Raw genomic sequence first — 71,123 nt, 5'->3', positions numbered from 1 at the left:
TTTTGGACATGTACATTTGTATAGTGTTACTTGGGGATGGATTGGTTATCGCACTACCATGCCCAAGTTAATGGTTGTGATAAGTCTATTGTTGTCACCATACCTGGTCAGGATATATACGTTGTAGCTATGCCACATTTTAACAGGGTCACTAGCACCTACTTGTGCCTTAAGGAAGAGGAAACGAAAGAAGGAATTACTGTACTTTTGGATAGCATACCAATTGTACAGGACTTTCCAGATGTATTTCAGGAGATTCCAGGGTTGTTTCCTAATCGCGAGATCAACTTTGTGATTGACTTAGCTTCGGGCACTACGCCTATTGCTAGGACACCATATAGGATAGCACCAGTGGAGATGAGAGAGCTGAGGGATCAGATTCAGCAATTACTCAGCCAGGGTTTCATTCATAGGAGTACTTCACCCTGGGGAGCAGCAGTTCTGTTTATGAAAAAGAAGGATGGTTCGCTTCGCCTGTATATCGATTACAGGGAGTTAAACAAGGTGACTATTCGGAATAAGTACCCTCTACCCAGGATTGATGATCTGTTTGATCAGTTAAGGGGAGCCACATATTTCTCTAAGATTGATTTGCATTCTGGATATCATCAGCTGAGGGTTAGGGAGTAGGATGTTCCTAAGACAGCGTTTCTCACGAGATATGGTTCTTATGAGTTTCGTATCATACCGTTTGGGACGACTAAAACACCAGCAATTTTCATAAACTTAATGATCGGTTGGTCAATTAAACATCAACCTTCGCAATAGCACGAATCATTGTAAAATAGGGCTATTGGACGGGTAAGTCGAACCACTGGGACTGCGCTAGTCTTAAGGCAACCTAAGTATCTAAAGTCATTTTAGAGTGATGAGGGGTTTATAAAGGGTTTGTGTGTTTGTCACTAAACTAAGAAATTAAAGTGCATAAAACAATAGATTGCAATGAAATTGAAGAAGTGAGATACAAGTAGAAAAGACTAGGGAGATGAATCCACACTACACCCTAAGTACATGCTAGATTAGGTCTAAATTTGGGGATAAATAGCATATATGCAATGGTCAAGAAATATGAAGCAACTCCGTTGCTTAATAATCATCAAGAAGTTCACTTAATCAAAACAAGAATGATCCATCAAAAGCTACCATAGTTGAACTACTTAAACTAAGGTGTAGAATCAAATACGCTATCTCAAGCAAAAGACCATCAAGCTTTCAATCAAATGGTGAAGCACATGAAGGTAGGAATCAAGTATAAACCATCAAAGGAGGTACCTAAGCAATGGAATATCAAGTTTCAAAATCAACATGCCTTGAAAAACATTCATAGTCTATATTTTCATTGTCACTATGAAAATAAAAGCAATGAGATTGATCCAAGAATCATCAAAGATATGACAATGAACTTACATCAACCATTTACACATTAAAATTCATTACAATAAGGAATATGCTCTTAGACTATGAAACTACCATACATTATACATTATAGTTCCCAAAAGTATAGCCTAATCTAGAACATAATCAAAAGAGGAAGCTTCATCACCTCCCTAGATGGGGGTTTAGCTCTCCATTGATACAAAAATGGAAGAAGAAGAAGAAGAAGAATACAACTTCATTTTCGAGCTCTACTGTAGCACTCAAGAACACTCTCTTCCTTGCTCTCTTCTCTCTCCTCTAATCTTGTAAGAAATGAAGGATAACATCTATGTGGTCCTCCCTCTCTCTTATCAAGCTCAAGTCAAGGCTCTCTCTCCTCCAAGGAACACCTCCAACCACTTCATAAAGAAGGAAGATGGCATTGAAGAAACCAATGTGCAAGTGGCTGAAATTGAGCCATTTCCGAGTGCAATCTGCCAGAATTTCGAGCACTCAAAGGGTGGTCTCGAGCACTCGAAATTAGTGTAATGAGCAACATGCAATTTTTGCCCATCTCTGACCCACTGTGGAAGAATGACCATAACTTTGTGCTCTGAACTCCGAATGATGATATGTTTGAAGATTTGGAGATCTGATTCAGAGCTTTAAAAACTTTGTGTTTTGATGAAGACCCAATTCTCAAGTCTGGTTGGTTGAAAATGGGGAGAAAGGCAGCACTTCAGTGCTGCCAGGCAGTTCTGCGCACCTCTGGTAAGAAGATCATAACTCTCTGCTCCGAACTCCGAATGACGAAATGCTTGAAGATTTGGAAAGCTGATTCAGAGCTCTAAATCTTTTATGTTATGATAGAAGTCCAGTTCTTGAGTTTTCTAGGTCAAAAATGGCAACAAAATTCAGGTTCTACTGTTGCCAGAATTTCAGAATTGGCACCCTTTTTGTTCAAAATTCCACAAGGCATCATTTTTGCTTCCTTTTTGCAATTTAACCTGAAAATGTACAAAAACATGCAAATGGAGATAATCTACATAAAAGAATCAATTGATGGACTTTGTTAATGTAATTTAGGGCGCTTGAATATACAGTATTCGGCGCTTATCACTTAATGAACCGAGTTTTTAGGACTTATTTAGATCAATTTGTCATTGTTTTCATTAATGATATCTTGATCTATTCTAGGTCTGAGGATGATCATGCGAGGCATCTTCGTATAGTCTTGCAGACACTTCGTGAGCACCAGTTGTATGCCAAGTTTAAGAAGTGTGAATTTTGGCAGCGGGAAGTGCAAATTTCTGGGTCACGTGGTGTCAGAAAGGGGGATAACGGTAGATCTGGCCAAAGTTTCACCTACCGAGATTCGGAGTTTTCTCGATTTGGCAGGATATTATCAGAGGTTCATCCAGGGCTTTTCCAAAATAGCTGGACCACTCACTCGTTTAACTGAAAAGGGTGTATAGTTTGTGTAGGATGAACATTGTCAGAAAGCTTTTGATGAGCTCAAAAGGAAATTGACTTCTGCACCGGTCCTGTCTACCCCACAGAGCGGAATAGAATATCTGGTATATACAAATGCTTCTTTGTAGGGTCTTGGATGTGTTTTGATGCAGGAAGAGTGACCGATTTCTTATGAATTTTGGGAACTTAAGTCTCATGAGCTTAATTATCCAACGCATGATTTGGAATTAGCAGTTGTGGTCTTTGCCTTACGCATTTGGAGGCATTATCTGTTGGGAAAGTTCTTCAGATTATTTAGTGATCACAAGAGTCTGCAGTATTTGTTCACTCAGCGGGTACTGAATATGAGACAGCGCAGATGGTTGGAGTTTATAAAGGACTATCATTTTTCTATACAATATCATCTGAGGGAAGCGAATGTGATGGCTTGAGGTACAAGGGATACTTAGTGGTATCTTCTGCTGATGAGTCGAAGAGGGATGTGATGGCTGAGACTCATCACTCTAAGTTTTCTATTCATCCAGGAGAGGATAAAAATGAAGCGGCAGTTTTGGTGGGCAGGTATGAAGAGGGACAATTGCTCTTTTTATTTCTCAGTGTAATACTTGTCAGATGGTTAAGATTGATCATCAGAGGCCGCCAGGAGCTCTACAGCGACTACCGATACCGGAGTGGAAATGGGAAAACATTTCTTTGGATTTTGGGGAGGGATTGCCTAATTCTTTCAAGGGTCATAATTCCATTTGGGTCATCGTGGATAGGTTGACCAAATCAGCTCATTTCCTACCTATTCGCACTGACTTCACATCGGAGCAGTTGGCGAGGCTTTACATTTCAGAGACTGTAAAGCTACATGGTATTCCGTTGTCTATTATATCGGATAGGGATTTGAGCTTTGTGTCTGGATTTTGGAAGAGTTTTCAGCAAGCTTTGGGTACAGAGTTGCATCTTAGCACTACTTAGCATCCTCAGACTGATGGACAGACTGAGAGGGTGAATCAGATCATGGAAGATATGCTTCGGGTGTATGTTCTTGATTTCAAAGGCCACTGGAAGGATTACTTACCACTTGCGGAGTTTGCATACAACAATAGTTTCCAGAAGACTATTGGTATGGCACCATTTGAGGCATTGTACGGCCGACCATGTCGATAGCCTATTTGTTGGATGGAGGTTGGGAGAGTAGATTCTTGGGTCATAGTTCATTAAGGATGCTTCTGAGAAAATCATTCTTATTCGAGATTGTATGCACACTGCGCAGTGTAAGCAGAAGAGTTATGCCAATCGTCGCACTCATGCTTTGAAGTTTCAGGTTGAGGATCAGGGTCTACTCAAAGTGTTGCCTATGAAAGGTGTTATGCGCTTTGGGAAGAAAAAGAAGTTCTCCCCACAGTTTGTCGGTCCTTTTATGATTACGGATCGAGTTGGAGCTGTCGCTTATCGGTTGGCACTTCCGGATAATTTGGATCGCGTGCACAACATGTTTCATGCTTCCATGTTGCGGAAATTTCTGCGAGATAAGAATCGGTACCAGCATATCGATGTTGGGGAGATTGAGTTGCAGCCAGATGCAACTTATTTGGAGTCACCGTGTCGAATTGTCGATCGTCGGGATCAAATCCTTCGTAATAAGGTTATTCCTTTGGTGCGTGTTCCGTGGAGTCATCACAATCAGGCTGAGTCCACTTGGGAACGGGAGGATGTCTTTCGCTCGCAATTTCCTAAAATATGGGATGAAGGTAAGAGCGAATTCTGAGGACGGAATTCCTTTTGTTAGGGGGGAAGAATGTAATACCCCTAATTTTAAAAGGATAGTCCTAGTATTTATTTAATTGTTTATTACATTTTTAATTTATTTAATTGTTTTTTTTTTTTTTTTGGTTATGTGTTGTTTGAATTAAGTGCGACTTTATTTACATAACTTATTTTATTTAATTGCTTTATTTAAATTCTTTATTTAATTGTTGTTTAATTGGGTTTCGTTTTGTTTTAATTGACGACTTATTATTTAATGGTGGTTTTGTGAATAAATTAATTAATTATTAAATTGTATTTTATTTTTTTATTTTTCGTTAATTGAACTTAGGGTTTTGTTTTATTTTTCTTTAGCCGACTTAGTTTCCTGTCTAGTATTAGGACTAGAATTAGGGTAACCTTAATCCTATAAATATATACATTAAGGTTCTACCTAGGGTTTTAGAACCTAAACATGTCTGTGGTGGCAGAGAGAGAGAACAGAGGAAGGTTTACAGTAGTCGGAGTTTGCCGGAGAATTTAGGAAGCAACGGTGTAAGGTTTCAAACTGAGACCTAAAGGCAAGTTCTAATCCTATCTCTTTTCCTTTGGCTCGTATTCTTTGCATGTCTAATACAAGTCCAGGGAAAGATTACAGATTAAAATTAAAATATGTTTTCATGTCTCTGTATTTTAATACTACTCGTAGTCGTAAGATTTTGTATTACTTGTTTTGAGGTTTTCTTGTATAACTTCTGTTTCTAAATTCATGTAAATTGAGGTATGAAGAGTTTATTAGATCTAAAACATGTTGGGACACACTGAAATTAATTTAGGTTGCAAGACTTTTGCTAAAACAGTGGATGTTCATTCATGATTAAATTATGCGTATTTAATCCTTTTTGCAAAACTTATGTTTAAACTGATTTTGGTAATTGAACAAAAAAGATTTTAATGGGTTCTGGAACATGTTGGAACTTAGTTTAGAGACATAGAAGTCTTAGGAATGGAGGACAGTTCATCAGAAACACGCTGGACGTGGAAAAGAGGAAGGAACAGAGGGAGACGGCTCACGGTTTTGAGAGAGCAGGCTCTTGGAGCCAAAGAGCCACCTCTAATGTTAAAAGAGCAGCCTCTAATGTTAAAAGAGCAGGCTCTTCTTTTAGAAGAGCAGGCTCCAAAATGAAAATAGCAGGCTCTTTCTTTTATAGAGCAGGCTCTTCCCTCGGGTGTTCGTTTTTCAGTTTTTCTGTGACTGTGTGGGCTACAGAACTCGGATTTTGGGATTTTCAGATTCTGTTGGAAGTTGTATTGGAGTATTTAGAGATGTTCTAAGCCTTACTAAAGTTTCAGAGAGTAAGGTGATCCAAAATAATTCAACCGGAGTTTGGACTTGAACCGTAGACAATTGTTAATTAAACTAGTTTACTGTTATTGGATAGAAAAGATTTTAAATTTCATAAAATCTTACATAGAAATTTCTTGTGTAAGTTTCTCTATTAATCATGTTCTAGTGTTAGGAAAATAAGCATGTGAATATTTAAATTCTAATATGTTTATTTGGAATTAAATCGGGTTTGTTTCTGGATGGATAATACTTAAATTGCTTAAATCTTAGGATGGCAATTCTTAGTAATGGTTTGATAGTTAATTATGTACAGTGTTATTAAACTAAGCATGTGAACTCTTATATTCTGTTTATGCTTACTTGGAGTTAATTGGTTTACATGTATGATATGTGGAATCAATTAATGTATTTTACAGAGTAGTTTTGATTAAGACTGTTAATTTATGAAATTTTAGTAGGCTTGATATGGAACAGTTGATGCTTATATTTATTTATTATGCTATCGATTGTGGATGTTATGGATCAGTTGGTATGTGCTTTGATTATATACTTTATCAACTACTGGATGGATTGTATTGTATGTACTGGTATGGGATGGTGACATACTAGGTTTGGATTAGCTCAAAGTGCTAAATTCTACCTATTTTGGAATAAGGGTACGGATTATAAAAACATAATTCTCCTTATATTTAAGTCCGTGTGATTGAATAAGCTGAACGACTTACTGGATCTTTTATACAAGTCTGTGTGGTTGAATAAACTGAACGACTTACTGGATTTCTTATATAAGTCTGTGCGGTTGAATAAGCTGAACGACTTACTGGATTTCCTATGGATGGATATGAATGGATTGTAAATATATTATTATGTACCGCGATATGAGCTTGAGTCTTAGAGTCATTGGTTAGGGTGCGTATATGCAGTGGATGCGTAGCTGGTTATAATAGGTTGAGGTGTACCCTGTTAGGTCTAGGTACTTATGCCCACCTTTGGGTGCGTTTTCGCATGTTGCCTTCTATTCAGGTTCAGACCCCTACTGTAGTCTTGTGAATGTTCCTTAATGTGGATATATATATATATATGGATTATATAGCTATTGTTAAGCTAGTTAGCATGTATATGCGTATCGAGTCTCTACTTGAACTGTAGTAGGATAGAATTTGTCCGTGGGCCTGACCCACTCCTATTTTTCAGGTGTACGTCAGTTCCAGGCTTAAGCTTGTTCGTGCTGAGCAGAGGCGACCACTCATTCTTCAGACGACGTAGGAGCTCTATTCATATGGTTTTCTTTTAGTTTTTTCAGTTCAATTTGATTTTCTTATTAGGGGTCCATAGGATGGATTCCCGAGTTGTACCCTTGGAAGTTTTGAAGTTGGATTATTATTATGTGGGATTTTAAGTATTTAATTTTAAAGGATTTTATATTTTAGATTTCTTTCAGCTTAAACTATTATTTCTTAAATTCATCTTGTATTCTATGTTCATTTTAAAATATTAATTGTTTGATATTCCCTCGGGTTTGAGCCTTGGCCTGATCAACCCATATCTCGGATCCGAGAGATATCACATTTATATAGAGATATACTTAGTGAAAGAGAGTCTTAGAGAATGAAAGTCTTGTGTTCTTGAGCTTTAAGATCATCAATGGTGGCTAACATGTAGTAGATGTTTCCGTCAACCATGGAGGCCTCCCCTTTGATTATGAGCAACTAATCTCTTCACTATGGAGTTTATCTAGCCCTTTACAAGTAATTATGGTTTGATTCTGTTTTCATTTAGGAGAATTATGTATTTGTATAACAAGTTCTATAACCTAGCTTTTTACAAGTGCAATGCTTTTATAATTTATTTCAATGCTTATAATCATTCTTGATGAAAATCTTTTGTCTTGATTGAACTTGAATCATTCTTATAGTGACAATAAGAATAAAGGTTATACAATGGTTTTCATGGCATGCTTTGCGAGAATTTTGATAGGCTATACCTAAAGAAGACAAGTCGTACTATGCGTTAGAGTAATGTAGTTAGGTAGATGATTCGTTCCAACTAAAGATGGGTAATTCATAGTTCTTGAATTGTATGTGCATTTATCTTCTTGGCGATTTCATTGTGAGATTAACGCCACACGAATCATAGCTATGCATAAAGTGAATTCTCCCGTGTTAAATACGATTAGCCATAGTTATGAGAGAGTGGTGAAGTTAATTTTCTAGCCGTTTATCTCTCATTAGCATCATCAATTTCATTAATTAACATTTAAAATAGTTAATTGCATTTCTTTTAGGAAGAAAAACAACCAAATAATTAGTTATTCACGAATTAAACTGGAAGTAATCTTAAGAACTTAACAGCTATAAACTTCGCAGTCTTCGTGGTTCGACACCCTCTACGTAGCCTTATCCTACAAGGACTCGTGCTACTGTGAGTGGTTTTATTATTGAAAAAGTAAACCGAGTTTTCAAACACATCAAACATTAACCCGTTTTTGCTCCCTTTATTGCACTTACAAAATCAGAGTCACGACAATTTTCTTATAAGTTATTGACTTGCAATCAAACCCAAAGTCCTTGTCTTCGTAATAATCTAAACTATTACATCAGCTTATGTGCAACCTATTTATATCAAAGATGGTTTAAGAGAGAGATGGGTTTGGGGGTTAGGGCGTGAGATGAGATGAAATGGGTTTTAAAGAGAGAAATGTTACTATAGAGATTGGATTCAGAGACAAATGGAAATGTTTGTTCATCAATGGGTATTTTTGTAACTTAAAATGGGTCATATAGGGTAATTAAGTAATTATATATTTTTTTATAAGTCAACACAAAGTTAAAATGGTAGCAATGTCATTTTACATGTAAAAATTGACCTGACACCATTAAAAAGTGACTTTAAGGTGTGAGTGAAATACGGATTACTTTGTAATGTGAATGAAAATTAAAAACAAAATTATATTTTTGTATGAGATTTAACCTAACTTCAGGGAGTGTCAGTGTAATTTAGCCAAGACAATTTTGTACTTTGAGGACATATATGTCACATTTTTTTTAAATAAATGAATGGTGCCATGTTATTTAAGCAACTATTTCTCTATATTGTTTCTATTTGCTGACTTTTTCTAGTTTGCCTCTTCAGTTGTTGGCACTGATCATGTATAAAGGTTCTTATATATTCCAAAGTGATAATATCACTTACCTCCCTCAAGGTTAGGGCTAATTACTGAAAGTAACCCTAAGGTTTCAAAAATTACATTGAACTCCCTTAAGGTTAGATCCGGCATAACACTTTCCCCCTTCCGATGAAAGTCAATGTAGGTCAGTGCCTTTTTTGATGGCATCATCCACTTTTGAACATGAAATACCATTTTTGCCCTTACTATAATTACAAATATAATTCCATTTTTTACTTTTGAATTCATAATTACTCATATACCCTTACAATCACTTCTTTTTTTTCTTTTTTTTTTTTGAATTCAGAATTACACCTCTCTATACAGTATACATAATAGACTATATATATTTATTTCCCTCTATAATCTATATACACACAGACAAATATATAAATACCACATAACATATATATATATATATATATCTGGTGACCTCTCTCTGCGGTCTGTTACGGATTCTTCTTCTTCCTCTATACCACCTTGGTTGAGTTCTTACGGATCTGGTCTCAGACCCATTTCCTTTTCAGCCGTCAACCACCACCGAAATCACTCTGGCAACTACCTATGTTTCAAATTGCTAAAAGTCTTGGACGGAGAAGCTGACGTGGCCAAATAGCGTGCTGGTGACTTTCCGTTCCAGGGTTTCGACCGCAAGAACTCGGTGACGGCAACAAGAAATTGCACATCTCAGAGTCGTTAATCGACAATAACTCGGTTATGGCAACGAAGAGGATGGTCGTCGCGGAGGTCTTCATCGCCACCGATCACCGCATTAACAACCACCATGGATAGTATTCCATCCTTTAGGTCGACCACCTCTCCGACGAGGTCAATCTCATCAAGAGGCAGTACTGCCGGAGATATCACTGCTTTTATTCTATGGAGGCATCAGAGGTAAGTAATTGTGTTATAGCGGTGGTGGTGACTATAGCGTGATGAAAGGACGACGGAGCAACACGATTGGGTCCGACGGCGTGGGTGTAGAGTAAAAAGATTTTATCATAGCTTTGCCCACTGTTACGACGAGCTCGACGCGGAAACAGGGGACTTTAGTGGCGGTGGCGGTGGTGGTGATCGCTCACCATCCTCACGCCGACTATAAATTTCTTGGCCCTTATGTGAATAGATGTCAAGGAGAGATATGGAATATGGGAATAGTTTGTGGGTAGTTTTGTCATTTCATATATTGTGTTTTTTTATATTTTATATAATAAGGGTACTTTAGTTATTTAACAAGGATTTCACCGTAATTTAACTCCAGTCACATTAGAGGGAGGTTTCTGTTATTTTTGAAACGTTAGGAGTATTGCCTGTAATTAGGCCTAACCTCGGAAGAGGTAAGTGAAATTTTCTCATATTCTAAATTAACTATTTTCATTGAATCCTTTGACATAGAATATAGTTTTTATTTTATTTCTAATATTCTTAATTTAATATGAAAATAGTTAATTTAGAATATAGTTTATGTAGATGCCTTAATCCATTCCATTCTGAATAAATCCATAACCAACAAATTAAGAAACATAGGAGAGATGAGGTGTTGAAAGATCATGGTAACCATAGCGATGCCTTTGATTCAAGACATAGATAGTTAAAGAAGATGTCTAAAAGTGGGACCCAAGACTCCAAAATAGTGTTAATTATGGGTTGGCTGTTATGATGTTGTGGACATTGCAGGGGTGGTGGAGTTGGTGGGACAACGGACGAGGAAGCGGTGGTCCAATCGAGGAAGCAATGGGGTTTGAAGATGAATTATGGAGGCTTCTAATAAGACCATCTCCTATACAAACTGTTATTTTTGCATGCTAAATTTATATTTTGAGAGGAGTTACAGTGTTAAAATGTTATATTTTAGCAATTTTGCTCTAATGGTGCATTTAATCCAAAATGCTATTTTTTGACACAATAACTATTATTTTTTAACTACCATTCCCAACTACTAATTTTCAACAACCAATTTTTTTTTTTTTATTTTTTTTTATTTTATTTATTTATTTTTTTTTTTGTGACTTTTGTATTTTATTTAGCTTATTTGTCTTATTAAAAATAATAATCATCAAATCTAACCGAATCTTAAAATTTAGGCAACTTTTGGATTCATAAACATATATATATCTAAACACATACATATATATACACACATATATACCAACATTGACATTTATACATACATAAGCACAACACCAAAGCCTTTTTGGTGAGGAGCTCCCGGGCAGCGAAGGAAACGACGGCGATGATGTCAGACCGGTGAGGCATCGTGGTGACGAGCTCCCGGACCGACGAGGCACCAAAGCTTTCTGAAATTGGAGGTATGTCGGTGAGGTTTTTTCGAGAGAGAAAGGGGAAATTCCAACAGAGCATAACAAATATATATATATCAACCTAAAAACCAAAACTCCTAATTTCAGATTTTTATGAATCCAAACCCTCCACATATATACACGAGGGAAGAGAAAGGACAAATAGAGAGGAAAATCCAAACCCTCCACATATATACACAAGGGATGCGAGAGAGAAAAGAGAAGGAAGAGAACAAATAGAAGTTGCCATATTTGGCAGAAGATTTGGTAAAGTTATATTTTGGCAGCCCATTTGGCACACCATTGGAATTGCTCTAAATGGGTATTTGGAGGGTTTAGAGATAGAAAAGTTTCGTTTTACAGGAAGAAAGCTGTCAAAGTGATTTTGAGAGAGAGAGGGAGAGATGAGGGGTGTGAAGAGAGCAAGAGAAGTGTATTGGAGGGAGAAGCAAGTGAATTGATAAGGACAAATTCATCCTTATACAATTGTAATATTTTGGATTAAAAAAGGAGAGTAAAAAATTCATTTCACGTTATTTTTTACAGTGTCAATAACCCAAACTTATTATTTTTTGAAATTGTTTCGATGTGAGATTTATCAAAAACGTCCAAAGATAAAATGCAACTAGGTTCACTTTGGAAATTTCAACAATTTTTGCAAATATGAAACTCCATATTCTAACCCCGGTTGCGGAAATATTTTTCAATTTTGGGTTGTTTTAGAGTTTGAGACAGGTTGTGCACCAGCCCACATAATTATTGGGCTTGGACTTTCACTCAATCTGAACACTTTCATACCATTGTCGATTTAGGTTTTTAATGCCTTAAATAGCTTGTAATTTGTATGGCTCAGTTGGTACAATGTAAATGGGGAAAAAGAAAAAAAAGGAAACGGAAGAAAATAAAAAGTTGTGTTTGTTATAAAATGTTGGATGGAAATGAGAGGGATTTGGAAGGAAAGACTAAAATATAAACAGTAACTTTTGTTATCCTTTCAAAAATGAGAGGAAATGGAAAGAAAGAAAGCTAATATTTTTAAGGGTTAAGTACAAAAAAACTCCTCTACTATCGATATAGTGCATATCAGTCCCTGTGTAGTAAAAAAACCCCATATACTATTTATTCGGTGCAAATAGGTCCTCATGTGGTATAAAATGACAATAATACCCTTACTTAGGTCCTCCTGTGGTATAAAATAACAATAATACCCTTACTTCAGTTGAATAAATTAATAAGTATAAATATAGGAAATGTAAAATGACCCTTTTATCCAAAACACTACCTAAATCTAATTTCCCTCAACCCAAACACAACCTTATGCCCATATGTAACCGTTCATCTTTTTCTTCTAGTGTGGATTCTTTCACCATTCCACCAATAAGCCACCATTCATCACTCTTAATCTCTCTCTCTCTCTCTCTCATTGATGTTGTTCTTGTGTATATCTGTTTTTTTTTTCTATCCATTTCTCTCTCTCATTGATGTTGTTCTTATGTATATGTGTTTTTTTTTTTTGTCTATCCATTGTGTTTACCTTATATAATTTTAATTTTATTTTATATGTCTATTGAATTGATAAAAACTAAAAAAAAATAAAAAATACGAGGCCACATCTCTCTTGGGTGTCGTGGCTGTGAGTACTCTGTTCCATTATCCTTTCCGAGCTTTTGAGGCCTTCGTTTTCTGGGGTTTGGTCATGAAGGGAGGGCTCCGTTCAAATGATGGATATTGCGGATGACGCACTTGCTGCCATATTTCCCTTGATTAGAGGAACTTGGCCCCATTGTCCTGCTTGGTGTCTTTACTGATATGGACGGGACGTTCCCCGGTATACGTGTGCGAAGCAGCTTCAATTTTGCATTTTTGTGATCCTGAAATTGTTTTCCATTGTCACAAATGCTTTAATCGTTGTTAGAAACAGACATTTTCTTCATTTTGGGGAAAAAAAACGTCAAGCTCTCGGTTGCGGGCTTGACAATCTCTGCAACTGCAAGGACAACCTCCTCTTCCTCCTCGTAACTCTCATCACTCTCTTCAACACCGCCACCTCCAAGTCGGACTCGAATCGAGTAGCCGAGCTCCTTGACCTCCAATCCCGATCTGAATCGCGGGTATCATCCACCTCAACCAAATCAGATTGAACTCACTTATTAATGAAAAGCAACCACAACCTTAGTTCCTCGCCGCTGCCGCTGCCGCCGCTTCAGAACGTCATGACATATTTGATGCGTTGAGTATATGATCTTGAGGAGAGAGGGAGAGATAGAAGACTGAAAATAAGAGGAGAAGAATCTTATTATTGATATATATATATATATATATAGAAGATCTTAGATTGGCAAAACTAGAAGTTAAAAAAAGAGATTGCAAAAAAATTGAAATTAAAGGAAGAATACCAAATCAAATTTGCATAAAAAAGGAAAACATAAGGAATTAATATATATATATATATATATCATAACCCTACAGAGAAAGGGGGAGGAGATAGATGGAGGAGGAATGGGTACGGGGGTTAATATGCACATATGGGTCGGGTAAATTGGAATTCAAAAGGGTAAAATAAAAATTTTATATTTAGCTTTTGTCAAAGTTGGTCAGAGAGGCTTATTTGCACATTTATTGAATTTTATAAACTAACATGCACATTTTAAAAAAATAAGGATTAATTCTGCACAAACTCTATATACTATAGGGTTTTTTTGCACTTAATCTTATTTTTAATAAAATTTTATTAATATCAAATTTACTATTATGTCTGTAAGAAAAAAAATTTATGAAAAAAAGTATAATTGTAAATTTATTATATTAGTTTTATTTTCTTATTTTTTTAAAACATAATTACTATAATTTTTCCTTTTCATTTATTAATCAACCAACGAACACTATCGTCACCTTTTTTTTATTTTTATTTTTTATTTATTTATTTTTTAACTAGAGCTCGAACTAGGTTTAGGGCACACTGTCCATCGTTCAGACACTTCCAAAGAACCAGAGACAATGATAGAGAAAGAAAATCGAATCACTGCAAATCTATGAAGCTCCCCACTTTACAGGCAAGTACTCATCTCTGCACTCTTCGCTTTGATTGATAGCATATATTTTGTGTGTATCTTCAAGAAATGAGGACTATATATATCTGCAAAAGCCTCATCTCTCTTTCTCTCAAGAATTCTTCACATCTCAGCAAAACCCCAATCTCTCTTTTCTCGCTCCTCTTCTTCTCTTCCTCTCCAGAAACCCCCATTGCGGTGGCCGATTACTTGATTGATAGACACAAATTTTCTCCTGAAACTGCTTCGAAAGTCTCTTCAAGAAGCCCCAATCTGAAAAGGCTTGAAAAGATCGGTTCGATTCTGTCATTTCTCGAGGAAATTGGTTTTTCGGATACCAACCTCGAGCGTGTCATCAAACACGCGCCTCAACTTCTCTCTGCAAATCTTGAGCTTTCCATCAAACCCAAATTCAAGTTTTTTCAAGACTTGGGTATTTCTTCTAGCGATATTGTGCAAATTGTTTCGTCTGACCCTCGGATTCTAACTAGTAGCGTTGATAATCGGCTTGGCCCGTCGATTTTAGCATTGAAGAGTGTTTTGGGTTCGAATATGGATGATGTGTCTAGGGTTTTAAAGAGATCTGGGTGCATTTTGACGCATGACGTGGCGAAAACCGTGATACCCAATATTGAATGTATGAAGAGCTGTGGTATTAGTTCGTCACAAATAACCCGGTATGTGCCTAGTTACGCAAGACTTTTCTTCCTTAAACCGACGTATATTAGAGAATGTGTGAAGAGGGTTGATGAGATGGGCTTTGACAGGAAGTCTAAGATGTTTTTTCATGCGATCCGGGTTCTTAGTTCGATGACTAAAGAGAATTGGGAATTGAAATTGGAGGTCTTTAAGAGTTTCGGGTTTTCGGAAGATCATATTTTGTCAGTTTTTAGGAGAGCTCCTCATGTATTTGGTCAGTCAGAGAGGAAAATTAAGGCTACAACACAGCTTCTCCTCAGCACGGGCAAATTGGATATCTCATTTGTTGTTAATCAACCAGGATTACTTGGTTTCAGTGTTGAGAATAGGCTTAAGCCACGGCTAAGAGTTCTGGAGGTTTTGGAAAGCAGGAATTTGCTTCTTAAAAAGCTGAGTTTGCTGACTGTATTCACGCTTACTGATAAGAAGTTCTTTCAGAAATATGTACTCCCTTATTCAGATGAAGTTGGCGAATTATTTTTTCCCCAACGGTAAGTTGGCGAATTATTCAAATTTTTTTTTTTTGATAAGTAAGTAGACGAATTATTCATGGTTAACAAGCGCTCATTGAAAGCAGAATTATGTGCTTAAAATCATGACATCCTCCTCTGACACTTCCAGATTTACTACCTAGAGGCTGCCTTGACACGAATTATGTTTCCCCTGAAAAAGCAAATGACTCGGCTACATATCATGGCAAGTTGTATCCATATGGTGTACTAATCTGAAAAACATGGATTAATTTTCCTTCATTTCAAATGAATTTAATTGAACATTTCTTTTTGTTTCATGTTTTCAATTGAGGCATCATGTTGAATAAGCCTGGTAGGTATAATATTTTGCTAAAGGTTTCTCATTTTGTGCGTTAGGCAATGATTGTTAAGTATCTGCATGTATAGCCATGACCTTATTCTTCACTTGTAATTTTCTCATTTTGCATGATCAAGTTTTTGTTTCTCATTTATATTGGTACTTACAGTACTCATGCATGCCAATACTGATCTACCAATATATAATTATGATTTAGGGAAGTAACGTTCTTCTTCCAATGCTAGCAGTATCCTGAATGAAGTTGTCTGCACTCTGCTGGTGCTTCTTGCAATAGTGAATTTTGACTTCGATTCACCGAGTACTTCTCTTTTCATTTCCTTTTTAAATCCCTACAAATGTCCCATCCTTAGGAACTTCTGAGATGATTCTGGTTTAGTTTGTGGAACTCTATTACCACCATGAGACTGGATGGACAAGAGATTAAGCACTCAAGTAGAGAAGTTGGCGGATTATTCATGGTTAACAAGGGCTCATTGGTAGCAAGGAGTTGTAGGAGCAATAGTGTGTGTGTGTGTGTATTTTACCTTCCAAAAAGAAGAGTTGATGTGGTGTGGTGTTGAATATCAAATCTAGTTGCTCTTCTGAAATTTTTTTTGTCTGATCTTTCTTAGCATGGTTACAGAAGGAAAGATAAGAGGTAAAAAAAAAAAAAACTCTTGTTTGGTTTCTTCTACTTCTCATCCTATTATTTAGTTAGTAGAAGAGAACGTAGGCGGATTTATCCCAGGGCATTTGTAACTTGTGAGGCGTCTATGATTCTGCATTTTAAAGTCTTCCTAGCAACTAGGCAGCTCTGTTTACTTATCATTCAAGCCACGTTTGATTGTGTTATCCTCAAAATTGAACTCTGTAGAGATGACCCATAGCTGATGAGATTTGGTTGATTCTAGTGCCAAGGTATATAATTACCATTAAGGTAGCTCATCTCATTCAGATGATTCTGAGGTACAATTTGTTACCAAGTTTTATGTTTTCAATGGTAATTATAGGAATGTAGATATAGGAGCTCCTAGTAAGAGGGACTCTAGAGAACCCCTTTCTTAGTGTAATATTTGATGTGAGAAATCGGTTGAAATCAATTTTCAAGTTGAACAGACCTAATTTCACAAACAAATGTGTTTAGTAGATTCTTTTTTGGTTTCCTGTTCCTTTCTTGCCTTGGTGATTGTTCTGTTTTCTAATTCTATCTATATTTTCTCTCTATTATGTTAATGAAATTAAATTTACTTTACTGAAAGTAAAAACATTCATTCTTTATTACATCCCCGAGTTGCTCCATTTCACATTTATGGAGGTAATAAAGAATTGTAAAGTATGAACTGGTCCAAATTTACAAAATTAGATTAGAAATATGGACATAATAAAACTTTATGCATTTATGTTACTATTTCAAAATTTTGGTACAAGTGTGATTCGTGTCTCCATTGTCATGTTTTGATTTTGGCGTCACAGAACATAACATTTTCTCCTGTTTACAAAATTAGATTAGAAATATGGACATCATAAAATTTTATGCATTTATGTTATTATTTCAAAATTTTGGTACAAGTGTGATTCGTGTTGAAATGTTTTGATTTAGGTGTCACACAACATACATGTTAACGGTTACACAGTCTCGTGATGGGAATTAGTTGTCTATTTTGGCTACAAATTTCAGAACCTTAATTGACAAAAAGTGACAAAAGTGGTCTTATCACTGTGAGCATGTAGGTTCATAATAATTCTTTCTTCATTTTAATGTTTATCACATATATCATAAATTTTTGTGACAAAAGTGTGTATCATATTGGTGTCACCTTTAGAACCCAATAGGCTTTTTTAGTGGCAAAAGTGTTTTCTATGTGTGTGCCTTCTTAATAATATTTTCTGCATTTAAGGGTCCGTTTGGCATGAGATGTGTGTATTAAGCATTTTGTTTTTGGTTGTAGGAGTGTTTTGAATAGAAATCGGAATCATGTTTGTTAACGGAAATTTGTTTTGAGAAATTCAAAAATTTGCTTTAGCTCCTTCGCTACAATATCAAAACACATAATATTACCAATTTGGTGATATGGGTTTTGGCCAAAAAAATTGATATGTTGTGAACTATTCCAAACCAATGTCAGTCGTCCCAAATATAATATGTGCCCAAATTTAAATATCAACATAAAAAAAATAATATCATAACGCTTGCCAAACGGGTAAATGTTTCCTGTTATGTTTTTGTAACTCAAAAATTTAAAAGGGTCATCAGCTATGTCAAACCGTTGTCGAAGTACTTTGGAATTCTTATAAAATGTGTCAAAATTTTGGTACAAATGTGATTATTATAGAACAATCAATGGATGTTATCGGACTTTGCACAAATCAAATCAGGCGGCTCAAATGATAGCACAATTCTACTCCATTTACTCCAATTGCATTCCCTCCTAAGAGCAACTCCAATGGTCGCCAAATGGGTTGCCAATTTCAAAATATAGCAGGTGGGTTAAAATTGGGCTCTCCAGTGGGTAGTCAAAATAGCTAGCTATGCCCAGAATATTGAGAAGAAAAGGGCGACAGAAACCTACGACGGAGGACATCCATGACGTTTCCTGTTTATCCGTCTCTCTCCCTCAATCCTCTCCAACCGGGTAAATTCTCTCTTCTCAGATCTGTATTTTCTCTTCCCCTCTCATCCTCATATATGTATATATATATCTCTTCTCAGATCGGATTCGGAATTTTGTGGATAAATTCTCTCTTCTTCAGATCTGTATTTCACTATTTTTCGTTACTATACAGTCTATATATTGATGTTTACGTTTACAGTTTCGAAAAACAATTGCAAATAGGTGCAATTGTAAAATTATATATGCAAATAGGACACTACCCTGATATTCTCTTGCTATTCGTAAAATTCCTTTCACTTATCTCTATTTACTATGTTAAGGTTACCTGGGATGAAGTTAGTACCTACCCTGGAAACAAAATTAAAAGGTTTATATATCTATATTCTGTAATTTAGGAGGCCGTGAAGGTTTGTAAAGAAACAAACTTAAGATTGTATTATTTGTCTTTTCTTCTTGTTGATTGATTTTGGCCCCTGCAGTTTGCAAAACGAAGCGTACTGTGCTGGAAATTTCAGATTTCTGATTGGAATCAGATTTCATCAAGTTTTGGCCTTGATCAAGCGTTTTAGGTCTACCTCTATGGTTGTAGCCATCCAACTCTTAGGTAGGCTACCTCATCCCTCATCGTCTTATAGCACCTCTTCATTCAATTAGCTTCTTGAAATGGAAATGTATATATTTTTCAGAGTTGCAAACCTCCACCTGAAAAAAGAAATTTTCATTGATACTTAAAACAAAAAAGAGCGGAATGGAAACATAGGATTAATGTAGCCGACCCCAAGTAGTTAGGAAAAAGGTTTGATTGTTGTTGTTGTATTACTTAAACATAGGATTACTGATCCATTCCCTGTTTTATTTACTATGTCTCGCAGACACACACTCAAGAGAATTGCTTTTGTATAATTTTAAATGACATCGTTTGTTTGACACTTTTATATTTAGAAAAAAAAATTTAGTTCACTAGGTCATAGTTTCATGTTATTCTATTCTAGATGAAGGTTTAATAGTGTTTTCATTTTGGAATATCTTTTGAAATTTGTATGTGATATAAGGATATATAAATGTTAGTAGATGTTTATACAATGGCAGAGTTGGATGAGAATATGCATGACGTTGAGAGCTTCAGCATTGTTCCCTTGTTCATTTAATTCCAGAAGTTAACAGGTGTTTTGTCCAGCTGATATGTGTTGTTGGAAGAGCAGACTTGGCTTTTAAATATTTTATTATTATTATTTTTTTATAAACTATTAAGTGAAAATAGCATTTTGAATAAATGCACCATTGGAGCATAATTGCTAAAATATAACATTTTAGCACTGTAGCAACTCTCAGAATATAGCTTTGACATGCAAAAATAACTTTTTGCATTAGAGATGGTCTAAGAACTTTGCATACCAAACCCTATTATGTAGAAAATAGGTTTAGGCTAAGAACTATGCAGTCTATGTAGAATATATATCTAACTCATTTGAGTTAAAAAAAACAAAAAAAAAAAAAATTCCCCCAATAAACAATGATAAGATGGCGTCATTTGAGGCTCACATGAATGTCTCTATTTGATCACTTTTATTTCATATTATTTAGTCGGCCTATTTAATGAACGTGATAAAACATTGCTCTTGATACAGCCTTGTAAGCAAAATTTCACTTTCGTATTGGAGACACCGTGTCCAAATTACCCTAATCTAGTAAAATTAACTCATATCATTACCACAAAATTAAAAGCAACTCCCTATTAATTTTGTGAGAGCAGTTCTAAAAATCAGAAAATATACCTATCAAAAAAGAAAAATCAAAATAAAAAACTGTGCAAAAACTTATGTAGAACTCAAATATTCTCATTCCATGTGGACGAGCGCTTGCATGTTGCTTACTTAGCGTAACCTCTTGCAGCAAATAGACTCACAAAGGAAAAAATTTTGCTTGCACTTTTTCAACTTTGGGCCGTTGTATTGGTTGCAGGATCCAGCCCTATGGGCCTTACTGTTACGAGTTCATTGGGCTTTACTACTTGCACCGAATTCCTTTTTTATTTGTGATGGCCATAAATGATTAATATTTTAGTGAAAAAAAAAAAAAAAAAAAAAAACAGATTACATTCGTTCAATTGAAGTTAATGAGTAATGATTAATGAGAATGTGTGTAAGGAATCGCATGTGTGTGTGAGTATCACTTAGAATATGTTTGAAGTTAGAAAGAGAGTAATTAGGGTCTTTCACATATTGAACCGGTTGCTTTTTAAATTGAACCGGTTACATTTTTTAACCCAAATAAGAGCATTTTCAATGCAAAATGTTATTTTTTCATGCCAAAGTTATATTTTGAGAGGAGTTATAGTGTCAAAATACTATATTTTAATAATTATACTTCAATGATGCATTTCATCCAAAATGTTATTTGGAGTGTATTATTTTCATCCACCTGCTATATTTTGAAAAACGACACTGTATGAGAAAAAAGAGACCTCTCAAAAAAATTTGAGAGCTGCTATATGGCAATACTTTTGGCAATCTTAATATATAAGAGGTCCAATGTATTATTTTCATTCACCTGCTATATTTTCACTACCTTCTACCACCACCACTGCCATCTCCTTCTACCACCTTTCATCACCACCACCATTACCGCTAACACCTTCCACCACCACCACTTCCACTGCCTTCCACCACCACCACAGTCACCTCCATTGGCTTCCACCACAGCCATCTCCTTCCACCACCTTCCACCACCACCACCGCTATCGCCTTTCACCACCACCACTTCCACTGCCTTCCACCTCAACCACAGTCACCTCCATTGGCTTCCACCACCGCCACCTACACCACTATCTCCTTCCACCACCACCAACACTCTTGTCACCACCTTCCACCTTTGCCACCGCCGCCGCTTTCCAAGACCACCACCTACACCACTACCGCTTTCCACCTCCACTACCACCATTTATTTTTAAAAAATTATAGAAGAATGTCATTTTGTTAATTTAATTTATTTTTTATTAACAGGGATGTTTTGGAGAACTCAATTTGAAATTTGTTCCATTTTAAATTTAAAATTGGTCCAACCAAACACTAGAATGGTTATTATTATTCCATTCTAACACATTTCATATTAATGAGAATGTTTATTCCAACCAACGAGCGGTTTAGCGGTATTAGCCTCATACGTCCTAAAGGAAGGTTAGAGGTTCAAGTCATGAAAGAGACGTGTGTGTGTGAGTACCAAATAGTTGCATTCCCATTAAGGCTTTTTGGGAAACTAATTTGAGAATGAGCCATAAAAATCTTTTTGTGAAAAAAACAAAATTTAAATAAAAGAAGGTTGTATTGATATTCATCTACAGATGTCTCGATAGATCAATAGGTTAGTGCTTTCGGTAGATTTTGAATAACTCGACTTCGACTCTCTGCATTTACTAATTTAACTTCTTGTACTTCTTGTCTCATAATAAAATAAAATAAAAAATTGATATTCATTTCAATATAAATGAGAATGTATATACATGTTTAAATTTATAAGACTACTTGTCTCCAAAGGCTTTGACGAATAACATTTATGGATTTAAGTGTGTACAGTTATTGTTTATTTATTTATTTTATATTGATACAATCATACGAAACTCACACAAGTGTGTATAGTTATTGTTTATTTATTTATTTTATATTGATATGATCATATGAAACTCACACACAGTCACTCCTGAACCGCAGAGGAATTAGCCGTTGTAGAGATTGAGAGATGATGATTGGCCTTTTTCATTACTGTTATATTGGGTTTTACTTCTTACACCCGGACCCAGTCAGCTAAAGGCCCAATAATTTCTTTTTTATTTGGAAATGAGCCTAACTTACAGAGCTCGAACTACGTTTAGGGCACGCTGTTCATCATTCAAACACTCTTCGAGAATCACAGAGAGAGAGAGATCACTGCAAATCTACGAAGCTCCCCACTTTGCAGGCAAGTACTCATCTTTACACCCTTCGCTTTGATTGATAGCATATTATGTGTGTGTATCTTCAAGAAATGAGGACTATATATATCTGCAAAAGTCTCATCTCACTCTCTCTCAACAATTCTTCACATCTCAACAAAACCCTAATCTCTCTTTTCTCTCTCCTCTTCTTTTCTTCCTCTCCAAAAACCCCCCAATGCGGTGGCTGATTACTTGATTGAGAGACACAAAATTTCTCCTGAAACTGCTTCGAAAGTCTCGTCCTCTCTAGGAAGCCCCAATCTGAAAAGCACTGAAAAGATCGATTCGATTCTGTCATTTCTCAAGGAAAGTGGTTTTTCGGATACCAATCTCGAGCGTGTCATGAAACACGCGCCTCAACTTCTCTCTGCAAAACTTGAACTTTCCATCAAACCCAAATTCAAGTTTTTTCAAGACTTGGGTATTTCTTCTAGCGATATTGTGCAAATTGTTTCGTCTGACCTACGGGCTCTAACTAGTAGCGTTGATAATCGGCTTGGCCCGTCGATTTTAGCATTGAAGAGTGTTTTGGGTTCGAATATGGATGATATGTCTAGGGTTTTAAAGAGATCTGGGAGCCTTTTAAGGTATGATTTGGGGAAAACTATTATACCCAATATTGAATTTATGAAGAGTTGTGGTATTTCGTCGCAAATAATCCACCATGTCTATAAATCCCCAAGATTATTCTTGCATAAACCAACGATTATTAGAGAATATGTCAAGAGGGTTGATGAGATGGGTTTTGACAGGAACTCTAAGTTGTTTATTGAAGCGATTCGGGTTATTAGTTCTATGACTAAAGAGAATTGGGAGTTGAAATTGGAGGTGTTTAAGTTTGGGGTTTTCGGAAGATGACATTTTGTCAGTCTTTAGGACAGAGCCTCAGGCTTTTACTAAGTTAGAGAGGAAAATTAGGGCGATAACTCAGCTTTTTCTTAGCACGGGCAAATGTGATATCTCATATGTTGTTAAAAACCCAGACTTGCTTGGTCGCAATATTGAGATTCTATCTATGTTTTATAGAAAGAAAGGGAGGGGGAAATAGTTTAAAAAATTCTCTTCTTTGGGGTGAGTCTATGATTCTGTTATTGAAATTCTATCTATGTTTTATTTCTATTATGTTAATGAAATTAATTTACATTGTGAAAAGTTGTTTTATTGCAACCCAATCCCGGACATCATAAATATTTATTTATTTATTTTATTATTTCAAAATTGGGACATGTGAGAAATCTATTGAATGATCTACTCAAATGAGAATGAATCCATTGGATTGTAATTGAGTATAATCCATACTCAATTTGTCTCTGAATTAGAAATACTTTTCAATGTCATTGGGTTAAGAGGGAGCTTGTCATGGATTGAATTGAACTACAGCACACCATACAGTGCATCAACCATTTATTACAATAAAATACTAGTATTCCGTTTCTTCATATTCCTGCATAATTTGTCATTCAGAAAATAATTTATCAAGAATTCAAAAAATAAAAAATTATTTTTAGAGATTTATAAAATTTTTATAACCTAGATTTCATAAGACCAGGTCAAGCCTTGACTAGCCCTTGTCATCATTCTAAAAACAAATCCTAATAGAGTATTACTACTATTTAATTCTACAATTGATATATTACTTTGCTTACCACACAATGATAAAACCTGTCAAACTAGATATATTCTTACTTATGAGTCCCTGTTTAATTAGTGTGTAATATCATGTATCATCGCTTTACCAAGAGAATTAAGTTATTCTCATATTCTGCATTTTAATGGTTACAATATATATCATAAATTTTAGTGACAAAAGTGTGCATCCTAAGTCACATAAAGCAGGAGTGGGAGCAAGAGCGAATTTAAAAGCGGGAGAGTGACAGAATTAATTCATAAATAGTGAGAAATTGAGCGAGAGTGTGCGCGGAGCGTGAGAGTGACACTTATTGAGAAGGATTGTGTGACTTAGGTATCAACCCTTTATTACAATAAAATATACCTTTTCTTCATATTCCTCTTGATTTGTTATTCAAAAAATAATTTATCAAGAATTCAAAAAATAGAAAATTATTTTTAGAGATTTATAAAAACTTTATAACCAAGTTTTCATAATACTGATCTCAGTAAGGGTCAAGCCTTGACTAAAAATAAATCCTAATGTTTGAAAAATTAAAAACATTCTATTAATTGGTAGCCCGAGAAAGGGGTATTTCTAATTTCACTTTTTGTCTAACTAACTAACTTTTTTCTTTGTGCGTTTCGGGAGTATCTCCATTCATAAGTCCGAGATCTACGTCTATAAATTGAAAGGTCCAAATGATCAATACTGTAATCAATTGTTAATGTAAAATTCTCCTCTACTACCATTTAATTCTACAATTGTGTATTATGTACTACAACACCTACACATTGATAAAACCCATAAAAATAGTTGTATTCTTACTTATGGGTCCGTGTTTTATAATCTGTGTTTTTCGGATGCTAGTAGGATCATGAATGAAGTTGTCTACACTCTGCATGTGCTTCTTGTAATGGTTAAAGATTAGGGTAGAGAAAAAGGCTTAATGATGAGGGTGGTTTTGTCAATTGACAGGGTTAATATTTATAAATTAATTGAATTAAATAATCAGAGACAAATATGACATTTAGAATTACAGAGAGTGTCATTATTAAAAAGGTCATTGACACCGAAACCTCACGGATGTCCATGCAATTTACCCTATTTTATATTTTTTAGTCGGCCTATTTAATTGATGAGATAAAACATTGCTCATGATATGCTAAATCAACAAGTACTTTAATACTTGGCAAGTTCTATCTTCCTCTTTCCCTTTGGGCCGTGTTCTGTACACCTAGATAATCTCTAGGGTTTAATCAAGCAGACCAATATAAGAACTAACATGTTGTTTATTAATTAATATTTTCATTAAATATAGTTATATGTCTTTGTATTTTGAAAGCAATTACACCCGTTGACTTCCTCTTATTCCTGTTTCGTCCCCATACTCTCATTGCTTTTTTTTTTTACTTTGCAATTCATAAATTATGGTAATAAATTTAAATAAAACAAGAAAAAAAAAAATATTCTATATATATCATTTGTAAGTCAAACAAGAATTTTAATTAGGAAAACAAAAAAAGAAAAATTAAATAAATTAAGAAAAATTAGACTATGATGTCTGATAAACGAGTAAAATTTAACATTTTTAAAAGGAAATCAAATTATATTTTAAGAGCAAAAGAGAAAAGAAAGAAAACTTTAGGAGATAATTTTAATTAAAAATTTTAGGGGGGTATATAAAAATTTTCTTTAAAATGTACAAATAAAATAAAAATACCTAAATTTTATACTTGGCCGGGCCAGTGGCATGTGCCCTGTGGGTACAAACAATCTCTGTGTACAATTGTGTGGTGTTTTTACCCACATACTAATAAATCCCCTAATTTACATATTAATAATGTCAAAATATTTATTCACTAACAAAACAAATCTTCGTAAAACACCGTCTATATCGTCAAAGCTGTTCAGAGAGTAAATGATCTATATATATTTTTTTTCTTTGCATTCCATGTTTTATTTATCTTTATTTTTTTCTATTATTTTTTTCTAATCATTGTTTTTTATTCTCTTTTGACATTATTATTATTATTATTATTATTTTTATAAATTTTTTTTACACTTTTATCGAATCGAATACCTATTTATTAACAAATCGGAATATTGATTCACTTACAAATAATTTGTTGGATTATCGGATTGGATCGGATTGAGTAAAATGCTCGTTCGATTTGGATCGGATGGAGTAAAATGCTCGTTCGATTTGTTAGGAATTATGTCTCAAATTTCCATTATTATTAGTTTTTATTTTAGAGTGTATTTTTTATGGTAATTTCTTATAGAGACTGTATTGGGCTCTAAGAAATTGTAATCCTTGTCCACCAAGGAATTGGGTATGTGACTCTATAAATAGACACTTAGGCTATTGTTGAGAGTTATGAGTTGAGAGAGATGTAACCTCATGAGGGAGTACGTTGATGGTAGGGGTGAGTTACGGGTTTGGTAAAGTGAACACTAATGGTGAGAATGAGTCTCGTGGAGTACACGGAAAACTCGGTCAAGAGTTTGTGTGCATGGTACGGTGTTGAAATTATCTACTATTGTAATATCTCTACATATATAGTGAATCTCTTGTCATCCGTGATGTAACCCTAATTTTGGGTGAACCACGATATATCTTGTGTTATGGTTTGAAGTGTTATTTTCTTTCTTTCTTTAGCTTCCACTATGCCCCAACAACTGGTATCAGAGTCAAAGGTGAAGGAGATTCAGAAAACACAAGAAGTCTCAATATGTGTTATAACGAACTTCAGTTGTAGGTGGAGTCAATCAGCTTGGTTACATGGCATGGAGCTTGAGTAGTCAAGGTGGAGCCTTGGGGTTTTGACTGATTGAGCAACGTATAGTGGGGATAATCCGAGTTCTGCAATAAGATCGAGAAGATTGAAGTGGCAAAGAATTGTCCAGATTCAATTGCTATGGGAAACGATGATTGACGGAATGGAATTTGAGCCAAGATGGAGATTGTTATGAATTATGTATCAAATTTCTATTATTATTAGTTTCTATTTTAGAGTGTATTTTTTATGGTAATTACTTATAGAGACTGTATTGGGCTCTAAGAAATTGTAGTCTTTATCCACTAAGGAATTAGGTATGTGACTCTATAAATAGATACTTAGGCTATTGTTGAGAGTTATGAGTTGAAAGAGATGTAGCCTTATGAGGGAGTATGTTGATACTAAGGGTGAGTTACGGGTTTGGTAAAGTGAACACTGATGGCGAGAAGGAGTCTCGTGGAGTACACAGAGAACTCGGTCAAGAGTTTGTGTGTATGGTCCGGTGTTGAAATTCTCTACTATTGTAATATCTTTACATATATAGTGAATATCTTCTCATCCGTGGATGTAACCCTGATTTTGGGTAAACCACATATATATCTTGTGTTATGGTTTGAAGTGTTGTTTTCTTTCTTTCTTTTGTTTCCGCTGTGTCCCAACATGATTCGGATAGGATCAAACCATATCCGATCCAAATCCGACCCGTTGACACGTCTAGATGGAATACCATAAGAAGGAGTGTTAAATTGTATGTGTCATTTGAAATTTCAAGTTTCCAAAGCCAGAAGAAACACACTGTGGAACAAGAAGTTTATCAGAAACTTCAAGCTGAAGAGAATGTTTTAGCTAATAATGTGAATTATGAGCTTAACAGTGAAGAAAATGACGAGATAAAGCAGAGAGAACTTAAAAGATGAAAAAAGCAAATTGAAAATAATGAGACTAAAAAGGACAGGATAAAGCACAATATAGTTAGAAACATTGATAATGGTTGGAAGAGAAGTATAACGGGCATTGAAATACTCTGATTTGGCCAGTAAAGGCTTTCATTTACGGTGAGTCATTCACTCTTATTCTATCGGCTTTTTGGGAAGCTTATCTGAGAATGAGCCATAAAATATTTTTGTGAAAAAAACAAAATTTAAAAGAAAAGAAGACTATTGATATTCATTTTAATATAAATAAAGAGGTATGTACATGTTTCTATTTACGTATTTATATGACTACTTCTTGTCTCCAAAGGCTTTGGGGAATACCATTACATGTATGTATGGGTTTTACTGTGTACTATTTTTATTTTATATTGATACAAAACTCACACACTCGCTCTTGAACCCCAGCAGAGGAATTAGTTTTGCTGGTCTTTCTAAACTTTGAGCCGTTGTAGAACATTGAGAGATGTTGATGGGCCTTTTTAAAACTTTTACATTGGGCTTTACTTCTTTCACCCAGACCCAGTCAGCTAAAGGCCCAATAATTTCTTTTTTATTTGGAAACGAACTAACTTACAGAACTCGAACTAGGTTTAGGGCACACTGTTCATCATTCAAACATTCTTTGAGAATCAGAGAGAAATCGCTGCAAATCTACTAAGCTCCCCTCTTTACAGGCAGGTACTCATCTCTACACTTTTCGCTTTGATTGATAGCATATTATATGTGTGTGTATTTTCAAGAAATGAGGACTATTTATATCTGCAAAAGTCTCATCTCACTCTCTCTCAACAACACTTCACAACTCAACAAAACCCCAATCTCTCTTTTCTCTCCCCTCTTCTTCTCTTCCTCTCCAGAAAGCCCCATTCCGGTGGCCGATTACTTGATTGATAGACACAAATTTTCTGCTGAAACTGCTTCGAAAGTCTCTTCCGTCGTAAAGTATCTGAAAAGGCCTGAAGAGACCGATTCGATTCTTTCATTTCTCCAGGAAAGTGGTTTTGCGGATACCCATGTTGAGCTTCTCATCAAACGCATGCCTCAAGTTCTCTCTTCAAATCTTGAGCGCTCCATCAAACCCAAATTCAAGTTTTTACAAGACTTGGGTATTTCTTCTAGCGATGTTGTGGAAATTGTTTCATCTCACCCACGGATTCTAGCTAGTAGCGTTGATCGGCTTGGCCTGTCAATTTTAGCATTGAAGCGTGTTTTGGGTTCAAATATGGATGTGCCTATGGTTTTAAAGAGATCTGGGAGGCTTTTGGGGCACGATTGGGCGAAAACTATGATACCCAATATTGAATTTATGAAGAGTTGTGGTATTAGTTCTTCGCAAATAACCCACTATGTCTGTAATTTCCCAAGATTATTCTTGCATAAACCGACGAGTATTAGAGAATATGTCAAGAGGGTTGATGAGATGGGTTTTGACAGGAACTCTAAGTCGTTTATTGAAGCGATTCGGGTTATTAGTTCTATGACTAAAGAGAATTGGGAGTTGAAATTGGAGGTGTTTAAGAGTTTGGGGTTTTCGGACGATGACATTTTGTCAGTTTTTAGGAGACTACCTCAGGCTTTTGCTAAGTCAGAGAGGAAAATTAAGGCGATAACTCAGCTTTTCCTTAGCACGGGCAAATGTGATATCTCATTTGTTGTTAAAAACCCAGACTTACTTGGTCGCAGTATTGAGAATAGGCTTAAGCCACGGCTAAGAGTTGTGGAGGTCTTGGAAAGCAGGAATTTGCTTCTTAAAAAGCCGAGTTTGGCAAGTGTATGCAAGATCACTGAAGAGAAGTTCTTTGAGAAATATGTACTCCCTTATACAAATGAAGTTGGCGAATTATTCAAGGTTAACAAGGGGGAGCAATAGTCGTGTATTTTACCTACTAAAAAGAAGAAGAGTTGTTGTGTTGAGGCGTTGCATATCAAATGTAGTTGGTATTTTGAATTTTGTTTTGTGTCTTTCTTAGCATGGTTATAGAAAGAAAGGGAGGGGGAAAAAAATTAAAAAAATTCTCTTCTTTTGGGGGGAGTCTATGATTCTGTTAATGAAATTCTATTTATGTTTTGTTTCTATTATGTTAATGAAATTAATTTACATTGTGGAAAGTTGTTTTTCTGCAACCCAGGTCCCGGACATCATAAAAATTTATTTATTTATTTTATTATTTCAAAATTTTGGTACAAGTATGATTGGCGTTTACATTGTCATGTTTTGTTGTCATAGAACATACATGTGACAGTCTCAAAATGTGAATTAGTTGTCTATTAGGTTACAAATGTCAAAAAAAAAAATTGGGACATGTGAGAAATCTGTTGAATGGTCTACTCAAATGAGACTGAATCCATTGGATTGTAATTCTATATAATCAATACTCAATATGTCTATGAATTAGAAATACTTTTCAATGTCATTGGGTTAAGAGGGAGCTTGTCATAGATTGAATTGAACTACAGCACACCATACTACAATGCATAACCATTTATTACAATAAAATATACCTTTTCTTCATATTCCTGCTTGATTTATCATTCAGAAAATAATTTATCAAGAATTCAAAAAATAAAAAATTATTTTTAGAGATTTATAAAATTTTTAGGGCAAAGTACAGAAAACCCTCCTCGACTTGTAGTCTTTTTCAGTAAACCCTCCTCGTCTAATTTTTTACCAAAGAACCCCCATCGACTTGTAGCCATTTTGAATAAATCTCCCTTGTCTAATTTTTTACCAAAGAACCCCCCTCAATTATCTATTTAGGAGGTAAAAGAATTGTTATTTGGACCAAAATCCCCTTTTATTTAAATTTTAGTTTTTCCGAACTTTAAAAATTCATATCTCACAAACTGTGCATCCAAATATTGCAAATAATATATGTACGGAAAACTTATAAAATAAGGATTCCAGAAATATAAGATTTGTACAACAAACCTTCATAATTAGAGAAAAATAGGCAATCTAAAAATCTACTCCAACAATCTTATTTTATTTTTAAAAATAAAATGCTAGAGACTCAGAATTATTAATTTACATATGGAGCCGAATATATAAACAAATTAGCTCCAACAGAGATCTATTTTATGAGATTATATTTTGCGTCAAAATATTTTCATTCTTTTATAAACTCGCCATTTATAAAAAATAAAAATGAATATTCGGTCTCTATTGGGGCTAATTTTTTTTATATGTTATGCTCCATATGAAAATGAATAATTTTGAAAATTTTTCTGCAAATAACCCGAGTATTTTATAAAAAATAAAATAAAATAAAATAAAATAAAATTATTGCAGTAGATTTTTAGATTGTCTATTTCTCTTTGGTTATGAAGTTTTGTTAAACAAATCTAACAACTTCCTTTTTTCTTTGTGAGTTTCAGGAATATTCTCATTCATAGGTTCGAGATCTACGTCTATGAAAGGTCCGAATGATCAACAATGCAATCAGTTGTTACTATAAAATTCTCCTCTAGTACCATTTAATTCTACAATTGTGTGTTATATACTACTTAAACACCGACGCAATGATAAAACCCATAAAAATAGTTGTATTCTTACTTATGGGTCCGTGTTTTATAATCTCTGTGTTTTTCGGATGCTAGCAGTATCATGAATGAAGTTGTCTGCACTATGTAGGTGCTTCTTGCAATGATTAAAGATTAGGGTAGAGAAAAAAGATTAACGATGAGGGTAATTTTGTTGATTAACAGGGTTGATATTTTGTAAATTAATTAAATTAAATAATCAGAGATAAATATGACATTTCTTGGAAAGTGGTTTTGCGGATACCTATCTTGAGCTTCTCATCAAACGCATGCCTCAAGTTCTTTCTGCAAATCTTGAGCGTTCCATCATACCCAAATTCAAGTTTTTTCAAGACTTGAGTTTTTCTTCTAGCGACGTTGTGAAAATTGTTTTGAATAACCCATCGATTCTACTTTATAGCGTTGTGAATCGGCTTGGCCCATCGATTTTAGGATTGAAGGGTGTTTTGGGTTCAAATATGGATGATGTGTCTAGGGTTTAAAAGAAAAATGGGAGGATTTTGAGGTATGATTTTGTGAAAACTGTGATACCCAATATTGAATTGATGAAGAGTTGTGGCATTAATTCGTCGCAAATAACTCAATATGTCTGTAATTACCCAACTGTTTTCATTCTTAAATTGACGAGAATTAGAGAATTTGTCAAGATGATTGATGATATGAGCAATTGACAGGAAGTGTAAGATGTTTTTTCACGCGGTTCAGGTTCTTAGTTTTATGAGTAAAGAGAATTGGGAGTTGAAATTGAGAGAAATTATTAGATGGTCCTGGTCTATTTGACATTTGGTGGACTAATTCAATAAAGACCTTTCGATCATGAAATTTAGTAATTTATTATTACACTCTTGTGGGACATTTTCTCTATCTAAGAGTCTGTATTTAGAGGTGTTTAAGAGTTTGGGGTTTTCGAAAGATGATATTTTGTCAATTTTTAGGAGAGTGCCTATTGTTTTCCTGGAGTCAGAGAGGAAAATTAAGGCTATAACACAGCTTTTCCTTAGCACGGACAAATATGATATATCATTTGTTATTAGTAACCCAGATTTACTTACTCTCAGTGTTGAAAATAGGCTTAAACAGCGGCTAAGAGTTATGGAGGTTTTGGAAAGGAAGAATTTGCTTCTTAAAAAGCGGAGTTTGTCGTATGTATGCAAGATGAATGATAAGAATTTCTTTGAGAACTATGTACTCCCTTATTCAGATGAAGTTGGCGAATTATTCAAGGTTAACAAGGGGGAGCAATAGTGTGTGTATTTTATCTACCAAAAAGAAGAACAGTTGTTATGGTGAGGCGTTGCGTATCAAATCTAGTTGCTATTCTGAATTTTGTTTTGTACCTTTCTTATCATGTTTATAGAAAGAAAGGGAGAGCGGAATTATTATTATTATTTTTTTAATTCTCTTGTTTGGGGAGTCTATGATTCTGTTAATGAAATTCTATTTCTGTTTTATTTCTATTATGTTATGAAATTAATTTACATTATGGAGAGTTGTTTTTTGCAGTCCCGGACGTCATAAAAAATTTGTTATTTCAAAATTTTGGTACAAGTATGATTCGCGTTTATATTGTCATGTTTTGTTGTCATAGAACATACATGCTGAGCTCGCAGGGGAGGTGAAGGAGACTTTGGTCCTCCTTTCGTGATGTCTGATGTTGCGGAAGAAGTGGCTGGTGATGGCACTTGTGCAGGTGGATTTTCAGAGTCAGGAGGTGGAGGATTTTGGGCCTCCAGTGGTGGAGCACTAACTGGTGGAGGACTCTCCGCTTCCGGAGGTGGAGGTGGAGGTGGAGGTGGAGGATTCTGTGCTTCCGGAGGTGGAGGATTTTGAGATTCCGGTGGGGGAGCAATATTCTATGGTGGAGGTTTAACTGCAGGAAGATGATAAAATAATAATGAATTCTATGTGACAATTAAATGGGCTTCTATCAATTTCAAAAATCAAAATGTTACCACACAAAAAAGCACTCATCCTTTTGATTGTTGCAAAGAAGATTTGATATAGGTGTTCAATATTTATTCTTGCCTTAAAATTGCTGTCATGCAATTTTTGGATGTGAAAAAAAAAAAAAAAAAAAAAACTATGCACCTTTCATTAGCTAGTAAATCAAGGTTGGATACTTGGATTTGTTTATATCTCAATACCATTTGAAAAACAAAACTTGTATGTGTAATTTAAATTATATACAAAAAAAAAAAAAAAAAAAAAAAAAAAAAAGGGGAGAAAAAAAACCAGAACCATGTAATAATGACTAATGAGCACAACCACTGAATGGATTTTAACGTCATTTCACAGGAATTGTTCAATAGATGCATAGGACTAAGGTCTGTGATTAATGTATTGTGCTAATGTAAGTACACACTTATTAATAATAAAAATAATAATACAAAATATAGGATATCCATCAACCGAAAAAATAACCATAAAAACAACCAACCAGTAGTAGCATCAGGAGGAGAGCTAGGGACCATCGACACTGCATGAGAAAATATATATATTATGTTAGAAAGGTGTGTGAATGTAACTTGCCGCCAATGCGTCTATGTATATCACATTAGACTACAACATGTGAATAGCAACTGTATGTTGGTTGCAACAAGAATATTTTGGTGTGAAAGGTTGTGTCGATTCGGGTAAGGTGATGTTTTAGGAGTGGTTATAATCAACAGATGCAACTACTCTAAACCATTGCATCTCAAATGAATAGACACATCTAATAATGATGGGACACCGCTTTGTCCATAACCAACCATTGCAACCCATTGGAAGTGGTTGTACCTGTTAACAAAGAGACACCACCTTATCTATAAATACCCACCATTGGTTGCCATTTAAGGTGCACAATATATTATTCTCTCCCTTTCTCAAGATGAACCTAACCCAAGTGGATGTGGGTTCAAGCCATGGTCAAGTAGTCTGAGCTACTTAGGCCCAAAACCAATTTCATTGAGCCATATTAAATTTGGTCTGAGTCATTTGGTTCGGATTGCACCAATTCATTATTTATATAGTATAGATGTATTTTTGAGTCAGAGAGAGTATTACACAGAGAAGGGTCGCCGTATCCACGAGTTTGTAGTGCTACTACTGGTGGATGTAAACCGTTGTATCCTGGGAGATAGATGCCACTAAATCCGTTAGCACCATAGCGGGGTAAATCTGTCTTAAGGGTATAATATCCAATACTAGCCTCGGTCCAAGTTCTTTATTTATTATTATTATTTTACTGCTTTAATTTTGCATGTTTAATTAAATATCGAGTTGAATATTTAATTAATTATGTTTAGCATATTATTAATTATTTTATGGCATATTAGTATAAGGTTATTTATGTCTTAAATGTCATTTGAAGCATATATTTTACCAACACTCTTAAGACAGAATCATTCCTTGCGTGAATTTTATTATATGCTTCTATTTAAAATATAAACAAGAAGATATCATACTAATAGTTGAGATATAATAAAATAATATTATATACATTATTATATGATAATATGCTAAATATTGATGTGTTTAATATTATGTGAAATTGAAGCATGTTATATAAATAGATTATTGATATAATTCAGTATTGGTTGAGTTATTTTTGTAATATGATATTATGTATTATATTATATTATCTTAAATTTATGCCAACTAGAGATGGAAAAAGGTACTTCGTTACTTTTATTAATGATTGCACAAGATAATGTTATGTATATTTAAACATTACAAAAATGAGGTTGAGAATCAACTTGGCAAAACGATCAAGGTGTTAAGAAATGATAGAGGTGGTGAATACAAAACACCATGCTCTTATAGTTGTTCAGAATATGGTATTATTCACTAAACTATCGCTCCTTATTCACCGCAATTGAACGGTGTTGCTGAACGCAAAAATCGTATTTTAAAAGTGTGGGGGTGTCTAACTAATGTTGCAATTCCTACTTCTATGAAAGTTAAAATGGACTTAAAATGTGACGACCTTGTGGGCAGGTGTGCCATGGCCGGGTGTAAGAGGCACTGACAGGCTACTGCACTGGGCAAGCTATAGGTACTCAGTCTCACATCGCCAAGATAAGGGAAAGGTGAAATGTTTGCATGTGGTGGTATTATCTCGAATTGGTATGAGGTCTTTTGGGATAAAACTCAAGACCAAAATTGTACGGGCTCGGACTCAAAACAGACAATATTATACCATGTGGTGGAGTAGATCGTTACATAAAACCTTTAATAGGTTATGCTCATAACAGTAGTGCATATCGTTTTCTTGTGCATAAATCATACAATAAAAATAAGGATGAGCTTAGACATAGCAAAATGGCTAAAACGTCTAAATCTTTTGGTCCTGATTTTCTAGCTTGCTTATTGGAGAATGAGCCATAAAGTTTTAAGGAAACAAAGTCTTCTCCTGATTATAATTATTTCTTAAATTAATTATGTGATATAATATTAAACTATATTGTTATGCAAGTTCAATATTATTTTTATAAATGTTTACTTTTATTTGATACTATAATATTGAACTATGTAGTTGAATTACTTAGTGTGCATTATAATTCAATTTTACAATATAGTTTATTTAATATGTGATATTATTGAATTTGTATGAAATCTTGACTGGTTTGTGTATGTAATACAACAAACAAAAATTGACCAGCCCAACTATATCAATTCTTCTGATAGTCAAAAGAAAAAGATCTATACTAGTGTTTAAGACACATATAGCTGTGAATGGGCTGAATAAGAGAAGATTTTCCAATAACTCTAAAGAGTTTAATGGAAAATGTTATTGATACACTAAACAAATACACCGAGACAAGCTAGTTAGCTCTAATGTACAATTTAGTTAAAAGCTAAAATGTTACTGAGTTACAAACTAGTTAGCTTAGCTATAAGCTAAAATGATTAATAAGGTGCACAAAACCTAAGAGGAAGATGAAAATCTGTTAGTTGGTTCTAACTCTCAACTTGATAGTAAAAAACATAAGGGTGATGAGTAACCATTTTAGCCATAAGTATCTGCTCATGTAGGAGAGAATAATACTACTTATAAAGTAGTAATTTTTGAAGAATATTCTTCAAAATAAATTACTCTACTACCAAGGTAGACTACTTAGATAAGTGTGTACTAAAGTTATGATATACTATAATTGATAACTAAACAAACTTAACTTCAAACTAACGGTAATAGCTGAGAAGTGGGTACTCATCATAACCTAATAGTGAGCTATGAGAATAGTGTACTTAATCTAAGCTAGTAATGACAGCTAAAAACTCACTTTTAACTAGTAATAATAGTTAAGAAATAAGTGCTCACTATGTGGTGATTGTATCCAAAGGTTAAATAATAAGATAATTATTTGCTTAAATGATTGAATTATGTGATGTGTGACACATGAAAGGTTATGACATGTTAATATGACTGACTTAACATGAACCTAAACATGAATAACTCAATTCATAAATATTAAAGATGCAGAAGCAAATATTAATTAGAACCCATTGTAATTAGTATCTTGAGCATTAATTAATAGTAATGTTGGTGAATTATTATAAGAATATGCTAGAGATAAAGTGAGTACATATGCACTAGAGACTGTTATATATGCTTGTTGAGAAGCGAATATGGAACCTTAAAAAGGTAGATGAAGTGAGATATTTAATATATGGTATTTCATGTGTTGGAAAACCATAAGAAATATATCATATATAAAATTTCAGAATTATTCTAAAGTTATGGGGAGATTGTAATGACCTAAACCCGTAGGTTCGAACCGCTAACCGGGTCCTTACCCGAACCCGAGGTTGCCTAAGTCAAAGCCATCAAGTCCAGTGATGTTATATCATTATTACGTCTTAATTATGTTCCATGAAAACTCTAAACAACCTTCTAAGGCTTAGGGTTAGTTATACCAAAAGAGGGAACAAGATGCACAAAATAGCAGCAAACCGGTTGATAGAAATGGCTATACCGGTTGACCAGTTGTGACCAAAAAAATTGGTAAGGCTACTGGAAGTTTCGGTCGATCGAAATGCCCATTTCGGTTAGCCGAAATGGCCCTGCGAGTTGGGAAAATTGCAGTAAGCTGCTATGGATGAGAGAATGAACAAAGGGGCTACTATGAAACCTTACACTGAATAAATCATGTCCAAACATATGCAAACCATTGAATACAGATCACATGATCTATTTAAGCTGAATGACAACACTATTATACTTGATTCGTCAAAATCTTTTACAAAAGAACAAAAATTCATAAAATTTACAGCCCATGAAATATATTCATTTACACAAATTCTACCTTTACAATGCTATACAACTTACACTTAGCCTTTATAAAAGGTACATTATCATGTTTCTATACAAAAGACAACAAGGTAAAAGTTCTAGTCCAGTTTTAAGTTACGGTGAGTGGTCGTCCGCACCTTCTTTCTCCAAACCTGAAAAATGTTTAAAAAATGGGGTGAGCATAAGCTCAGTAGGAAGTGTCTAAGGTACACCTCTTACGACCCCGTGAATCCACATATGGAATAAAATACAAGAGAACGGGATCATATGCACAATACAGCTCAGTATGAAGCAAGTAAAATAAGTATAACATCAACAAATATGTATAATGCACCAAGGAATTGCCATGCCATGCAATGTCGTTCCCCATTTCTGAAATAATACCGTTTTAACTTTTAAACCGTTAGTGCAATCCGACCTAAAACACCTCCAAGGTATCACGAAAATAGGATTGACTAACTTTCCATGATCACAAGGCAACTCCAAGGTGTCGTATCCGGCCTAGTTAGCTCAACCACGCTAGAGTCTCTCCCTAGTCCCCTCTAGACCACACTAACACCACGGACCACTAGGCACCTCCTAGGCATCCGATTTTCACAAACACTTTTGAAAAACATTTCCCTAAAACAATTTCATTTATTTTGAAAACATATTTTCCCTTTTTCTTTCCCTATGAATGCATGAGTGCTTCATGATTCCAAATGTCAAATTCAACAACTAAATTCCATACATTTCACCCATATCATAATCACACCTTGTAAAGGAAAATTCTAAACATTTATTTCTACAATTATGACATCAAATTTTCATGACAATTAAAATTCATAAAGTGTACAACTTGTCATTTCTAAGCATACTTCCTCACTACAAGAATGTAACTAAGTTTACAAACTCATTTAACACATAGCATACATCCATCACTTTACATATAAGCAACCACAATCACATAGTCAAAATAATCGAAATTAAACATGCTTATAGTCAAATTAAGAAGGAAAATTTATATAGAATTTAAGAAATTGTGAATCAGAGGACCCCTACCTCAAAGGATGAAAAAAGCCCCAATTCCAAGCCCTAAATTTGAAATCCCTAAGGGCGGCCAAATGGTGATTGGCTCCAATCAAAGCGACGGCCTCAACGAGCTCCCCAACTTTGCTTCAAGTGATATTATCAAATTCCAAATGGGTGAAGAGGAATCAAAGATTAAAAATTGTAAAAAAAAAAAAAAAAATGAAAATGAGGAGAAAGAGAGAGAGCTTGCCGGGAGAGTGAGTGGAAAATGAGGCTACAAATGGCCTTTTGGCCATTAAAAGACAATAGGTACAATGGTGGGTCCCTCCACTAACCACAAAAATCTCATCTTTTCTTTTATTAAACATAAGTGTGTATATATATAATTTAAATTCCAACTACACAATTTAATACACCACCATGAAATTGTGCAAAAATAACAATGCATGAAATACAATGGACCCTTGACACAACTTCTGTACACAACAATTCCTGTGCGGGTCCCACTCGAGACCTTTCGATCCGAAAAACAAAAAAAATGCCGAAATGGTAACCAATACATTTCTAAGAGTTCTGAACTCAAGGAAATGTCCCAATTAACATCCTGACACACCCAACACAACCCACGGTATGCAGCACGTAAAACAATAAAAGACGAAGATATCCTCAAAAATCAAAAAAATCCCAGAAAATGGTAAAAGGGAAAAACCGAAAATATTACAATCTACCATTCTTAAAAGATTTCGTCCTCAAAATCTACCATCCTTAAAAGAAAGAGGCCCACAACATAAACCACCTCGAGAAACACCCCATAAATCCACAAGACCATAACTCACCAACATTATTGCCTTTGACATTGGACGTCAGCAGGCAATCAGAAACCACTGCTACTAAAACCCAATGCTCACCACCCTATGAGGGTACTCATCAGTCAAAACATAACAACACAAAACCACCTGGTACGCTCTACACTATACTCGACTCAAGATGGACATCGATCCACTCTACACTGCTACGAAAGGCTCCAAAGCGCGAAAAGAAACAGCCATCTTACCACCAAATATGACAACGTCCAAACCCAACTCATCCCTCAATGGACACACTAAACTTTAGACAAGAAACCCCGTTCATCTCACAATTAAGTTCAATTCTAATCTACACATCCATGTCAGACCAAAAACTCACTATCTATCACTTAACTACACCGTATAAACGACCACCAACCACACCAATCGGTCATCACTATACTTATCATCCTCAAGATAACTAAACAACAATTCTCCCAACGACCACAAAAATATGAGTCACCAGAACAATAAAACGTATTATCATGTACCTAGAACCTAAATCCTCAAAACAAGATCTTCAATAGTTAATGGTTGTACCACAATCCTTTATCTGACACTTGATCCTACCTAACACACCTCATCACCCGAGATAAAGCATCTGAGTCCACATTGTCACACCGACACAAAACGCAAAATCGTGCTCTCACTATCACTAACAAGTCGAAACAGTTATTGACCTTTGACCCGACATCATGCTAAAGAGGGACTGATTCAAGAGAAATGGTTGGCCAGGCCATTCTCATCCTCGATCCGGTCTCAGCACAGATGCCGTTCTTGTCCTCAGGTCCAAACCTCTAATACAACTTCACACAGTTCACAAAACAACCATGAGATTGACTCACTATCAATCCATCGCTCTACGTAACCACAACGGCTATACAACCACATACCTACACTAAAAATCCCAATCATACTTTAATCACACAACCCCTAACAAGCTAGAAATAACACAGCACCAAAGTCACAATCATCAACTGACGTAAAAACTCTATAATAATCTCATAGCACCCATATACCAGGTAGATAGCTCCATAACATCATTTGGTTCAATTTTTACTTCTTCAAAACACACATTAGGACTGTCTCATACCTGAAACCACAAAACCAAAGTCAATCATTCGTATTATTCTTCAACGGGATCCCACCTTCACCTTCTCTAATCACGTAATTCTAAGGCAACATCAACACTTGTCCTCAAGACACTGCTCGAATCAGACATCAATAAAAACACCTGAGTAAATGACTCACATCACATCACCTAACCATCCTCAAGCTTACAATTCACGACACACCCCCAGCCATCACTGATAGTACCAGACACTGGAAACACAATCCCTATTTGGCAACTCGTGCCATCAAAACCACTCTCAAAACAAGCACCACTAAAAACCAATGACTTTATCTCCCTCCGTGGGAATGAGTTGACCAAATCAACCAAACCATTACCGATGAACTCTAACAACAAAACCAACCACACACAGGTCCGTCCACCCACGGACGCGCATAACTCATAAATAGAGAACAAGACTCATGACAGACGACGTCCTTGCCAGGACTAGAACAAACGAAAAAGGTAACGAACCCCACTCTCACAAAAGACTGACGACTCACACCTGAATGCACCCAATACCTTGTCACTCGTTACTCACTAATCGTCTAACCGTGAACACCCAATCTCACCTGAGATGAAATGAACTCCCTACACATAAGTAGGAAAACCAACTGGAAACACATACGGGACTACGACCTCAATTCTAGGTGACCTCGCCACTAACGAACCGTCATACATTATCAACACAGAAACCTCGCATACGATACACCACGATACCCATGCTAACCAAATCAAGTCAGATCCATACTACCCATTCCATCAAGTACTAGGGTATATCCCATAATACAACCATCAGACAAGAGCATCAATGCTTATAGCGTACTAACACTAGGAACAATCACAACCCTTCAGACACCATGTCCCGCTCCATCTGGAATTCATCACTCCCAAATGATAACCTTTATGTTATACGATGACATTAGACCACCCATTATATCCCTAACTTTCTGGGCGACACTCCCTCTAACACCGTGCACACCATACCCGTGACCTCAGTCACAGCAACCCACTACTCGTCAAAAGAAAAATGTGCCTATCCGGTATCATCGTCCTCACTGGCTCTAAAGACTAGGCCGACTACAATCGCCTCAACTGGCGTACAATCCCATCACCTACCTGATAACATACAACAACAACTCAAAATCTCTAAATCACACTCGGATCTACCTTAAACTATTCCAGTCATCGGCATTAAACATCAAAACATAACACCTTTAATACCATTCATCCCGAATAACAACTCAAACCTCTCATCTCACCAGATCATCAAGCCACTACTAAGCGATTCTTCCTCAAACATCCTTAAGATAACGCCATCATAACAAGAGAATAAGTATTACTCTCGATACTCCTCACAATGATAATTACTTATCACTAGAAAATAACCTCCATACAGTAATGCCATGCCGAGAAATCCCCAAAGGAAAAATGAGCATAAAAACCAGAATGCTCAACAACCAATAGTCTCTTAAAATCCATCAACGATGTAATCAATCACCAACGCGTAACCGGCCACTCAAACCACTCTTCCTAAGGCAATCTACATGCCTAAACAAGAAAACTTTGTGCCCTAGGTTCAACATCATTACTTCTCATCATTCTCGTTCCTTAGAACACTCTTGGCACTGGCAAAAGTCAAATGGGGCTACCAACTAAACCTACAAGATCAATCTTGTCCCAATCATTCTTGTCATCAGTCTACCTTTTCGAATCCTCAAACACCAAGCACGATCTCCTGATACTTCAGACACAACTTGAATTACAATTCCAGCTCACAACTTTTAACTTTTAATACATAGTCTATTTGGTAACACAGTACCTACCATCAATCACTTCATCCGCAAACAACCTAGCACTTCAATGACCTCATACAACCTACCTTAAAGTGCAATCTTGCTCTACACAACTAAAACTAACCACTATACACCACCTCGAGACTCTCTAGACAGCCGTACCAACCTATAACCCTGCTCATCGACCGAGCCATACAATCGACTCACCGAGAGTCGATTACTGGTAGCACACTCTTGTAGTTTCCCGGAATGGGAATCATCTCTCAACTAACCAACCAACACATTTTCTTAGACCATACCAGAACACTCGCAATACACACCTACAACCAATAGACTACATTCGTGACTCAAACAACCTCTGTCACACCTACCACGACCGGTTCGAAAAGAACCTCCGCACCAAACCGTGACCCAAGTCACAAACACTAACCTCCTAAGGTCATACATTTCTCCATCAAAACCCTCACTCGCACACCTGACTTCCATGGTCACAGGAACCCATACACTAATGCATGAAACTCACACAGAACATAGGCACCATGCCATGAGATATGAAACCGCTCTAAAGTCGTGCTCTAAGCACTACATAAAATACAATAAGAATATCAGGATGACAACACACTGAATAGCTCAATTCATGAGCTAGAAGTCCAAGCCACTCGTTCGATAAGAACCGGCACCCAAACAACCTTAGAGCAACTGTGTTCCTCGCCTACTTAGGTCAAAACTTACACAACCATTTATGCCGTGATAAGTACTTTATCGTACTAGCTACCATCCCAATGCTCAACCGCATAAATAGATAGAAATATAAATATATACGTATACAAAATTAATGAAACCCACAATACCATACGAAACATGCTTGCATATACCATGTTCATTACTTGTCACATTAGCATAAAAGAAAATTGCACCAACCGTGCCTACTGTTTGCCACCATCATGTATCTTATACTTTTCGCCTTATCATATATAACATGCTTTCAAATACTTTCACATTTTATTTACATAGTTGGTTCATATAATTATTCCTCATACATGGCCATGTAACACAAATTTTAGCATTTAAACACGTAAACATGTGAACACTTAACAGGAAAACATGTCATTCAAAACCGTAACACATAAGCAAGTAGCAAGTAAATATACTTCTCAAAACAATAAACACTTTTACATGCAATACTTTTAAATCAACTCGAGTCCCACTTAGGTTAACCCTACCCGTCGTCCTTAGGTTTTCGAACCTAAAGCTCTGATACCAAATTTGTAACGACCCGAATCTGTAGGTCCGAACCGCTAACCGGATCCTTACCCTAACCTGAGATTGCCTAATTCAATGCCATCAAGTCCAGTGATGTTACATTATTATTACGTTTTAATTATGTTCCATGAAAACTCTAAGCAACCTCCCAAGGCTCAGGGTTAGTTATACCAAAAGAGGGAACAAGATGCACAAAACAGCAATAAACCGGTCAACCGAAATAGAGCTTCGGTCGACCAAAATGAATCCTGTACCAGTCGACCAAAATGGCTATACCGGTCGACCGGTTGTGACCAAAAAAATTAGCAAGGCTATTGGAAGTTTCGGTCAACCGAAATGCCCATTTCGGTAGGCCGAAATGGCCATGTGAGCTGGGAAAATTGCAGTGAGCTGCTATAGATGAGAGAATGAACAAAGGGGCTACTATGAAACCTTAAACTGAATAAATCCTGTCCAAACACATGCAAACCATTGAATACAGTTCACTGGATCTATTTAAGTTGAATGACAACACTATCATGTTTGATTCGTCATAATCTTTTACAAAAGAACAAAAGTTCATAAAATTTATAGCCCGTGAAATATATTCATCTACACAAATTCTACCTTTACAACGCTATACAAGTTACACCTAGTCTTTATAAAAGGTATATGATCATGTTTCTATACAAAAGACAATAAGGTAAGAGTTCTAGTCTAGTCTTAAGTTATGGTGAGTGGTTGTCCACCCCTTCTTTCCCCAAACTTGAAAAATATTAAAATAATTGGGTGAGCATAAACTCAATTGGAAGTGTCTAGAATACACCTCTTACGACATTGTGAATCCACATATGGAATAGAATACAAGAGAACGGGATCATATATTGGGAAGCAAGTAAAACAAGTATAACATCAACAAATATGTATATAAGTCATCTGACAACTAAATATGCACAATGTACCAAGGAATTGCCATGCCATACAATATCGCTCCCCATTTCCGAAACAATGCCGTTTCAACTTCCAAACCGTTAGTGCAATCTGACCTAAGGCACCTCCAAGGCGTCACGAAAGGAAGATTGACTAACTTTCCATGACCACAAGGCAACTCCAAGGCTTCGTATCCGACCTAGTTAACTCAACCACGCTAGGGTCTCTTCCTAGTCCCCTCTAGACCACACTAACACCACGAACAACTAGGCACCTTCTAGGCGTCCAGTTTTCGCAAACACTTTCAAAAAATGTTTCCCCAAAATAATTTCATTTGTTTTGAAAACATATTTCCCCTTTATCTTTTCCTATGAATGCATGAGTGCTTCATGATTCCAAATGCCAAATTCAACAACTAAATTCAATACATTTCACCCATATCATAATCACACATTATAAAGAAAAATTTAAAACATTTATTTCTACAATTATGACATCAAATTTTCATGGCAATTGAAATTCATAAAGTGTATAACCTGTCATTTCTAAGCATGCTTCCTCACTACAAGAATGTAACTAAGTTTACAAACTCATTTAACACATAGTATACATCCACCACTTTACATATAAGCAACCACAACCACATAGTCAAAATAATCGAAATTAAACATGCTTATAATCAAATTAAGAAGGAAAATTCACATAAAACCTAAGAAATTGTGAATTAGAGCAACCATACCTCAAATGATGCAAAAAGCCCCAATTCCAAACCCTAAATTTGAAATCTCTAAGGGCGGTCAAATGGTGATTGGCTCTAATCAAAACGACGGCCTTAACGAGCTTTCCAACTTTGCTTTAAGTGGTATTATCAAATTCAAATGGGTGAAGAGGAATCAAAGCTTGAAGATTGTGAAAGAATAAAGAAAATGAAAATAGGGAGAGAGAGCTTGCCCGAGAGAGTGAGTGGAAAATGAGGCTACAAATGGCCTTGTGGCCATTAAAAGACAGTAGGTATAATGGTGGGTCCCTCCACTAACCACAAAAATCTCACCTTTTCTTTTATTAAGCATAAGTTTGTATATATATAATTTAAATTCCAACCATACAATTTAATACACCACCATGAAATTGTACAAAAATAATACTGCATGAAATGCAATGGACCTATGACACAACTCCCGTACACAACAATTCCAGTGCGGGTCCCACCCAGTACATTCCGGTCCGAAAAACAGAAAAATACCGAAATAATAACCAATACATTTCCAAGAGTTTTGAACTCAAAGAAATGTCCAAATCAACACTCTGACACACCCAGCACACCCCACGGTGTCCAATACGCAAAACAAAAAAAGAAGAAGATATCCTTAAAAATCAGAAAAATTCCAGAAAATGGTAAAAGGGAAAAATAGAAAACTTTACAGAGATATTATCCATAAATGAAATTTGCTATAAGTCACCTCATCTTAAGAGAAATACCTATAAATGTGGGGGGTTCTGAGTCCTAAGCGTTTTAGGATAGAACAAAAAATCATTTATAGTATTATAACAATAGTGCATGTTGTTTCCTACGAGAAAAATATTATGGAACAACTAGAAGAGTTCTTTTTCCAACTGAAAAATTGGATTATTTGTTCCAATTGAAAAGTCAAGTGTGTAAGCTAATAAGTCCTCAAGTGGATTAAAATTACTACCGAGACACTGAAATAAATGTGATGCATAAGTCATTGTATGCCTTAAAAAATTAATGATATACTTGATTTGAAAGATTTAATATTTGATAACATAATATATTCTCAGTACAGTGAGATTGAGATAATACTAGTTATGATAACAAAAGCCTAGCTAACTTTTGTATAAGAAAATCTCAAATATAAATACTAGTCAAAGTATATCATTGGTTGAGATTGTAAGACATCTTAATAACTGTGTTTAATTGCATACTTTCAATCCAGGATAGGATCATAAAGAAGGAAAAAAAAAAAAAGAAAAAAAAAAAGAAATTGAGTAGTTGAGATACACCCTAAGTCAAATATTGCATAAATCGAGGTATCTAGCTAAATTAGAGGTGTAACAGTGATGTAATTTGGATGCGGTATATTAAAGACTTCAAATCCAAGAGTGGATATGTCAATATTAAAGGCATAGTTGTATTTTCTTAACATAACTCAAAGTTAGAAACTTTGAATAAATCAATAGATTTTACTTAGAGGACTTTTCAAAGTAAGTCTATACCTGTGCCACTAAAGAAAATGATATTGCTAATAATAAACAATTTTAGGGTACAAAGTATCCATGTGCTCTCAATTGGGGAAATCTCTGCAGAGTATAAGATTTCTATATATAACCATGTGGCCACATATAAAATTAAGGGTTGTACTAGAGAGCAATTGTACAGATCATCGAGGGAAATGGGATTAAAGCCGAAAGCTAACGAGTCATCTTAATGGAAACCCAACCTAGCTGACTGGAGATCCCAAGATTTAGGTTCAAAGGGATAATAGAAATTCTGAGTGACTCATTAGAAGCACTGGGAAGATATAAATCTTCTACCCATTTCTATGATGAGACAATGCTACCTACAGCGAGGATTAGAATAAGCTACGCTTTTAATGACTCTTATTTCTTGAAAATTCAAAGTGGAGTATGGTAGGATACTCTTAATAAGAAGTCACCTATATGATTATGAAGTGGGGCCGCTTTATGAGAACTATAAAGGCTAAGTTTTCTAGAGCACTCATGAATGCTAGGAGTTGTTCAGGGCCAAAATGAACACAACAATGAGAACTAACTCTGTGAGGAAGGGTACTGTGTGTTTGTTATTGTCTTGGTTTACACAAACAGCTGAATAGTTCAAGACATCACGTTCACTGGTTAGCCAGTAAATCCGATAGTAATACACTAGGGAAGGTTCAAGGCCAAAAGTTACCTATCCTGATGCAGTAACTTTCCGATTATACTCTCTCTAGGGTCTGCATTATCATTTGCATTTAAGCAGCCAATTTCCATTCATGTAGGGGATTATTAGAAAGGTGTGTGAATGTAACTTGCCTGTAATATATCCATGTATATCACATTAGACTACAACATGTGAATGTTAACTGTATGTTGGTTGCAACAAAAATATTCTGGTGTGAAAGGTTGTGTCGATTCGGGTAAGGTGATGTTTTAGGAGTGGTTATAATCAACAGATGCAACTACTCTAAACCATGGCATCTCAAATGAACAGACACATCTAATAACGATGGGACACCACTTTGTCTATAACTAACCATTGCAACCCATTGGAAGTGGTTGTGCCTGTTAACGAAGAGACACCGACCTTATCTATAAATACCCACTATTGGTGGCCATTTAAGGTGCACAATATAGTATTCTCTCCCTCTCTCAAGATGAACCCAACCCAAGTGGATGTGGGTTCAAGCCATGGTCAAGTAGTCTGAGCCACTTAGGCCCAAAACCAATTTCATTGAGTCATTTTAAATTTGGTCCGAGCCATTTGGTTCAGATTGCACCCAATTCATTATTTATATAGTATAGATACATTTTTGAGTCAAATAGAGTATTACACAGAGGAGGTTCACCGTATCCACGAGTTTGTAGTGCTGCTACTGGTGGATGTAAACCGTTGTATCTTGGGGGATAGACGTCACTAAGTCCGTTAGCACCATAGCGGGGTAAATCTGTCTTAAGGACATAGCATCCAATACTAGCCTCGGTCCAGGTTCTTTATTTATTATTATTATTTTACTGCTTTAATTTGCATGTTTAATTAAATATCGAGTGGCATATTAGTATAAGGTTAGTTATATCTTGAATGTCATTTGAAACATATATTTTACTAACATATTATTCATCAAGAAAGTTGATTATAATAATTTATATAAAAAATAAAACGACGAATTGAAAACGGGTTCTCCATTTTGCACAAGAGGTCTCGGGTTTGAGTCGTGCGCGCGCGAGAAGATTGGAATTTTCACTTTTAATCATGACCGATCATCTCCTTTGTTGGTTTTATGATCAAGCGATCACAGTCGTCCGATCTTTCAAGAATCTTGGATTGCTTAAGAGTTACAAGAAAATATAATTGGCTCCGTCCATTTTATGATGGTTGATTGGAGGGTGATTGATGAGTGAAATATTTGAGAGAGGGAAACTCAGAGTGAGAGAGGGGATTGATGAGAGAGATATTTAGAGAGAGTAGCGTGGGTGAGAGAAAATTTAAGAGAGAGAAATGGGGTTAAAACACTATAGAATAATTATGTCTATTATATGATGGGTGGAATATGAGTACTTATATTTTATTTTTTTTGTTTTATCCATTTTAAATATGATTCACTTAAAATTATTAGAAAGTAGATAGATATAAACAAGTGACTGGTTGTAAGTCATTTTGTCACCCCTACTTGTGATGATATGAAAATCGTTTATCATATTAGATTTTCAGTTAAATACGCCGTATTAATGAAGAGATTAGATTAGCAAACTCTATTGGCATCATGTCTCACTGGCATTTAGAGAGTGGTACTTATCTAATTATTAAAGTTATATATATAAAAAAAAAAATAGATAAAACAATGTAATGAGCCCTCAACCACTCGATTTTAACTTGATTGGCCATTGATCACACGAGTTTGTTCTATAGATGCCAAGGGGATTAAAGGTCAGTGATTAATTGCTCATATGCTGATGTAAATATTAACTATATGAAGCATCATAAAATTTATTGCATAATCAAAATCAGACCAAGAGCAACACAAGGAGGAGTGCCCTGGGGTCATAGAGACCCGCTGTAGCACATTGGAAATTTCTGGCAAATATGAAATTCCGGGATAACTGTTTTTAATTTTTGCTGTAATTTTTCAACTTTGGGCCGATGTAGAGCCCACCAAATTCTTGGGCTAGAACATTTTTATACCAATGTAGATTCGGGTTTGAGGTGAAGAACCTAAGATTAGGGTTAGGGCACACAGTGTTCATCATTCAAACACTTTCAGATAACCGGAGGCGGAGAGAGACTGATAGAGAGAGAAAATCGAATCAATGAAGATCCCCACTTTTCAGGCAAGTACCGATCTCTACTCTTTGTTGTGATTGAAAGCATATTATGATACATCACTGTGTTTCTTCAAGAAATGAGGACTGTGTATATCTGCAAAAGTCTCATCTCTCTCTCTCAAGAATTCTTCACATCTCAACAAAACCCCAATCTCTCTTATCTCTCTCAACTTCTTCTCTTCCTCTCCAAAAAGCCCCAGTGCAGTGTCGGATTACTTGATTGATAGACACATATTTTCTCCTGAAACTGCTTTGAAAATCTCTTCCGTCGTAAAGTATCTGAAAAGGCCTGAAGAGACCGATTCAATTCTTTCATTTCTTCAGGAAAGTGGTTTTGCGGATACCCATCTCGAGCGTGTCATCAAATCCGCGCCTCAACTTCTCTCTGCAAATCTTGAGCTTTCCATCAAACCCAAATTCAAGTTTTTTCAAGACGTGGGTATTTCTTCTAGCGATATTGTGCAAATTGTTTCGTCTGACCCTCGGATTCTAACTCGTAGCGTTGATAGTCAGCTTGGCCCATCGATTTTAGCATTGAAGAGTGTTTTGGTTTCGAATGTGGATATGTCTACGTTTTTAAAGAGATCTGGGCGTATTCTGAGTCTTGATTGGGCGAAAACTATGATTCCCAATATTGAATTTTTGAAGAGCTGTGGCATTAGTTCGTCGCAAATAAGTCGATATGCAACATTTTTCTTTCGTAAACCGACCAGAATTAGAGAATATGTGAAGAGGGTTGATGAGATGGGCTTTGACAGGAAGTCTAAGACGTTTCTTGAAGCGATTCGGGTTATCAGTTGGATGAGTATCGAGAAATGGGAGTTGAAATTGGAGGTCTCTAAGAGTTTGAGATTTTCAGAAGATGACATTTTGTCAGTGTGTGTGTATATTTTACCTACCAAAAAGAAGAGTTGTTGTGGTGCGGATTTGAATATCAAATCTAGTTGCTATTCTGAATTTTGTTTTGTCTCATCTTTCTTAGCGTGGTTATTGAAAGAAAGGGAGGGGGGAATTTTTTTTTTTTTTATCATGTTTGGTTTCTTCTACTTGTCATTTGATGATTCTGTTATTGAAATTCTCTCTTTATTATTGGTAGAAGTAGTGATCTTTTAGTTGGCATAGTTGATTTTAGATAACTAAAAAGACAAAAAGATTTTTTTTTTAAAAAAAATGTCTGGACAATAATTTTGTAAACCTATTATGCAAAAAAATAAGATCTTACTTGCTTTGTAATTCTGAGAAGAGTTTTATTAGAATAGAAAATTTTGCTTGATTTAATTTTTTGAAAACTCAACAATCCAACCAAGTCTTAAGTTATTATTAAGAACGGTTTCAAATTACAAACCAAACAAGTCATGAGTTTCTTCTACTTGTCATCTTAACCTCGTAATCCTACATAAGTTGTTGTTTGTGCCCGATTACAATAAAATTTACAATAAAATATATTTTTTCTTCAAATTATTTTTAAAGAACTATAAATTTTTTATATAAGACGGATCTCAAAAATGGTCGAGCCTTGACTTGCCCTTGTCATGATTCTAAAAACAAATTCTAATGTTTGAAAATTTATAAACCAACGGAGGGTTATTTCTACAATTGTGCTTGCTTTGGGCTCATAATATTTTACTTTGATTATCCTGATTACATGATATTCTACGCGTCTTAAACTACTTAAACACTAATACGATAATAAAACCCATCAAAATAGATGTATTCTTAGTTATACCAAGAGAATTTAAGTTTTTCAGTCAAATTAGACAAACCTTCTTGTACTACTTTGATTGGTTTGAATTTTAAAAACAAAAAAACAAAACAAACAGAACCTAAAAAGCATTGCCAACAAAATAAAACATTACCAAATTAGGGGAGATTAAAGTAGGTAGAGAAACCATAAATACATGTGATTCATAGCTTATACTAAGATATAGAGTAGGCAAGCAACAACCATACTAAAAAGGACCGGAAAGGAAATGTGTGTGGTATAAGATGATCCTGCTGAGCTCGCCGGGGAAGGTGCAGGAGACTTTGCTGCCGGAGAAGTGGATGTTGATGGCACTTGTGCAGGTGGATTTTCAGAGTCGGGAGGTGGAGGATTTTGGGCCTCCGGTGGTGGAGCACTAGCTGGTGGAGGACTCTCAGCTTCCGGAGGTGGAGGTGGAGGTGGAGGATTCTGTGCTTCCGGAGGTGCAGGATTTTGATATTCCGGTGGGGGAGCAATATTCTTTGGTGGAGGATTAACTGCAGGAAGATGATGATAAAAGAATGATGACTTCCATGTGACAATTAAATGGACTTCTATCAATTTCAAAATCAACAACAAAAATAATAATACAAAATATAGGATATCCATCAACCAAGAAAAATAACCATAAAAACAACAAACCAGGAGTAGCATCAGGAGGAGAGCTGGGGGCCATGGACACTGCATGAAGAAAATATATATATATATATATATATATATATATATATATATATATATATATATATTCATCAAATAAAGTTGGTAAAAATAATTATATAAAAAATAAAACGAAATTGGAAACAGGTTCCATTGTGACATGTGCCAAATTGGAAACAGATTCTCTGAAGACGGTGTACATCTAACCCTGACCTGACGTATATACATATAGAGAGAGATTATAAAAGTGACTCACCAATGCAGCTACTAAGGAAAGGAGCCGAGAATGCACAGGCAGAGGGCAAAGTCATGACCTGTGTCATGTTGATTTCAATACCCAAGTCAGAACTACTCCTTAGAGCTTCACATATACAATCTGCATCGGTGTCCATCACCAACTTGAAACCAGAACAACAAGTATTGTCCGGCGTCGTTTCGTCACTGCCGTCGCTCAGAAATGAGAGACAGTCTGCCATGTTGTATATCAGGCTGGAGCAGTCGATCACGGGTGTCGGCGCCACCGCCTCCTCCAGCTCCGGTGACATTGCCGGTTCACCGAGCTGGTGCCGTGAAGTACTGTTCACCGCCCCCACAGCCCATGTAGCCAAAATGAATGTCACAAACCACAAGTTTGCCATTTTTTTTTTTTTTTTTTGAGTTACAGAACAATGTCAGAGGACTAGTTGAAACTAATGGTGTTGCCGTAAAGGAGATAAATAGTGTGTGAGAGGAGGGAAACTAATCATTTAACATTTAACAAACTCGTTTTGAATTGGAATGTATTGTTATCCAATCATGTTACATATAATTATATCTATCGTTTTATCTCCAATGCTTTTCAAAATTTAGAAGTGTTTGATTTCAAGAAGAAATGTCACAAGGATAGACTTAGATATGGTTTGTGGTTAATCAACAATCACCATATGAGTTTGATTATATTGAATCTATTAGGCAACTCAACAATTTAATGGTCAAATGATTGTCTCATTGGGGCCATGTTAGTGACATTTACAAGGTTTCTCTCATGTGCATTTCATTGTATATTTGTTTATTTATTTATTATTAATACAGATTTTCCAACTGTTTGATTTGGGCTCATAAAAATAGCGAAATTTAAAATTATAATTTGTAAGAATTTTAATTCTCTTTGAACACCCATTCATGAGTAGACTTTTGAATAAAGATTTCTAGGATATCTTCGGGTGCAAAAATTGCAGAAATTTGAAGGAAAAAATAATAATAATAAAATAAAATAAAATTATACCAATTAATACCTCTAATTTTCCCATGTTGTTTAGAGATTTCTCTAGAGAATTTAGCCGCGATTGATGTTGTCTAAACCAATCACAACATTTGAAGGACTCTTATGATTGATTTTCAACCAACTGCCATATCTATGAAATAAAATTAAAAATATATATTTATTATGATTGGTAGAAAATTAACCATAAGAATCCACCCAAGTGTTACGATTATTTTTTAACCAATCACTACCTGTTATTACTACTCTTCTTGTTTGTACCATGGGCCATTGACCCCTGGTATATAGAAAGCAAGATGGGCCTAGCCCAACAAACCCATATAATCAGTGGTGTTCTATACACAAGCCATGTGGTTTTGGGTGAAAACAAAACTAAGGGTAAATTATATTTGGGCAAATTAATTATTTTGACATACTCTAAAAATATAAAATCTCTTTTATACCCTTATCTAATTTAATATAAAAAATTTGTCAAACAAAAAGACAACTATATATATATATATATATATATATATATATATAATATAATATAATATAATATAATAGTATGAAATTAGTATGAAAAATAATAATTTGCATTTCAATGGCATTTCAAGGTATTTTTGTCATTTGATGTTAAAATATAAGATTAATGAAATCTTTTAACACAAGAAAAGAGCAATTTAGTTATTTTTAAAATTTTCATTAATGGCATGGGGTGTCATTGAACATACGCGCCAAATTTTAAGGGAGGTTAAAGTAATAAAGGTCAAAGGCTCTACCTGTGTGTAATTTGTCCCAACTTTAAGGGAGGTCAGTGTAATTTATCCCAAAACTAATCATAGTTAGTTAAATATGGTACGAAAAAATACATATTTGGGATCATACGACTATAATTCTATATTTTTAAAAAATATATGTTACAAAAATTAAGCCAAATAAAATAGAAACGTAAAAATATAAATATGAATACATACATGTATAATACGTTGTATGGGCTAAAAATTCGGCTTAAACATTATTTATTTTCTTATACATCATATATTTGTAAAGACAATAAAACAAATTTAACAAATAATAAAGTAAATAAAAAATGGTTAGAAATAATCAAATAAATTCTTATTTCATGCAAATGGACACTGTATGCCTTAACTTTGTGAGATATTAATTTTGTAATTGCCAAATTTTAGTGTCAAGATGTGCCCGATCGAGTTGTAATCTTTGTTTTTGTCACACCCCAAATTTTAACACAAGAACTACTTGTCCTTCATAAAAGAACTACGATGAATCCCATCATTCAATTTAATAACCATAAGAGTCTGACGAATCTTATACAAATCCATAAATAGAGGTGAAATTCCCTCTAATATAACAGAATATCTATGACCACTGAATCAACTCGATAAAGTTTCATAAAACATTAACTTTATTACAATAATCATAATAAAGGAAAACCAAGCTAAAATAAATCAATGCGCAACGAGCTATAATCCGTCCCCGTCGCGTGTCACCATCACGTTCTTACTCTACGAGCACCTGAAATTTGATAATGGGGTGAGCTCACAAGCTCAGCAAGAAATGCTAAACACAATCATCGTTCAGCAAGTTAACCATACGTTATATTCCCATATATAAAATCAACTCAGTTAAGTGTGTTACTAAAGAATTTTATAATCTCCAATTAATTATAAACTCAACAACATCATTTACTTTTATTAAATCTACATAACTTATATGAGCCCCGGGCTCTCGTCCAATAAAGTGGTGTGAATCGTATAGTCCCTGACTACCGAAAACACACGTGTGGCTGGATTGTACGTCTACTCCCCAGATGATCCCTGATTACGTCCACACAATAAGGGCTCATTAGACCCATGGCCATAATAAATAGTAGTGCACTCCCAAATCGGTAAGTCCCTGACCATACCCAAAAGTCATCATAGGGTTAGTCCCTGACTACCCCTCCGACTAACCAACTCATCCATTAATTATTAATTATGGTGAATTATAAAAAAATATATTATTAATTAATAATAATTAATGCATAAAAATGCACCTTTAATTACCCAATTATGAGAATTACAATTAAACTTTTAGGAAATTACCCACTGAAACAGTAATGTCATTTCAATGCTAGAGAAAGTTAAATAATTAAATATAATTTTTATAGTCACATGTAATCAAAGCTCAGCCCAGTGTCATTCCTTAATATAGATATATTGTTTAACTGATAACCATGAAGCCAACTTTATATACTTTAGATGTCTTAAAGTCCAACACTGATAATCAACTATATATACTTACAGATATACACCCGTATACAGAATGCCCAGAGACCCAACACTATAATTTCCATGCTTATAAACAGACTTAATAAGTAATATCATGTAAGTAAATATCCAATTTATTGCATTTATATAGATAATTCAATTACACATTTAATCTATACTTAATTGATACTCAACATCATAAATTCATAATTCCACATTAGAAATTTATACAAAAGACTAAATAATGAACGAGTCTACATTAGGAATTCATACATCAATATATATGTAACTAAATTTATATGCCAGTTAAGTTTCTAAAAAAATATATATATATATATAACAGTGTATTATATATATGTATGAAGATATATATATATATATATATATATATATATATATATATATATATATATATATCTACTCATTAATGACTATTCACACAATTTACAGAATAAAGACTTACATCAAGATAGCATACAATTCTTACCCAAATGATACTATTTAACACAGATCCTTTGAATTGCTCAATTAACAATTATAAGTGTGTATGTAAATATAATATCATTATATATAAACAAATAATGTACAACTATCTTCAACAAGTACCTAATATTAACAAGATGATCTATATACTATAGAACACAGAATTCAAAATTTAATATTAAAACTTTAATAAGCAAGTTAGTCGTATATATAAAATTATAAGGCAAGATTAACTTGCCTCAAAAAGATAACGCTACTCCTTCTTCACGTATATGACTTTTAATCACCTCTCCTTCCAGCCACTGCAGAAGGTTGACTATGCTTTAGTTATCGGTACCCAGGAATTAACGGGATAAGAGTTTAAGGTACGTTTTGAGAAAGACGGTGTTTTCTTTTCATTTTTCCTCACCTAAAACAATACAAACTCTAATATAGAAATTATCTTTAGAGTTTTAAGTCAAATAAAACTCTTTTTAAAATTTTAAAATAATAGGTTAACACATCCATAATCCGTTCCCAAAAAAAAAAAAAAAAAAAAAAACATACGTACATATATTATTTTTTATTATTATTTTTTTATATATATATTTTTATTATTATTATTATTTTTAAAGATATTACATTCTATCCTCCCAGAAAGAAATTTCGTCCTCGAAATTTGTGTACCTTATTCGCATAGATGTGGATATTTTTCCTTCATTTATGACTCTAGCTCCCAGGTAGCCTCTCTCTCGTCCTGATGATTCCACTGCACCTTCACTAGAGGTATCTCTGTCCGCCTCAACTGTTTCACCATACTGTAAACGATGCGAACAGGAGTCTCAACATAGGTTGCATTAGGACGCAACTGAACTTCTGTGCAGTCAACTGCCTGAGTTTGATCCCTCAAGCACCTCCTTAACATAGAGACATGGAAAACATCATGAATAGCAGACAGTCTGGGTGGTAAGGCCAATCTATATGCCACTTTCCCAATCCTTTCTGTAATCTCAAAAGGTCCAATAAATCGAGGAGCTAGCTTCCCTTTCTTCCTACCAAATCTCGCAACCCTCTTCATTGGTGATACTTTCAAAAATACCAAGTCACCCATACTAAACTCCAAAGCACGACGGCGTCGATCTGCATAGCTCTTCTGTCGACTCTGAGCTATGCGAAGTCGATCTCGAATGATGACAACCTTCTCCGTAGTCTCTTGTACCAACTCTGGCCCCAGAAAACTACCATCACCAACCTCAGCCCAACATACAGGTGAACGACAAGGTCTACCATAAAGTGCCTCATACGGTGCCATGCCAATACTAGCCTGATATCTATTATTATAAGCGAACTCAACCAGTGGAATATGATCCTCCCAACTGCCCCGAAAATCTAGTGCACAAGCACGAAGCATATCCTCCAACACCTGAATGACCCTCTCGGACTGGCCATCAGTCTGAGGATGAAAAGCAGTGCTCAAACTCAAAGGAGTGCCAAAGGCTGCATGAAAACTACTCCACAACCGAGATGAAAAATGAGGATCACGATCTGAAACAATAGACACTGGCACTCCATGGAGCTTAACTATGTCTCTGATGTAAATCTTACACAATTCCTTTACAGTATCAGTAGCTCAGATGGGTAGAAAATGAGCTGACTTAGTCAATCGGTCCACTATCACCCATACTGTATCATGGTTATGTGTCGACCTCGGTAACCCCACAACAAAATCCATCGTCACATGCTCCCATTTCCACTCAGGCACAGGCAAAGGCTGTAATAGTCCTGCTGGTCTCTGGTGCTCAGCTTTTACTCGCTGACAAGTGAGACATCTAGATACAAACTCTGCCACATCACGTTTCATGCCTTCCCACCAGAACTGCCTCTTAAGATCATGATACATCTTAGTGCCACCTGGGTGCACTGTGTACCTAGAGTGGTGTGCCTCCTCTAGAATCTCTCTCTTGAGGTCTGCTAAGTCTGGTACACATAGCCTACCTCGAAATCTCATACCACCATCAACTCCACACGTCCAATCCATATCACCCTCATCATTGGCAGCCTTAACTGCTTTAGCCTGTAACCTGTCATCTTGGTTCTGAGCATAAATGATCCGGCTGATCAAAGTCGGTTGTACAGTCAAACTACAAAGAAGAGCCCCTGTACTATGAGAACTCGGCATGATAGAAAACTCTGCCAATGCCTCTAACATCATCCACTCCTGAATCATCATAAAGGCAACTAATCCTCTCGGTTTCCGACTCAAGGCATCTACTACCACATTCGCCTTTCCAAGATGATACTGAAGAGTCATATCAAAATCCTTCATCTTCTCCATCCACCTCCGTTGCCTCATATTCAACTCCTTCTGAGTGTAGAGGTATTTGAGGCTCTTGTGATCAGGGAATAACTCAAATTCCTCGCCATACAAATAATGCCTCCACACCTTCAATACAAGAACCACTGCTGCCAACTCCAAGTCATGTGTAGGGTAATTCTGCTCATGTGGCTTAAGCTGCCTAGAGGCATACGCTACCACCTTATCATCTTGCATCAAAACACAGCCAAGACCCTGATGTGATGCATCTGTGTAAATCATAAATCTCTCACCACTAATAGGAATAGTAAGAACTGGTGCCGAAGTTAATCTCGTCTTTAGCTCCTCAAATGCCTACTCACAACGGTGGTCCCAAACAAACTTCACATCCTTCCGAGTCAAACGGGGTCAAAGGTGCAAAAATCTTGGAGAAACCCTCAATGAAGCGCCTCTAGTATCCTGCCAATCCCAAGAAACTACGAATCTCAGTGACAGTAGTAGGCTGTTTCCAACTCATTACAGCCTTCACCTTGGCAGAATCTACTGAAACTCCGTCCTTAGAGATCACATGCCCCAAAAACTGAATCTGCTCCTGCCAAAAGTCACACTTCTCAAACTTAGCATAGAGCTGATGCTCACACAAAGTCTAAAGTGTAATGCTCAAGTGTCTCTCATGCTCCTCCTTAGTCTTGGAATATATCAGAATGTCATCAACAAATACCACAACAAACTGATCCAAGTAAGGCCGAAACACTCGGTTCATCAAATTCATAAAAGCTGCCGGAGCGTTAGTCAACCCAAGAGGCATGACTAAAAACTCATAGAGGCCATAACGAGTCCTGAAGGCAGTTTTAGGAATATCTTTCTCCCTAATCCTCAACTGATGGTAACCAGTCCTCAAGTCAATCTTAGAGAACAACTGCGCCTCTTTGAGTTAATCAAACAGATCATCAATGCATGGCAATGGGTACTTGTTCTTAATAGTAACCTTATTCAGCGCACGGTAGTCAACACATAAGCGGTGTGACCCATCCTTCTTCTTAACAAATAGAATAGGTGCTCCCCAAGGTGATGTGCTAGGTCAAATAAACCCCCGATCTTGCAACTCTTGAGTCTGCTTCTTCAACTCACTCAATTCAACTGGCACCATTCTGTAAGGTGCCCTAGAGATAGGTGAAATACCAGGAGTGAGGTCGATGCAGAAATCCACTGCCCTCCTAGGAGGCAAACCCAGAATATCTTGGAACACATCTATATACTCTGACACTGTAGGTAACTGCTCTATAGTCACGCATTGCTCAACCACCTCAATGTGTGCAAAAAATCCCATAGTCATGGTGCTCTCGAACTCTTTACACTTATATCAAGAAGGAAACTGTCCCGGAACTGAGAATACAATAATCCTCTCATGGCAGTCCAACTAAGCATGATATCTAGCCAACCAATCCATACCCAATATAGCATCAAAGTCTCTCATCCGTAATACTATCAAATCAATAGGATACTCCAACTCCCCAATTGTAATAAGACAAGCACAACATATTCTATCAAGTGTCGTCGCGCTCCCGAGTGGAGTTGTGATAGATAGGGCATTACTCATATGTCCAAGTTCTAATCCCAGTGTGTCCACAAATGATAATGCAATAAAAGAATATGAAGAACCTGAATCAAATAGTATTCTAGCTATACTGCCATAAATAGTAAATGTACCTTCCACTGCTGGTGGTGCATGGTCCTGTCTCCCATCTGGAACAACTGCATAAACCCTTGCACCTCCTTTCTGCTGTGGTGCCTGACCTTTCTGCTGGTTATTCTTGTGAGGCTTGGGACAATTACGAGCCAAGTATCCTTGCTCACGACAATTGTAGCAGTGCCCGCTGAACTGATATGGCTGTGCATCATTAGGTATGGCTGGTACTATAGCTGTGGATTGTTCACCTTCACCCACTCTCTGCCGTTTCTCTGCTCGCCAATCTTGTCTACCTCTCTGCCAAGACTGACCCTGCCAGTTTCTCTGAGTCTGTTGCTGCTGGCCCCTCTGATTCTATTGAGAGTTGCTCTGATTCTGTTGAGAGCTGCTAGCCCCCTTACTTTTCTGTTCTGCCCTACGCTCCTTCTGTTTCTGAAAGGCAATGTTATTGTTCTCCTCTACTGCCATGGCACATTCCACCACTTTGGCATAAGTGTCAAAACGATGACCCACCACAAACTTCTTCACATGAGAGATCAACCCCCGCTCAAACTTTCTGACTTTGTGTAACTCGTTCGCAATAATGTGAGGAGCGAATCGGGATAGCTCTGTAAACTTCCTCTCGTACTCACTGACTGACATATCATTATTCTGTTCCAGCTGCATGAACTCAGTTGCCTTCTTCTCCTTCACTGATTGTGGAAAGTATTTGTCATTGAACCGAGTTTTAAAATCATCCCAGGTCATAGCTGCAATGTCCACAACCATCCTAGTCTCCGACTGCCATCACTGGCACGCCTCACCAAATAAAAGAAATGCACCAATCTTCCTTTTCTGCACCTCAGTGCAGTCCATCATCTCAAAATATCTTTCTAAGTCTTCAATCCACTTCTCGGCATCAAGTGGATCGGTAGATCTGACGAAATCAACAGCCCCTAATTTGCGGATATCTCTGATAAATCCAACCATAGGATTCGAAGCATGAGATGCATCCTCCAACTGAACATCGTCATGGTTAACACCACCACAACCAGCACCTCCCTGACCTCTGCCTCTAGCAGGTCATCCTCTGCCTCTTCCAGCTCCTGACATCCTATTTTCAGTAAAGAATGTCAATGATAAGTCTAACATGTAATTTATACTTTAACTGGAGCATGGTAAGAGAGCAATAATTCGTATAAGTATATGCTCCTATTCTTGCTATCACTTCTCTTAACCAGGTAATTCTTAACCTAGGCTCTGATACCAAACTGTCACACCCCAAATTTTAACATAAGAACTACTTGTCCTTCATAAAAGAACTACGATGAATACCATCATTCAATTTAATAACCATAAGAGTCTGACAAATCTTATACAAATCCATAAATAGAGGTGAAATTCCCTCTAATATAACAGAACATCTATGACCACTGAATCAACTCGGTAAAGTTTCATAAAACATTAACTTTATTACAATAATCATAATAAAGGAAAACCAAGCTAAAATAAATCAATGTGCAACGAGCTATAATCCGTCCCCGTCGCGTGTCACCATCACGTTCTTACTCTACGAGCACCTGAAATGTGATAATGGGGTGAGCTCACAAGCTCAGCAAGAAATGTTAAACACAATCATCGTTCAGCAAGTTAACCATACGTTATATTCCCATATATAAAATCAACTCAGTTAAGTGTATTACTAAAGAATTTTATAATCTCCAATTAATTATAAACTCAACAACATTATTTACTTTTATTAAATCTACATAACTTATATGAGCCCCGGGCTCTCGTCCAATAAAGTGGTGTGAATCGTATAGTCCCTGACTACCGAAAACACATGTGTGGCTGGATTGTACGTCTACTCCCCAGATGATCCCTGATCACGTCCACACAATAAGGGCTCATTAGATCCATGGCCATAATAAAGGGTAGTGCACTCCCAAATCGGTAAGTCCCTGACCATACCCAAAAGTCATCATAGGGTTAGTCCCTGACTACCCCTCCGACTAACCAACTCATCCATTAATTATTAATTATGGTGAATTATAAAAAAAAAAAATATTATTAATTAATAATAATTAATGCATAAAAATGCACCTTTAATTACCCAATTATGAGAATTACAATTAAACTTTTAGGAAATTACCCACTGAACTATCATGTGATCGGGTAACTTAAAATTATCATCAATCACAGTTCATATGTCCTATACAACCTACTGATGCTAGTCAAATAGTATTTATATATGTATATATAAAACATTATTCATGTGGTTTAATGGTCACTAACCCACATCACCTTAGTCACGTTTTCCAGCCAACAGTAGTGTCATTTCAATGCTAGAGAAAGTTAAATAATTAAATATAATTTTTATAGTCACATGTAATCAAAGCCCAGCCCAGTGTCTTTTCCTTAATATAGATATATTGTTTAACTGATAACCATGAAGCCAACTTTATATACTTTAGATGTCTTAAAGTCCAACACTGATAATCAACTATATATACTTACAGATATACACCCGTATACAGAATGCCCAGAGACCCAACACTATAATTTCCATGCTTATAAACAGACTTAATAAGTAATATCATGTAAGTAAATATCCAATTTATTGCATTTATATAGATAATTCAATTAAATATTTAATCTATACTTAATTGATACTCAACATCAAAAATTCATAATTCCACATTAGAAATTTATACAAAAGACTAAATAATGAACGAGTCTACATTAGGAATTCATACATCAATATATATGTAACTAAATTTATATGCCAGTTAAGTTTCTAAAAAATATATATATATATAACAATGTATTATATATATGTATGAAGATATATATATATATATATATATATATATATAGATCTACTCATTAATGACTATTCACACAATTTACAGAATAAAGACTTAAATTAGGATAGCATACAATTCTTACCCAAATGATACTATTTAACACAGATCCTTTGAATTGCTCAATTAACAATTATAAGTGTGTATGTAAATATAATATCATTATATATAAACAAATAATGTACAACTATCTTCAACAAGTACCTAATATTAACAAGATGATCTATATACTATAAAACACAGAATTCAAAATTTAATATTAAAACTTTAATAAGCAAGTTAGTCGTATATATAAAATTATAAGGCAAGATTAACTTGCCTCAAAAAGATAACGTTACTCCTTCTTCACGTATATGACTTTTAATCACCTCTCCTTCCGGCCACTGCAGAAGGTTAACTATGCTTTAGTTATCGGTACCCAGGAATTAACGTGATAAGAGTTTAAGGTACATTTTGAGAAAGACGGTGTTTTCTTTTCATTTTTCCTCACCTAAAACAATACAAACTCTAATATAGAAATCATCTTTCGAGTTTTAAGTCAAATAAAACTCTTTTTAAAATTTAAAAATAATAGGTTAACACAACCATAATCCGTTCCCGAAAAAAAAAAAAAACATACGTACATATCTTATTTTTTATATATATATATATTTTTATTATTATTATTATTTTTAAAGATATTACATTCTATCCTCCTAGAAAGAAATTTCGTCCTCGAAATTTGTGTACCTTATTCGAATAGATGTGGATATTTTTCCTTTATTTCTCACTCTAGCTCCCAGGTAGCCTCTCTCTCGTCCTGATGATTCCACTGCACCTTCACTAGAGGTATCTCTGCCCGCCTCAACTGTTTCACTATACTGTCAACGATGCGAACAGGAGTCTCAACATATGTTACATTAGGACGCAACTGAACTTCTGTGCAGTCAACTGCCTGAGTTTCATCCCTCAAGCACCTCCTCAACATAGAGACATGGAAAACATCATGAATAGCAGACAGTCTGGGTGGTAAAGCCAATCCATATGCCACTTTCCCAATCCTTTCTGTAATCTCAAAAGGTCCAATAAATCGAGGAGCTAGCTTCCTTTTCTTCCTACCAAATCTCGCAACCCCTTTCATTGGTGATACTTTCAAAAATACCAAGTCACCCAAACTAAACTCCAAAGCACGACAGCGTCGATCTGCATAGCTCTTCTGTCGACTCTGAGCTATGCGAAGTCGATCTCGAATGATAACAACCTTCTCCGTAGTCTCTTGTACCAACTCTGGCCCCAAAAAACTACCATCACCAACCTCAACGCAACATACAGGTGAACGACAAGGTCTACCAAAAAGTGCCTCATACGGTGCCATGCCGATACTAGCCTGATAGCTATTATTATAAGCGAACTCAACCAGTGGAATATGATCCTCCCAACTGCCCCGAAAATCAAGCACGAAGCATATCCTCCAACACCTGAATGACCCTCTCGGACTGGCCATCAGTCTGAGGATGAAAAGCAGTGCTCAAACTCAAAGGAGTGCCAAAGGCTGCATGAAAACTACTCCAAAACCGAGATGAAAAATGAGGATCACGATCTGAAACAATAGACACTGGCACTCCATGGAGCTTAACTATGTCTCTGATGTAAATCTTACACAATTCCTTTACAGTATCAGTAGCTCAGATAGGTAGAAAATGAGCTGACTTAGTCAATCGGTCCACTATCACCCATACTGTATCATGGTTATGTGTCGACCTCTGTAACCCCACAACAAAATCCATCGTCACATGCTCTTATTTCCACTCAGGCACAGGCAAAGGCTGTAATAGTCCTGCTGGTCTCTGGTGCTCAGCTTTTACTCGCTGACAAGTGAGACATCTAGATACAAACTCTGCCACATCACGTTTCATGCCTTCCCACCAGAACTGCCTCTTAAGATCATGATACATCTTAGTGTCACCTGGGTGCACTGTGTACCTAGAGTGGTGTGCCTCATCTAGAATCTTTCTCTTGAGGTCTGCTAAGTTTGGTACACATAGCCTACCTCAAAATCTCATACCACCATTAACTCCACACGTCCAGTCCACATCACTCTCATCATTGGCAGCCTTAACTGCTTTAGCCTGTAACCTGTCATCTTTGTTCTGAGCATAAATGATCCGGTTGATCAAAGTCGGTTGTACAGTCAAACTACAAAGAAGAGCCCCTGTACTCTGAGAACTCGGCATGATAGAAAACTCTGCCAATGCCTCTAACATCATCCACTCCTGAATCATCATAAAGGCAACTAATCCTCTCGGTTTCCGACTCAAGGCATCTGCTACCACATTCGCCTTTCTAGGTGATACTGAAGGGTCATATCAAAATCCTTCATCTTCTCTATCCACCTCTGTTGCCTCATATTCAACTTCTTCTGAGTATAGAGGTATTTGAGGCTCTTGTGATCAGAGAATAACCCAAATTCCTCGCCATACCAATCATGCCTCCACACCTTCAATGCAAGAACCATTGCTGCCAACTCCAAGTCATGTGTAGGGTAATTCTGCTCATGTGGCTTAAGCTGCATAGAGGCATTCGCTACCACCTTATCATCTTGCATCAAAACACAGCCAAGACCCTGATGTGATGCATCTGTGTAGATCACAAATCTCTCACCACTAATAGGAATGGTAAGAACTGGTGCCGAAGTCAATCTCGTCTTCAGCTCCTCAAATGCCTGCTTATAGCGGTGGTCCCAAACAAACTTCACATCCTTCCGAGTCAAACGGGGTCAAAGGTGTAGCAATCTTGGAGAAACCCTCAATGAAGCGCCTCTAGTATCCCGCCATTCCCAAGAAACTACGAATCTCAGTGACAGTAGTAGGCTGTTTCCAACTCATTACAGCATTCACCTTGGCAAAATCTACTGAAACTCCATCCTTAGAGATCACATGCCCCAAAAACTGAATCTGCTCCTGCCAAAAGTCACACTTCTCAAACTTAGCATAGAGCTGATGCTCACGCAAAGTCTGAAGTGTAATGCTCAAGTGTCTCTCATGCTCCTCCTTAGTCTTGGAATATATCAGAATGTCATCAACAAATACCACAACAAACTGATCCAAGTAAGGTCGAAACACTCGGTTCACCAAATCCATAAAAGCTGCCGGAGCGTTAGTCAACCCAAAAGGCATGATTAAAAACTCATAGAGGCCATAACGAGTCCTAAAGGCAGTTTAGGAATATCTTTCTCCCTAATCCTCAACTGATGGTAACCAGTCCTCAAGTCAATCTTAGAGAACAACTGCGCCCCTTTGAGTTGATCAAACAGATCATCAATGCGTGGTAATGGGTACTTGTTCTTAATAGTAAACTTATTCAGCGCACGATAGTCAACAGATAAGCGGAGTGACCCATCCTTCTTCTTAACAAATAGAACAGGTGCTCCCCAAGGTGATGTGCTAGGTCAAATAAACCCCCGATCTTGCAACTCTTGAGTCTGCTTCTTCAACTCACTCAATTCAACTGGTGCCATTCTGTAAGGTGCCCTAGAGATAGGTAAAATACCAGGAGTGAGGTCGATGCAGAAATCCACTGCCCTCCTAGGAGGCAAACCCGAAATATCTTGGAACACATCTACATACTCTAACACTGTAGGTAACTGCTCTATAGTCACGCATTGCTCAACCACTTCAATGTGTGCGAGAAATCCCATAGTCATGGTGCCCTCTAACTCTCCACACTTATATCGAGAAGGAAACTGTCCCGGAACTAAGAATACAATAATCCTCTCATGGCAGTCCAACTAAGCATGATATCTAGCCAACCAATCCATACCCAATATAGCATCAAAGTCTCTCATCCGTAATACTATCAAATCAATAGAATACTCCAACTCCCCAATTGTAACAGGACAAGCATAACATATTCTATCAAGTGTCGTCGCGCTCCCGAGTGGAGTTGTGATAGATAGGGCATTACTCATATGTCCAGGTTCTAATCCCAGTGTGTCCACAAATGATAGTGCAATAAATGAATATGAAGAACTTGAATCAAATAGTATTCTAGCTATACTGCCATAAATAGTAAATGTACCTTCCACTGCTGGTGGTGCATGGTCATGTCTCCCATCTGGAACAACTGCATATACCCTTGCACCTTGTGATACCCCCTGATTTACGAAACACGGATTGATCAAGTCTGCGAACAAAATCAGGGAATATCAAAACAATTTTAGTATTTGATAAGCACGGAGTACAAAAAGAAAATAAAAAGAATAAATAACTCGCTGAAGGAAAATCTATTAAATAATAAATCCATTAATAATTCTCCAATGGTTACAGCTCGGGAATCCCGTAACTCAAGGACCCCTTAAAACAATATCCAATAATCCAATACTATTTAAAAGTACACAAGATGAATAGATGAATGACAGTCTCCTAGCTGCGGATCCTCAACCTCGAGACTAGAACCTCTAATAACCTGAAAAATAAATCGTGGGTTAAACCCTACGAGTAAGTTCACTCTACCAGGCCTCTGAAAACCAATAAGTAGATCATCTCTGATCAAAACCAAACCTAATAAAGTTTTAACTTTAATAAAGCACGATATACATGTCTATATATATTTATATATACTATACTAATCAAATTCATTAATAGGTTTATTAAATTTCCATACCTATTAAATAATTATTAAAATAAATCATTCCTAGACCAATCTACCATTTATTTTAAAAAGAAACTCCTTTAACCTTAATCTCATCCTAGTCAGTTGTTTAATCATTTAAATAATAAATTATAATAAAAAGAATATAATATTTAATCCCAAACCCGATAATGATTTTAATTATTTAAATCACATATCCAAAATCTAAGCTTTGACAAATCATCCATGTCTCCACCAGTATTATTTTATTAATATGCATAAAATAATACACTAACCTGTAAGTACTAGACTATTCTAATTTAAGAATATCTAATCATAATCCAACCTATACATACAATAACTATAGATGATATTTTAATCATCTAACACACAGCAATATAATTACATTTTGACAAATCAACCATGCCATTATAAATATATTTATTTATATATTGGCAACTCAACCATGCCTCCTTATGTATATATATTTATACTTTTAATTAGCAACTCATCCATGCTTCTAATATATGTGTTTTATTCATACATATATTTTGGCCATATATTTAAGCCTCTGACAATTCATCCATGCCTACAATTCAACCATGTAACAACTTTAAACTTAACGATGAACTAAATCACACATAGACATCTCATGCATTTCATAAGTATAACATTACTTTAATAACCAGCCTATCCAGATATACCAAATAAGAATAATTTATATTAATCATCTTAAATGATATATATATATATACACACGCACATATATTATATAATATGTAAATATGTATAATACCATCCATAATAATATTTGATTATTTAAATCATATATATATATATACATATATATCAATATATATATATATACACACACATCCCTCCATCCTTATCCTAAACAATTAAACCATATATACATTTATATAAATAATATTATATATATATATATACTTCCTTCCATAACAATATATTAATTTAATTATATTTACTTAATTTAAATGTTACTAAATCTCGTCAGAAATAGTTTCCCATAAATACTCCATCTCGGTAAATAATTTTTCGACATCGTTTCACTAAAACATAAATATATCTTAGTATGATGGGAATCCGATAACGAAATTAGTACCATTGGAAAGAAGACGAAAAATCGTTAAATTTGAGCTCAAGAATGACCTAATTTGGATTTAAGAAGACTAAGTTATGACCGTTTCAATTTCGAGTAACAAAACAAGCAAAATAATAGGCTGAGCTCAATCGATACTGTGAGCACGTCCGCACTGGATTAAAGACTAAGATTCTGACACGTGGCGCACTCTGATTCAACGCTGCATCAATTCTGAAGGTGCGCGCCACACCAGATCTTTTCTCGCAGCTACATGGTTCTCCATGCCCTTGCGCTGCACTAAATCCGTTCTCTATTCAATCAATCCACATCTATGGCTCAGACTTGTGGTACACTGAATCTCCATGAACTCGCACCACACCCAATCAATCCACATATATTTAAATACTCCAATGGGCTAGATTAGTGTGTGCACCATGATAATATGGACCGTCTAACACTGGATTAAAATCCTATTCTTGTTAGGCCGATAGTACACAGACGCCACTTATATAAATATAAACAGACAGTATTATATATATATACAACAATAAAAAATCAAAAATTGCAAAAATAAATTATAATAATTCATATTTTAAATATTCCGTTTTAACCATTATTTAATCAATAAATTTAATCTTAAATTTTGATACTCAAGGTGAAATCCTTATGAGTTCTAAGAGGAAAGTTAGAGAAGAACTCGCCTGAAGGTTTCGAAACGAAACCGACGCTTTAAACTTTAATTGTTTATTCTAATTCCAACATCCTCTTTCTTTGATCCGGCCTCCTCTTTGTCGGCCTTCTCTTACTCTCTCTCTCTACCTCTCTTATTTTCCTAACGTATAAACTTTTTAACCTTAAACCTTATGTGTATATTTATACACATTAAAACCTATTATACACATTAAAACCTAACTCCTATTCCAACTAGGACTACTAATAAGATAATAATCTTTAATTAATATAATATATATATATACATATATTATATTACACACATATATATATTTATCTTCCATAATTAACCGTTAGTTAATTAGATTATATAAACCTATATATATCCATAGATATATATCTCTATATATATCTTTCCCTAACAATTATTAATTAATTATATTTATATATAATTTTATATATTTATAATTAATACCAAAAATGATCATTTAAATAATTAAATAACCATGGGCCTTTATTAATTAACCCAATAAGGCCTCCTTCAAGCCCAAGACCAAATCCAATTAATTTAAATAAATCAAATAATTAAATAAACACGTAAATTAAAATAATTTAATTACATGAAGCACATAAACAAAATAAGAAATTATAACCAAGTCGCAACATACCAATAAAATCAATACATCAATAATTTAATTAATAATCAAGCACATACACAAACTATCACCATATATAATCACGAAATATAATTAAAATAAAACAATTAATCTAAGAACTCAATAAAATAAATCAATTAAAAATTAAAATAAACGTAATTAATTCAAATTAATCAAATAAATCATTTAAAATAAAATAAAAGTAATTAATTTTAATTAATAAATCCTTTAAAATATCGGGGTATTACATTCTTCCCCCCTAAGAAAAGGAATTTCGTCCTCGGAATTTACGAATCCATGAAATGAAAACTTTGATTATTTAATTTTAAAATTCATTATTCCTTTTATCCGTGTGGAAATTAACCCATCCACACATATTCATAATTAGCCGACACATCTCGTAATTAGCTAATTCCATATTTATATAATTGATAAATATAAGTACACACTAGAGACTCTCACTGGACTAAAGCAGTCTCAACCGGATAGTGGGTATCTCATACAAAACGCACACAAAGGTGGTCACGAGTCCTCCTTCTACCAGAGCCTACACATCCTTAAATCCAGCTACCCATCTCAATCGGCAATATACGCCTCCATCCTAACCACTGATCCTGAGACTCAAGCTCATATCGTGGTACATATATATATAATCTATTATATCCAAACATAAAAGTAAACTATCCAACCATATTATTTCAATGGCATGCCATCCAACTATTCCGTTGACCTGACACAAATAAGTAGGACTTAACTCTATGATTAATCCGTTCCCTTATAAATATATAGGTAGGACTTAACTTCTTTGGTTAATTCGTCCCTGAAATGCCACCGTCCCATACCGGTGCATTAAACCATACAATCCATATGTTTAACTGATAACCATGAAGCCAACTTTATATACTTTAGATGTCTTAAAGTCCAACACTGATAATCAACTATATATACTTACAGATATACACCCGTATACAGAATGCCCAGAGACCCAACACTATAATTTCCATGCTTATAAACAGACTTAATAAGTAATATCATGTAAGTAAATATCCAATTTATTGCATTTATATAGATAATTCAATTACACATTTAATCTATACTTAATTGATACTCAACATCAGAAATTCATAATTCCACATTAGAAATTTATACAAAAGACTAAATAATGAACGAGTCTACATTAGGAATTCATACATCAATATATATGTAACTAAATTTA

At 35.5% G+C, this 71,123-nt stretch overlaps 6 protein-coding genes and 1 long non-coding RNA gene across 8 annotated transcripts; 3 read left to right on the top strand and 4 right to left on the bottom strand.

Moving 5' to 3' along the window:
* Positions 1-14,257: 14,257 nt before the first annotated feature.
* LOC132274208 (uncharacterized) lies at positions 14,258-19,012 on the top strand. Of its 2 annotated transcripts, none has more exons than XM_059775431.1 (2): positions 14,258-15,617; positions 16,154-19,012. In XM_059775431.1, exons 1-2 carry the CDS (start codon positions 14,497-14,499, stop codon positions 16,179-16,181), a joined length of 1,149 nt encoding a protein of 382 aa, XP_059631414.1. In that variant the 5' UTR covers positions 14,258-14,496; the 3' UTR covers positions 16,182-19,012. The 2 variants fall into 2 exon arrangements, with proteins under 2 accessions (XP_059631414.1, XP_059631415.1); XM_059775432.1 differs by lacking the exon at positions 16,154-19,012 and adding an exon at positions 15,748-15,925 and having other exon boundaries at positions 14,260-15,617.
* A 9,269-nt stretch (positions 19,013-28,281) lies between these two features.
* LOC132274207 (uncharacterized) lies at positions 28,282-32,836 on the top strand. The gene is made up of 2 exons (XR_009470358.1): positions 28,282-28,523; positions 31,221-32,836. It is a non-coding gene; the product is annotated as an uncharacterized LOC132274207 (long non-coding RNA).
* Positions 32,837-33,029: 193 nt separating this feature from the next.
* On the top strand, positions 33,030-50,646 carry LOC132272757 (uncharacterized). Its single transcript, XM_059773851.1, has 3 exons — positions 33,030-33,201; positions 49,756-50,528; positions 50,635-50,646. Exons 1-3 carry the CDS (start codon positions 33,030-33,032, stop codon positions 50,644-50,646), a joined length of 957 nt encoding a protein of 318 aa, XP_059629834.1.
* A 918-nt stretch (positions 50,647-51,564) lies between these two features.
* LOC132272756 (non-specific lipid transfer protein GPI-anchored 23-like) lies at positions 51,565-52,688 on the bottom strand. Its single transcript, XM_059773850.1, has 2 exons — positions 52,307-52,688; positions 51,565-51,947 (listed from the first exon to the last, which is right to left on the bottom strand). Exons 1-2 carry the CDS (start codon positions 52,686-52,688, stop codon positions 51,565-51,567), a joined length of 765 nt encoding a protein of 254 aa, XP_059629833.1.
* A 7,068-nt stretch (positions 52,689-59,756) lies between these two features.
* On the bottom strand, positions 59,757-60,794 carry LOC132272755 (uncharacterized). Its single transcript, XM_059773849.1, has 2 exons — positions 60,441-60,794; positions 59,757-60,380 (listed from the first exon to the last, which is right to left on the bottom strand). The coding sequence occupies exons 1-2, from the start codon at positions 60,792-60,794 to the stop codon at positions 59,757-59,759; spliced, it is 978 nt and encodes a 325-aa protein (XP_059629832.1).
* A 2,841-nt stretch (positions 60,795-63,635) lies between these two features.
* LOC132272754 (uncharacterized) lies at positions 63,636-64,223 on the bottom strand. Its single transcript, XM_059773848.1, has one exon. It carries the CDS (start codon positions 64,221-64,223, stop codon positions 63,636-63,638), a length of 588 nt encoding a protein of 195 aa, XP_059629831.1.
* Positions 64,224-64,647: 424 nt separating this feature from the next.
* LOC132272753 (uncharacterized) lies at positions 64,648-65,130 on the bottom strand. The gene is made up of 2 exons (XM_059773847.1): positions 64,914-65,130; positions 64,648-64,871 (listed from the first exon to the last, which is right to left on the bottom strand). The coding sequence occupies exons 1-2, from the start codon at positions 65,128-65,130 to the stop codon at positions 64,648-64,650; spliced, it is 441 nt and encodes a 146-aa protein (XP_059629830.1).
* Positions 65,131-71,123: the final 5,993 nt, after the last annotated feature.

The sequence above is a fragment of the Cornus florida genome, unplaced genomic scaffold (assembly GCF_030987335.1).
Source record: "Cornus florida cultivar Cherokee Brave unplaced genomic scaffold, ASM3098733v1 CherokeeBrave_3.0.0_Hap2_Chr09, whole genome shotgun sequence".
NCBI lineage: Eukaryota > Viridiplantae > Streptophyta > Magnoliopsida > Cornales > Cornaceae > Cornus > Cornus florida.
The sequence above is the reverse complement of the archived record's forward strand: the minus strand, read 5'-3'. Positions and strand labels throughout refer to the sequence as shown.

Bases quoted from the DNA above. Each gene is read 5' to 3' on its own strand.
- LOC132272757 (XM_059773851.1), top strand. From the start codon at position 33,030: ATGTCTGATGTTGCGGAAGAAGTGGCTGGTGATGGCACTTGTGCAGGT. The intron at 33,202-49,755 runs GTGGAGGATTTT...TATCTGCAAAAG, and splicing joins AGGATTCTGTGCTTCCGGAG to TCTCATCTCTCTCTCTCAAG.
- LOC132274208 (XM_059775431.1), top strand. From the start codon at position 14,497: ATGAGGACTATATATATCTGCAAAAGCCTCATCTCTCTTTCTCTCAAG. The intron at 15,618-16,153 runs GTAAGTTGGCGA...ATTATGATTTAG, and splicing joins GAATTATTTTTTCCCCAACG to GGAAGTAACGTTCTTCTTCC.
- LOC132272756 (XM_059773850.1), bottom strand. From the start codon at position 52,688: ATGGCAAACTTGTGGTTTGTGACATTCATTTTGGCTACATGGGCTGTG. The intron at 51,948-52,306 runs GTGAGTCACTTT...TGAAATTGATAG, and splicing joins TTTCCTTAGTAGCTGCATTG to AAGTCCATTTAATTGTCACA.
- LOC132272755 (XM_059773849.1), bottom strand. From the start codon at position 60,794: ATGGTTGTGGACATTGCAGCTATGACCTGGGATGATTTTAAAACTCGG. The intron at 60,381-60,440 runs GCAGAACAGAAA...AACTCTCAATAG, and splicing joins AGAAACAGAAGGAGCGTAGG to AATCAGAGGGGCCAGCAGCA.
- LOC132272753 (XM_059773847.1), bottom strand. From the start codon at position 65,130: ATGATTCAGGAGTGGATGATGTTAGAGGCATTGGCAGAGTTTTCTATC. The intron at 64,872-64,913 runs GTATGAGATTTT...CAAACTTAGCAG, and splicing joins GACGTGTGGAGTTAATGGTG to ACCTCAAGAGAAAGATTCTA.
- LOC132272754 (XM_059773848.1), bottom strand. From the start codon at position 64,223: ATGGCACCGTATGAGGCACTTTTTGGTAGACCTTGTCGTTCACCTGTA.